The 60,948-nt window shown below is 30.9% G+C and overlaps 2 protein-coding genes across 2 annotated transcripts; one reads left to right on the top strand and one right to left on the bottom strand.

Annotated features, from left to right (window-relative positions):
- Positions 1-1,575: 1,575 nt before the first annotated feature.
- LOC143239814 (uncharacterized) lies at positions 1,576-4,411 on the top strand. Its single transcript, XM_076481354.1, has 2 exons — positions 1,576-1,683; positions 3,781-4,411. The coding sequence occupies exons 1-2, from the start codon at positions 1,666-1,668 to the stop codon at positions 4,117-4,119; spliced, it is 357 nt and encodes a 118-aa protein (XP_076337469.1). The 5' UTR covers positions 1,576-1,665; the 3' UTR covers positions 4,120-4,411.
- Positions 4,412-20,684: 16,273 nt separating this feature from the next.
- Positions 20,685-59,530, bottom strand: eIF2gamma (eukaryotic translation initiation factor 2 subunit gamma). The gene is made up of 13 exons (XM_076482306.1): positions 59,383-59,530; positions 54,966-55,029; positions 54,296-54,357; positions 46,475-46,540; positions 45,517-45,638; positions 39,482-39,576; positions 39,050-39,208; positions 38,520-38,654; positions 36,814-36,908; positions 30,519-30,663; positions 25,518-25,687; positions 21,901-22,072; positions 20,685-20,829 (listed from the first exon to the last, which is right to left on the bottom strand). The coding sequence occupies exons 1-12, from the start codon at positions 59,449-59,451 to the stop codon at positions 21,902-21,904; spliced, it is 1,353 nt and encodes a 450-aa protein (XP_076338421.1). The 5' UTR covers positions 59,452-59,530; the 3' UTR covers positions 20,685-20,829; position 21,901.
- Positions 59,531-60,948: the final 1,418 nt, after the last annotated feature.

Raw genomic sequence — 60,948 nt, 5'->3', positions numbered from 1 at the left:
TAAGTTCTAAATGCAAAATTAACTGTATAGAACAAGCCAACATTTTACTAATATGTTTTCAATACGTTTTTATTGTGCTTTTGCATAAAAATAACAATATTTCTAGTTTCAAAACTATTTTTTGCGTTTCTTGACTGAGCTTGTCTTCTGGAACGTTGAAGTCTTGAAAAAGCCAAACTTAGTACTAAGAATAATCCTAAACGCTGCCATATGCTATTTACAGTTTAGCATATTTGCTTTCCATTAACAAAAATGCATCACGGAACTCATTTACCAATAATGACGCCCTCAGTTCTTTTTCAGACACTGCTCTATTTTCTTGTTTTGCGCAAATATTATATAAACGTTTCCTTATCACACGTCTTGCAGTAGGTCTACTACAACTTTATAAAAGTCTGATTTCTCAAAATTTTTTCAGATATCATTTTAACGGTAAAGAACCGTTAAAGTTTCTTCGGATCGCCGACGTCTCCAGTTCTGTTACGGGTCTTAAGTTCTTTATAAATAGCCCTCATTTCACATTAGTCCACTCCATAGATTAGTACTGATATACGTAGAAGCTGATACAACAAAATGAAACCACTAACTGTCGTAAGTCTTGACTTCTATTTCGTTAAGCCTAAAGAATTTGTATGTCTTGTAAACCAACACATAACCCTTTGGTGGTTAAGCGTTAAGATTGATGGCTTATAATGTTGGAAATCAGATTTTTATACCAACGGTTGTGTAGGTTTGAGTTTAACCACAAAGATAAAGCAACTACAATGTACAATAAGCTGAACTTTTTCTACTGGCTTTATAAATATTTATGAAATTTTACAGATATGACCAACTATAGTTAAAGACACGTAAATAATAATTTAACACATATTTGACATTAAAATAATACTTGAAAACGTAATATTCCTCATGAGCACCAAGGATAAGGTGAAACGTGAATGAAGAAACAGTGTTAAAGTGTATAGAACTTGATAGTTCATATACTGCCAGCTCAGGTTCTAGAAAATATGGACATCTGTATTTAATTAGGAAGAATTTCAACATTGATGTTACATGAGATTTGAAGAGTTAGTATTGAATTCTGTTGTTCCTTTTAATGCTTTCGTTTAGTGTTTTAGACACAGCCAGACAAGTCTAATTGTATTTATAACAATGTTTACTTAAGTTACTTGTAGAAGATAATTACGAACAAGAAAACAACAACTATTTTTTCTCTGACAAGATTTCCTTTCCATTCTATGGTCTAAATCGTTCTATATATTTTTATTTTCTTTTTGTAAGATAGTTCTATGTCGAAAATAGATTTTATGGCAAATGTGATCCTCGTACTATCAGTATACAATTATCACGTTCTATTTAACTGCAGCCTTAGAATTCAATGTGTCAAATATAAAATAATATAACCAGTCCCATCTTAAAGTGAGTATTATGTCATCCAAGACAGCGTGCGACAGACCGTTCTAAGTTTTTATAAGAATAGTAAAACTCCTTGACGAGTAACGACGTTACCGAAATGGATGAACGCACTGTCGGCCTAGTTTCTTCGGATCGCCGACGTCTCCAGTTCTGTTACGGGTCTTAATAAGTTCTTTATAAATAGCCCTCATTTCACATTAGTCCACTCCATAGATTAGTATTGATATACGTAGAAGCTGATACAACAAAATGAAACCACTAACTGTCGTAAGTCTTGACTTCTATTTCGTTAAGCCTAAAGAATTTGTATGTCTTGTAAACCAACACAAAATATTTATACACTTCTACGAATATGATTGGTATGATAAACTTGGATATTGTTCTTTATAATATATAATTAAAAAATAAGATTTTAAATGGAAAACAAGTTTAGAATTTGTTTGTGTTATTCTCTTATATTTAGTTTATACATTGTTAATTTCTGAGTGAAATAACCTTTTTTTGTTCAAAATCCTGTTGAATTTTCTTCATGTTAAATAAAGCAGAAATGAATATTATACCATAAAATTATTTAAACCACCAAGTATTATACGTATATGAACCATGACGTTAAGGGAAATAATAAAACGAGCCTCATAATATCCTTAGTAGTTCTTGGACATTCGGTATCTTTAAATAAGATAATGTATACTGGAAAATACATTAGAGAAGTTCTCAAGAAGTAGAAATAATACGACTTAATTCCAGAGAAACATATCTTTACATGTATTTTATATTTATTGAAAAAGATTTGTGGGTAAGAAATCAGATATTAAAATATACAAAAATGTATTTCGTGAAGTTAATTCATATAGTGTATTTTGATACTGCTGTATTAAGCTGTTGATAATGGTATCCCCAGAGCATGTAGTAATACTCGTACGAAATTTTGTAAACGCATATATATGTGCGTGTAAACTCTGACCAGTGCCACTCTATGCTTTGTGAATATCAGTAGTTAAAACACGGTTTTAACATGGTACTCAGCATTGAGGAAAAAATTATTGTTCTGACAGTTGTAATAAAAATATTCTATCAGATATGTTAAAGATTACTACAAATGTATACTACATTTCTTTTCTATTTTTTTTTAAACTGGATGAAGTTTATTTCTAAAGCTTTGTAAGATTGTTGCGGAGAGCCTAGCGCGTAAGGCGTGCGACTCGTAATCCGAGGGTCGCGGGTTCGCGCCCGCGTCGCGCTAAACATGCTCACCCTCCCAGCCGTGGGGGTGTATAATGTGACGGTCAATCCCACTATTCGTTGGTAAAGAGTAGCCCAAGAGTTGGCGGTGGGTGGTGATGACTAGCTGCCTTCCCTCTAGTCTTACACTGCTAAATTAGGGACGGCTAGCACAGATAGCCCTCGAGTAGCTTTGTGCGAAATTTCCAAACAAACAAACAAAACAAAGTTGCGGAGAGATTGAAAACGACCAAAGTAAAATTAAATATATTATTACATTGATCTGGATGATTTCATAGCTTGGTTATATATAAATATATGTACTGGTCCTGTAATCTGTGTATCTCAGAATAATGTTATTTAAAAAAAAGACTTATCTAGTGTACTCGCATTAGGCAAATATTATCCTTCTTATTTGAAAACGGCAGTACATTAGTCAAAACATATAATTACTGTAAAAATGAGAGGGAGAAATAAATTATGAAGGCAGCACGTTTCCTCAGAAAATCAAATGAGGTTGAAAATTGCCACAGAGTAAGATTAGACGTTAACTGTAATAATGTTCTAACAAGGTCATTAGAAGAGGTAGGCCTGGTACCCTTATCACATTTTAGACCAGTGGTCATACGAAAAAAAAAAAGATTTACTGATTGTTATTAATACATTCTATGCAAATAAATAAAATTGCAGATAATCGCTGTATCTTATGTAATTTTTTTTTTCAATTGTAAACTCAAAGCGTATAAAAATCACAATTAAGCTGGACACTTGATGACCCTATCATTACCTGCAAATTGTAGGTTTCTCCGAGGCTGAATGAGTAAAAAATCACTCTGCTGTCCAACAATATTCATGCAGTTTGTTGGTTGTCATTATCGTCTAACATATACACACACACTTAGAACTCACTGTAGTTGTTTAAAGTAATATATATTTTGGCTTTGCGACTCGTCTAATAGATGAAGTTATTTCGCAGACAGAACATTTAAGAGCAACAAATGAAACAACAATAGTATAACTACTTGAAATGATCTTAACATGGTAAAGCAAATTATTATTATTAGCTTCTTAATCATTATTATCATTTTTACTGAGCGTATTTAAATGTAATAAAAACTGAACTTTTATATACTTTTTATCTAGATCTTCATCTTTGCCTTATCATTCATGATTAGTGCAGCTGTGGCGGCCCCTATCCATGATAACCAAGAAGAGTCACCCGTGGAGCAGGATGGAACATTTCTAATACCTTCCGAGTCCTTCGAAGAGCCTGAAGTATTGTTGGTAGCTGAGGACCATCACGAACCTGCTGTATATGTGCCAGCTGCTTCACACGAAGTAAAAGCTGACCTGAAACCGGCTGCTACCGGTTATGGTGGTGGTTACGATGTATCTGGCTATCTTGACAAAGGTGCCTATACTGGCGGCTATGGCGCCTTTGGATGGTACGCCCATTATCCTGTGGGAGGAAGACACCACTAATTATGAGAAAATGAAATTATTAGTACATGCGTTAGCTCAAATGTTAAAGTGAGCAAAAGAATTACTTCGAAATAAAAGGGCCTAGAAAAAGTTTGGAGGCATGGTAATCAGAATGTGAGAAAATAACAACACTATTTACCATGTAACCATTTTCCCACGCACCATTACTTCAACACTGCAATATTGATATCTTCTGTTTCATAGTGAACATATTTTAAAAGTTAATTGTTAATATCTTATTTTTTGTAATTTTCTGTAACTACAAATATAAATTTGTATCCAGGAGCTTTTATTTATAACAACTGGTGTTTTAGAAAAATGTTTGTTTGTTTGTTTATTTTCTATTAAGCACAAAGCTACACAATAAGTTATCTGTTTTGTGTGTACTGCGAGTATCGAAACCCAGTTTGAAGCGTAATAAGTTCCGGACTTACCATAAGACATAAGGGGAGACTTTAGAAAAAAATGACATCAATAAGCAGTTTTCACGTGTTGATTTATAACTATACCTTAATAACTAGGAGCTATTATGCTACACATGTTGAAAAGAAAAATAAACTCGTAAGAAAAGTATCTAAATTTACAAAATAACAAGTTTTGGATTGCTCTAATTCAGTGGTTCTTAACCTGGGTTCAATCGAACCCCAGGGGTTCGGCGGAGGTCAAGACACACACACCATGTGTATGTCCGTTCCGTTCACCCCACTCGTATGATTCGTGACGTCATACTCCACTTGGCCATCATTGGCTGCGGCTGATCACGTCACATCACTTGGTCTTAATATCTGTGCTGCAGGGAACATCGTGCGCTTAGCAGTCGACTTGCGACTGTAGTAATCGTGCGTCTTTTGCGATTTTTTCCAAATCTTTTAATCACTTCATACTAACCATGTCGAGCTAAAACAGAAAGTAGTCAGACGAATACGTACAATATGGATTCGCGTGTATAACGGAACATGATGGGAGTCACTACCTAAAGCTGCATGGAGATGGGAAATACAAGAACACAACGCTTGCTGAATTGAAGGTAAAGAGAGCCAAGCTCGATGAAAAGGCTACTTTGCCTGTTCGCCGCTTTGTACCCACCGACAAACCGATTCTCACAACATCGTACGAAGTTTCGTACCTGATCGCAAAGCGGGGTAAACCACACACCATTGGTGAAGCACTCGTAAAACCAGCTGCACTGGAGATGGCGAATATCATGCTGGGAAAAGCTGCTGAAAATAAGTTATTCCAAATTCCTCTTTCAAATGACACCATCAGCAGCAGAATAGATGACATAAGCGATGACATCTCGGTTAAAGTAGTTGTTGATCTGATTTCAAGCCCAGCAAAATTCAGCCTTCAACTCGACGAGACCACCGACGTTTCCAATCTAATCCAGCTAGTTGTATTCGTGCGTTGTGTGAAAAACGACGAGATAAAATATTTTTTATCTTGTAATCCTCTTACAACAACTAAGGCAGCCAGCGTGAAGAAACTTGTGGATGACTTCTTCAAAGACAACGATCTCTCGTGGGATATGGTTTCTGCAGTTTGTGCAGATGGAGCTCCAAGCATGCTGGGACAAAACTAGTTTTGGTGCGCTGGTGAAAGCCGATGCACCACACATCATTGTAACGCACTGTGTTCTGCACAGGCATGCGTTGACAACAAAAATCTTGCCTTCAAAACTGGCAGAAGTATTAAAAATTGTAGTGGAATGTGTGAACTTTGTCCGAAATAGTGCCCTGAAGCACCGCATCTTCAAAGAGCTGTGTAATGAAATGGGCTCTGAATTCGAGGTACTTCTGTACCATTCTAACGTTCGGTGGTTATTCCGAGGAAAGGTGCTGAACCGTGTTTTTGCCATGCATGTGGAATTAGCCCTATTTTTGCGAGAGCACGAACATTGTCATGCAGATTGCTTCAAAAAAATTGAGTTCATTCTCATTTTAGCGTACATGGCCGATATCTTTAATGTTCTCAATCAACAGATGCAGGGTAGTTGAGTCAACATCATGGAAGAGGAAGAAAACCTGAAGGCTTTTCAAAAAAAGCTACCGTTATGGAAACGACGAACAGAGAGTGATAACTTCGCAAACTTTCCCCTACTGGACGACTGTGTAAGTAAGATCGAAGATGTGTCTGAAATCGGAGACATTTCTGTATCCGGGGAACTGAAGCAAGCAATTGCCATGCACTTAGATAAGCTCACAAATTCTCTCGACGGATACTTCCCCACCAGAGAGTCATATCCAGCATGGGTGAGACAGCCGTTAACGTTTAGTATTGCGACAGCAGATGTCAATGATGAATACCTCGACGAAATCATTGAACTTCAGCAGATCCAGGTTTAACAGCTACTTTTCAGAACAACAACGCTCTCAACGTTTAGGTGTCACCAAATCGTAGCGTACCCTCTTATTGCTAAGAAAGCCCTTGAGATACTCATACCGTTTGTTACAAAGTATCTTTGTGAGCAATCCTTTTCGAGGATGGTAGACATAAAAACGAAGAAAAGGAACAAACTTTGTTGCGAAAATGACATGAGAGTGGCACTTGCCAAGGTGAAGCCGCTCATTTCTGAATTTGTCTCTGAAAGGTAACAGCAAAAGTCACATTGATTTGCAGTAAATATTCATTGAGTTATGTTTTTGTGAGAAATTCATGTTTTGTTGGCTTTGTTCTTTGAAATAATAAAATATATACTTATGTTTTGAATTTGAAAAAAATCATATTTTATTTTTTCCAATAACGAAGGGTTCAGTGAATGCAAGTACAAAACTTCCAGGGTTCAGTACCTCCAACAACGTTAAGAACCACTGCTCTCATTCATTCCAGAATAGTAACCGGCATGCTTGTTTGCCGCATTAAATATATAAAAAAGGAGAAATATAGAGGATTAGGCTTAGCGAATTTACTTTTTCTTTGGCCTGTCACGCTCACACATATTGGCAAAAAAAAAACAAATTTCACGTTTTAATTAAATTAGCAGCTGTTTATAACGCACTGGAGTTGTTTAATCGACTGGATCCAGGCCAATTCCAGCATAAGATTGTAGTTGTTTAACCGACTGGATCCCGGTGAATTTCAGCATAACATTGCTAAATACAGGCCAATTTCAGCATAACACTGTAGTTGTTTAACCGGCTAAATCCAGGTCACTTTCAACATAACATTATTCCAAAATTTCACCAGACTGTACCATTTTCCTTCATCGAAAATAAAAAAGGTTTACGAGAGAGTATGCCTCAAGAACTCACCTCAGACTTTTCTCTTTTTACGAGCTATTGTCATAAATAAATTATTGACAGTTTTTTTTAAATCTCTATTTGTCTAAGCTAAACTTAAGTTTGAAAACGTGGAAAGATAACCGTTATGAACTTAAATACAGAATGCCCTAACATTTAAATTATATTACATCCCGTGTTTTTACTGAATGGAAATGTCAAAGAATGAAGCATAGTAATAAAAAGTGTGTATATGTGTGTGTGGGTTCTGTCTGAAATCACCTACTGCTATAGTTTATAGGTAATTATTAAAGTTAGGATTTAACTTACCACAGTCAAAACGCGGAATTTTAGTTTTTGCATAATTTATTGAAGTGATGATAATTCAACAATGAAACGTGATGACTATATAGCTGAGAATGTATATTATAATTTAATAGGTGCATGACCTAAAAAAATCATTATATAATAATAAAATTAGTATTTTTAAAGTAGAAATTTAAAACTGGTTTCACACTTTTCTCTAAACTGGTTGAACCTATCGGTGTTTCCCTTTCTTTAATGACATATATATATGTTGTTAACTTAATGATTTGAAAAGAAAATGATTATACAATAAAGAAGTTTTTAATTACAACTGAATTTTATAGAACTGATTAAATATACAAGGTCTGTTCAAAAAATACGCGGACTGACGTCATAAAACAAAATGTACTTTATTTAGAAGTTACAGGTCTGGGACCCCTTCAAAGTACTCTCCTCCACAACGCACACACTTATCCCAACGGTGTTTCCTCTTGTTGAAACAGTCCTGGTACGCTTCTTTTGTAATTTCCTCCAGCACCTTCGTCGCATTTGCCTTAATCTCGGGAATCGTCTCAAATCGTCTTCCTTTCAAGGGTCTTTTGAGTTTGGGGAACAAGAAAAATCGCAAGGAGCAAGGTCAGGTGAGTCAGGGGGTGGGGAAGAACAGTGATCGAGTGTTTGACCAAAAACTCACGAGTTCTGAGGGCTGAATTTCGCAGCAACGCGGTGCATCTGCAATTTTTCGGTCAAAATCTCGTAACAAGACCCAACTGATATCCCACACTCTTCAGCAAGCTTCCTGACAGTCAGACGTCGAGTTGCCCGCACCAGGGTGTTGATTTTGTCGACGTGTGGGTCGTCAGTTGACGTGGAAGGACGTCCAGGACGCTCATCATCTTCAATGGACTGTCGACTATCCTTAAAACGTTCATGCCACTTGAAAGATGCCGTACGATTCATAGCAACATCATAGCAAAAGTTTCAGTCGCAGATTTTCCAAGTTTAACACAAAATTTCATAGCAAGTCGTTGCTCCTTCAGGTAATTCATTCTGAAATCCGCCAAACGAAAAAATCGCACTTCACTTAAAACCGCGTAGCTAATACACAAATGAAGATATCTGCAATCGGGAAATGGCGTCGTAATAGCATTAGTTCCATTTGTAGAACTCAATTGTTTTTCAACTAAATATTTTCTGAACAAGTGTTATATAGCTATACGAGGGCTGTTCAAAAATATTTAGTTGAAAAACAATTGAGTTCTACAAATGGAACTAATGCTATTGATACATTTGGTAGAAAACAAAGTTTTGTAATGAATAGTAAAGCAACGGCAACAATCGTAAATATCTTTAATGATCTTTTCGGAGTTACATATATTCCATCTTCAGCAAATCTGTGAATATGATAAAAATGATCAATCTTTAGGACAATTGCTAACATAAAACTACAATGAATGGTGTTAAAAAGAAAAAGGAGATAGAGGGGGCTATTTAAATAAAACAACTTGGACTAGTTCGAATATTTATAGAAGCCTGGGTGTTTGTTCATAAGACATAAGGCTTTCTTTATCTAAAGTTCGTGGTCATTACCTCCAGAAGTTAGGATTGAAAAATTTTCTATGGAACTTGGGCATAATGACGATTCCTTGTGAAGATGTATATAAAATTAGGTACAGTTTGAAGTTTATGTCCAGTGCTGTTAGAAAATTCAATGTGTTCCAAGGCGCACATTTGTTAATGGTAAGAAGCTTTTTCTAGGTCGGTAGCTTTACAGCATACGATCTTTGAATAGAAGAGTGAAAGTGAAATGCCTTTAGTTCTACAAAAGCAAGTTATAGGAAAGGACGATTCGAAGATATGATTGAGTGTAACCTGGGAGTTAAAAGACCTGAGCAGTTTCTCTTGATGACGAGAAACCCACTCGAAATAAAAATGTATCTCAGAACGGCTGGTATGGATATCAACACTCTCATTGGTAAGCATAGAACAACGTTTCGACCTTCCTCGGTCATCTTCATTGCGAGTTGATCATTTTCTAAAAGGGTGTGTGAAGCCTTATCTGATGCAAAATATCCATACACTCAGATTACAAAGATGTATTTAGATAATGGGTTTAGAATTTTTAAGATGAGATATCTCTTGTACTTAACGGTATCAGAAAACAAAGGAATATGTAGATATATTTTTATTTTAAGTGGGTTTCTCGTCATCAAGAAAGAAATATGTAATAAATTGGGGAACCAGGACCATTCACAACGAGATCTGCAACAAATTATTCCCCAGCCATGGTAACCTAGGTGCAGCATTTTGCAACAGATGATAATCTATAAACACAAATCCCTGAGGTACAATTTATCCACGTGCCCATGCAACATAGTTAAGAAGGATTTCTGTTTGAGAGAGTGACACATATCACGCGTTAAACAAGCTGTTTCTACAATAAATGCATTCATCTGTCGCATACCCGAAGCATCTGGAGGATAAAAGGGGTATTCATACTATTTCATAAAAATAAATATTGGTTAAGTCATTAGATGCAACAGCTATATGTTTTTGTGTGACTGGACTCTTGAAAAAGAGTGTTAGAAAATATTTCTTGTACACTAGATAGATTTGAACCACATAGTTGGACGAAATGCCTTAGACCTGACAACCTCATGCTTGATCCTCTTTCAATGTAGATTAAGGACTATTTTGACAATGCATCGTGGTCATCAGATAGAAAATGCCCGGGCATAATGATGTGGACTGTAAGGTTGTAATGAGTTTTCAAAATTATCATAATATAACGTACTCTGTCTATGTGTCAGTATCTTTATATTGCTGGCTTCCACTGTTGTTTTATGTTTAGCAAATTAGTAATTATAGCATGGTCAAACTTGCAATTACTCATAAAGGACAGTATTTGCCTGGTCAACAAACATAAAAAATTAGGTCATACTACCAGTATATCTTAGTTGATATAAAATGTATGAACATTTTAGAAGTTTGATCAGAATAATTCGCAAATAAGGCATATTTACATACTAGATATTAAGTACAATGAAAGATTCATCGACAAAATATGGTGTGTTTATAAGAAAGAAAATTTAATGAAAAGTGTATAAGAACAATCTTTTAACAAATATTTCGTAATTATACTTTTTCTGATTGCCAATCATAGAATATTGTCATAATTGCTCGAGGCAATTTTTCAGTCAAATTTTAGAATCAAACATTCGAAACAATTAAATTTCTTTTTCCTACTTAGCGCTGTAAGTCCAACACTTTAAGCAACAGCACAAAACCTAGAAGTAAACTGTTTTTTATTTGTATCGTTAATCACTTTCCATGAAATATTATCATCGATCCTTGAGAAAAAATCATAAACAGAAAACACGAAAAGCTTAAAACACATTATTTGTGAAATGTTAATCTAATTTACTTCAGAGAGTGTTTCTGTCAAATCTAATGTTTTTGAACTTATAATATTTTATTCAAAATTTACAAAAATGTGCGTAAGCTTGGTATTCTTTAGTCATCAAATCACCAACACTACAGTTGTATATACATACTTATAAATTTATTTCAGATCTTCCGGATTATGAAAGAAAATAACCACCCAGCGGGTGAGTTAACACTATGTTTTTCAAGTTGCGAATCAACAATACGTTCGCCGTATTACTTTTCTATTTACCAGGTCCTGGTGTTTTTATCACAAGTAGCTGATGGAACTTAACAAGGTAAAAAATACATTTTATGTCAAGCTGAAATTAGTACTTGTTATTGGTGATGCAAAGTAAGGCAGAACAACCTGTATTATGTAGTTATCAAAACAATCGAGGTACAAACTTTAAATGCAAATGAGGTTCAATTTTATGATAATTTAACTAGCTATCAACGTCAACTACTGTTAATTATCATGATACTATACGATTTATATACCACAGCTTTTGAAACGCACATCTTTGTCTATCAATTATTATTTTAAAATTCAGGTAACTTGTGATACGAACATAAACAGTTAAAACGTGGTATATGGAATTAACTCTACAAATAGCATATTTTTAGAAGTATTGTTTAAAGAGATTTGTTAATTTTCTGAATGGCAAGCTAAGAAACAACATTGATTTCTGTTTAAAATATTTTCGGTATATGTTAAATCAAGTTATAAGATGTGAGAAGTTATTTGAGAAATATAGAAAAGGTATATTCAGATGTATTATGAAGTGGAATTGACTTTTGAATATGGATAATTTTTAAAGTGAGTTTTTAGTTGAGTGAATTTTAAAATGAAAGAGTCCTAAATTCCAAAGAAATGTAATGATTTCTAAATTTATTGTAACTTCAAAGTGAGACGAGTTCTAATTCAAATGACTTGAAAATGAAAGTAGTTTTATATTCGGTTGAATTATAAAGAGAGAAAAGTTTTAAATTCAGGAGCGATCTTTAAACTTCATTGAGGTATAATTGCAATTCGTTTAGGACGTGAATAATATAAATTTTAAAGTGAAATTTTACTGTGTCGAGCTTTAAGTTAATATATATAATGCTTCGATTGCTTCTATTCCACGTATATTCTAAAAACTGTATTATTTTACAAACAAATTGAAAAAATAAAATTGCTCTACACGCGAATAAAAGTATTTTGTTCTAGCGCAAGATTTCACATCATCACATTCTTAACAAAGAAGTGAAGAATATATTTTGCCAGGTGTAAATATGTTGGTAGCAGCGTTTGCACTATTATTAGTCACTAAAAGTAACCTATACTAACAGTTATTCGATCAAGCTGTTCTTAAGCACAAAGCTACACAAAGGGTTATTTGTGTTGTGCCTACAACAGAGTATTGAAAACCAGATTTTAGCGTTGTAAGCCTTCAAGAGTAAATAATAGTAATACTTCTTTCTATATTAGACATACTGTTTAAAATATTATTTTTGTATTACCAAATTGTATGTTTGTGAGAAAAATAAATAAATTGCTGGTTATTCTCGAAGCTGCATAATTGACTTTCTAATGGTACGCCCGGTCTATTATTGTATTTGCCATGTCACTATGATCAAATTTGGGAAATTTCATCATATTAGTAACCTTGACAAAGATCAAACTACAAAAGCATATCAGTTAAATGTATTAATTCAACAGCACAATTTATATGATGAGAAAATTACAACGTTATTAATGAATTTTGTAATTACTAGGACAAACAACCGCTCGTAGGTCGGGTTTTCTGGAATAAAGGACATATACTGTTCTAGAAGGGATATGGTTATAGAAGGCATACCAACGCGCGCGCTAAACATGCTCGCCCTCCCAGCCGTGGGGGTGTATAATGTGACGGTCAATCCCACTTTTCGTTGGTAAAAGAGTAGCCCAAGAGTTGGCGGTGGGTGGTGATGACTAGCTGCCTTCCCTCTAGTCTTACACTGCAAAATTAGGGACGGCTAGCACAGATAGCCCTCGAGTAGCTTTGTGCGAAATTTCCAAACAAACAAACAAAGCATACCAACGATAAGAGAATATCACTAGAAAGATTTCCAAAAACTTGAGAATATATTAATGCCGTTATGTTTATTTGTTAATAGCACTCAGAAAAGATATCCCATTGTATTATATTAAATTATACTTCATTCATGATCGTGTTAAATATATAGTAATATATGATTGAAGTAAATCAATACGTTTTCGAATCCTTGTCGCCGAACATGTTCGTTCTTAGTGAATCAGGCTTGATAGAACTAACAGTGAGGGATTACGAACTGTAAAAACTCTCATGAATCTGAAAAGTAAGGATATCATCAATAGGACCATAAACACAATAAACCACAAACTACGTAATAAATCTGTACGATACATTGTAAGATCTGAAGTTGTACTTGTAATACTTTAGCATCAAAGAACATTGCGAAAAAAAACAACTTAGGACCTCTTCCCCCGGAACAGAAGTAAGTCCTCGGATTTTCAACACTAAAATCAAGGGTTTGATTCCCCTTGATAAACACAGCAGATAGCTCGATATGACTTTGCCATAAGAAAACACACACACTTAAGAAAAAAGTAAATTCTACACACAAAGAAACTTATCATCTCGCTTACAGGTGATGTATGATGATAGCAGTAAAAGTCTTACAATTGATGAATTCCTTAGAATAAACGAATTCTTTAAAAATATCAAGGTACCTTCTATAACGGACCTCCTGGTTTAGGTTGGACAAATAAAAAAATCATAAAAAATTGATAGTAGATGTTTCCAGAGAGTAAAAACGATGGCTCTTACAGAAATATAAGCCATGAAATAAAATAGAATAACAAAATTAAGGACTTGTCTATGGGCATCCCTATTTCACTTCTAAAGATGAGTAGAGCAACACGTTTTTGGGTGGAGTACCAGCAGATGAATAAAGTCTCAAGAAAGAATGAACGCCCGTTGCCAAGAGTTGACACTAATTTGGTTGCTTTATCAGATTAAAATAATTTTCAGTATTGGGTCTGTAGAGTGAAAACTAGCAAGTGATAATCTAAAAAAAATAGACTTTGGTGAAGAAAATATTTTGTTTTGTTTTGTGTGTGTAATAGGCTACGAAAAGTATTGGACAAAATGAGGAAAGAGTGCAACTAATCTAAATATTAGGTTGTCCAGAAATAAATGTCGGAATTCTCACGATGACATTTAGAAGCTGAATACTGAGTAATTTTGTGTTGGTTAGTTTAATACAACGTTTGTCGCTTACAAAATGTTTTAATTGGCTGATGTTTCAACTCTATTCACAATAAGTTTCACAGCCCCCAAGACAGCATGGAGAAGAAGGACTGATTTTCCTCTACGACTTCAAACTTGTACGAAAGGTTATCGAAACTACACGGAACATCAATCAGGCATTCGACCCTGGATCTGTTACTGAACGTACAGTTCAGCGTCAGTTCCAAAGGCTTCTACCTGGAGATGAAAGTCTTGATGACCACGAAGGTCCTGGAAGGAATTCATCCTTAGATGATAACACATTAAGGAAAGCAGTTGAGACAGACCCTCGCACAACAGTACGTGAGCTTGCAGAAAAGCTAGGCACATGCAAATCAAGCATTGCTAACCATCTGAGTATGATTGGAAAGACTAAAAAATTTTATAAATGGGTTCTACATGAGCTGACTGAAGATAAACAGAATCGGCGTTATGAGATTTTTGAAGGATGACGTTCTAAAAATTGAACGAATTGGGAATCGAGGTTCTGCCTCATCCACCTTATTCCCCAGATCTTTCCCCTACAGATTTTTATTTTTTAAAGCATTTTGACAACTTTTTGAAAATAAACGCTTTCAAAACCATGTAGCTACGGAAGAACCTTTTAGAGAGTTCGCTGACCGTAGAAACTCTAATTTCTACAGCAGGGTCATAAACGGCATCGTTAGACGTTGGCAAAAGTGTGTTGAAGCAAATGGTATTTACTCTGATTAAAGCATGATTTACAACACTAGTTTATACTTTTCCAAACTTTGCAGTTCAAAACCTGTATTTATATCTGGACAATCTAAAATCAAGAAATGAGATTTTTTCATCAATATAGTGGAGAAAGGGCATTAAAACCCAAAACAAGGTTGGATATGATTTGAAATAGCCAGCACTTCAAAACGTGTGTGAGATAAGAGTATTTTTTGGATTATTCTCCCAATGTTGTAAGTTAATAAAATCTTTCTCTGGTATAGCTTGCTCTCTATACAGTCTACTAGAAAAACAAATCACTTTTGCTAGACTGCTGATTGTAAACAAAGCCATTAAGCAAACTGAAGAAAAACTCCTTTTATTAGCATGCCAGAAATTTGAAAACCTAGTTTTAATGAATACATACACAAGAAATATTGTGGTAGGAGCAGTGTTATCATAACTACAGTAAAGAAAATTTAACTGCTTATTATAGCAAAGCAACGAATTATGCTAAAAATATACTGGATAACTCAAAATTGTTAGAGCTCCTACTTATTGCAGTTACTACCTTCCCAGACAGCTTGAAGTAGCTGATATATTTCTACAATCCAGGAAAGATATCATGGTGGTTTCAAAAACTTCTAGGGAAGAACTGAAGTTTCATACGTTGCTCTATATAGATCAATGGCATGATGATTCATTATAATGAGGATTTGTATTGTTAAATATTGTAAACGCTGTGAAATGAGAAAAGCGCAAGATTATAAATACAACAAATCTAGAGTGAAGCACAGCAAAATTTATCCAAAATAAAGTTTCTATCAGCAAGAAACCAATTAATACTGACAACCATTAGCTAAAATACACCCAGATAAAATATGTATTAAGTCAATTATTCGACAGATCAGAAACAGAACATAATAACTCTCATGACAGGCAACGATTCAGTTTGTCACCAAGACAAAAAGATACACAGGGTAAAGTGGGATTTATGTCAAAACAGGAAGATTCAAGCTAATAGAAGTTAAAATTCAATTGATGCTTAAACAATCATTACAATCAAAATACATTATCACTTTCACAACCTTTCAAAAGATGAGCATGTAAGTATTAAGAAAATAATAAAAGTTTCTACTAGGCTGAATGTCAGAAATCGTTTGAAGATTGTTTAGATTGTGTGAAGTGAAAAGATGTATAAAGGAAAGAAGATGGACAACTATATCAGTACGGTGTTAGAGCACCATATGTGAGAATTGAATCTTCTTGGTCCTCTACCACAGATAAACACAGAGACTACACATATCTTGATGGTGATGAATTGTCTCACCAAATCATCAGAAATATATATTGTTCCTAATTTTAGATAACGAGAAATCTATTTGAATTAAAAATGTATCTGAGAACCGCTGGTTTGGGTATTAACACTTTCACTGATAAGGAGAGAACAACGCTTCGGCTTACGAAGGTCGAAACGTTGTTCTATTCTTATCAGTAAAAATGTTAATACCCATACCAGCCGTTCTCAGATATATATATTGTTTCTACTATGAAAGCAAAAATTTTAACATAGAAACCTAATAAAGAACTTGTTTCAAAAATTGAGATATCTATGGAACCTCACTTAGATCAGTAACAAAACTTTGATTCTGTCTTGTTGCAGAGGTAAGTGAAACTCTTGGAACATAAAACACCAGAACATCATCTTTCACCCCTCTTCCGATGCAGTGATGGAGAATTACAACCATATACTCTTAAATCAATTGCTTATTTATGTGAATGAATATCAGGAAACATGAGATAAAAATCTTTTACTTTTACCTACTCGTGAGTGATACATGAAGTTACAAGCAACACAAAAGCATTACTGGTGTTTGGAAAAGAACTGGAAGTGACGTATTATATATTCTGTACTCTCACTTTGATTACCATCACTCAGCAGTCTGACATTGAATATGCAGTGAGGCCATATATGCCTCTACCTAACAAAGAATTAAGTCAGTTAATTATAAGGTGTAAAATCATTGTGATGTAAATTATTGTAAAAATTGATTATATTTTGGTGATATGCTATGGAACTTACTCCATACTTTAAGGGTTAAAAAGATTATGAGAATTATGGCTTATAGAATCCAGAAAAGACAGGTCATTTTAGCCAAAGGTTATTCACTATGATCATTGATAATCTTTGGAAGTACACGCAATTGGTTAATTAGAAACGAGACTATATAAAAAGTAAATGAACATATTGACGTTCCTAAGGTTTCTGTCAAGACCAATTCCCGAATATCTACATGTATGGAGCCACTCGCAGGTTTCCTCAAAGCTTCTTTAATTACTTCTTAAAAAACGATATTTTTTCAATAAACGATAGCACTTTCAGTACTTAAAAACATTACAGTCCTTGTCAATAAAATGTATGAACAATCTGAGCTCTGTACATTGAAACATTTTGACGCAATAAGTTGCGTATAACTAAAGAGCACAATCTGAACATTTTTTCCGTGCAATACTTCCCAGAAAAAATATTTTTTTCTTAGAGAATATTAAGTTTTTGACAATCTAATATGAATACTACGATTAGAAATTACTAGCAGAAACAGCCGCTACAAAAACTGTAGCGAGAGGATGAGGTTTCTGCTAGTCAGGAAGGTAGAGAAAAAGAAGCGAGGACAAGACCAATGTCGACAACGATCCAAAATGACACTGGATACAATATAACGATCTAGTGGCTTACATGTAGTGATTGTATTAGGTTTAGTACATTTATTTTAGTTAGATTTGTTCAAAAATTCAAAAAGGTGCAATATAAAGAGATCAGCCATAAAAAACGTGTTGCATGCTTCTCACTAACTAAGTTACGAATATTAAAATGGGTTTTCTCGACATCACTGAAGCTTCATGTTCTTTGTGTGGTCAATAACTGCATCTGGTTTCATTACGGGTTTTTTGGTTTTATAGTTCACTTTGCCATTCTACTGCGTATCATCTCTGTGAACGATACTAATCACTGCCACATCATCACTTGATTTTCTTCGCTCACAGTGACCATGCTACATTCGTGCAATAAACTTTGTCACGTATTTCCAGTTTTTTTCTCACAGTTCTACATTCCATTTGTTTTTGTGCGTCCATGAAATTACTCAAATATGGCGATAAATGTCGATGACAATTCCAGTTTCACAACAACATAAAACAAGTTCTATTCCTAATCCCTGACATTTCATTGGCATATACTGCTTGTAAACTAACCTGTCGTTGCATCAAACTTGAGATTCATCGATTACTAGCATATAGAATGAGTAAAATAATTTGCTGAATTTTAAAGTTATCATCGTAAACACTTCTCTAAGTTCCATTATTTAATTACTTTTAGATGGATGGGTTATTGTCAGTGAAGTGTAGAGACCTTAGGAGAAAAAAACCCAGCCATGTATTTACCAATAATCCTGTAGCGTATGTTTCTTTACAAGGGGCATCAATAAAAACAGGCCAAAAAAATACATAAAATAAATGCAAACGTACCTACTCATTTATGAATTCGGGAGATATGAGAGAATATAAAGTTATCCATTATGTACCTGTAGCATTTTTGGTTTGACAATAAATGACAAATTCCTGGTCAAAAGAGGTCTCAAAATATTGACTATCTTACTGAAAATTGTAACCATCGGTTCACACAAGGGGAATCTCATGTTGAAGAAGAGGAGGCAAGACTCTCTTTTCCATCTTCCTTCCCTGATGACTTGTCACCACCTTTTTTATTTTAAGGAATTGTAAGTTGTGATGGTGGGTGCTTGGTGTCATGACAATGTGGAGCCACTGGCTCATCTATATATTGCTCACAAGTGCTTATAAACTGTTTTCTCTATTTCTCTTCATAGGCTATCTTTTCTTTGCAAGATTTCTCTTCCTTGCACAACCAGTACCACAAGAAGTTGATGGTATAAATTCACTATCAGAGGAAGAGACAAATGCACACATTATAATGTACTAGATGTAACTGATTGCTGGGTAGAGCAAAGATAAACAGGAGGAAGCACGATGTGACATATGGGACTCTATATAACTGAAAAATTTCACACATTTGAATTATAGGCCATAGAATTATTAACCTCATGTAGGGTTCATTGCACTAAGAACCTCAAATGAGGACCATAGCACTTTATGGGTTAAATTTAGGAAACTGAACACAGAGAGACGGCCTATTTTTATAATGTTTTTCTTTAAACTTCTAAGTCTCCAGTCTGAAAACATCTCTACTTCTTAATATGAATATTTTATGTCAGAAAAGATTATTGTAAATACAATAGCATTACATTACCTAAGAAACATAAAAAAAAGTTCAAATGGATGTCTTTCCACTGCAGTGAGACACAACATTTTTTGCCATGCTCTTTTGCAATTTGTGAACATTTCATGATTTTTCAGGTAATTGTATTTCAGAACACAATCATTAGCAGCTGTGGAAGCTTTCTTCCTATACCTTCCCTCACACCATTTCATACAATCAGAATCTCTTTGTGCACCCAGCAGCTCACAGTAGACTGGTTACATTTTTTTTTCCAGCAGCCTATCTTGTCAAAAGTCTCTGCTCAAAGAAACAATAACTACTTTTTTTTACCATGGTGTTACTTTGGTGAAATCATACATATGTTGCAACAGGTAAGCTTTTAAACTGACTCTCAGTATGAACTTCCATTTACAGCCAAAAATTAGCTGATGCAATACCCAGTCTATAAAGCTGTTAATGTAATAATTGGATCATCTACAAAACAAATGTGCACTTATATGGGTTAGGATTTCAAATTAGATGATTTAGAAGAAAATTGTAATAAAATTGGGCAATAAAATAAATTTTTACCTAATGCACATTTAAACTGTGGTCAATGATCACATAATGCTTTTGGAATTAGTTTTAATTTCAATTACATGTTTATTTGGTTAAAGAAAAACTACAATATAAATTACTTCAAAAAGTAAGAAAGAAGATATGTCATACATCAAACAATTATATACTTGTTAAATAGCAAATCTTAACAGAGAATAACTTTCATAATTTTCTTGAGTGTCTACTGTTGTTATTTGAATTTTTTTCTTTCTTCTTGAAGCAATAAACAGTCAAATATTGTAATAAAGTTATTTACACTTATGGTTACATTGCATTTTTGTTATAGGTTTAATAAGCTAAGGAATGTTTAGATCATGGAACATTTGGAAAAGAAACTGTGGTACAGAACAAGCTGAAGAATGAGGTAATTCCACTGCAGTGCAGGAAACATGGGGAAGGGGAGGCTTTCATGTTAGCTTAAGAATAATGTTTCCTTCTTGCTATCACAACAGAGTATGTTGCATATCACTGTATAAGAGAGAAAATTGTACACAAAATATATTACAAAATGCATTAGTTGATTTAACATCATAGTTACTTAATAGCATATCTTTCCTTCTCCATGATACTTATGCTAACTTCTGAAATGTTTTCACCTAAAGAATGAAGAATTTACAGTAAAGGAAATGAACAACATTAACATTATTATCAACTTCATGTGCAAGTGTGTATGTGTATATTTGTATAGACTTTCAAAAAGCACTACTAATAGTATTAGTAATGATTCTCTTATCAGAATCAAGCATACAGATATTTGATGCTTTGTTCTTTTATTTTGCATGAAATCTGGTTTTACATCTTCAGAGAATAAACATTTCAACTATAACAAAGTTCTGGAGATCAGCTGGACACAGGTTTGATGGTAACACCTCTTCTAATCTGTCCCCACCCAATCAACCTAAGAAAACAAAAATTTATAACTTTAAAAGTAGAAGTGAAAGCACAAGGTGTTTGAACTTTATTTTAACTTCTAAGTACTTTGAGTTTAAACCACAAATATCCAGTTTTGAGTTTCCTCAATCTTGTAACTTCTACATAATTATATACCAGCAAGTCCAAGTTAAGAATAACCACTAAAATTTACTGATATGGAGAGAAACAATTTGTGCGTTGAAGGTTTATAAATTTAACATTGTTATTGTTGACACTAATAATAAGATACAAAAAGAAAAGAAAAAGAGAAGAAAACATCTTTTAACCTTCACACAATAAACCAGAGAAAGTTCAAACAATGATTTTTAATTTCTATAATACTTAACAAAACAAAATTATAAGTAGAGTGAAAATACAAGAAACACCTTCACAAATACTCTGAAAGACTAAGCAGTGGATACTTTATTTTCAAGTTATCTCGTACTCACATTATTGAAACTTACATTTATATAGGATACGAAGAACAGGTAGCATTGTGTTTAGATAATAAATTTAACTATGCAGCTCAACTCATTTCACCACTTTTCACCAAATTATTAATTATGTCCCTTATCAATAACCACGAACAAAAGGAGAATGAAAAACAAACAAAACTGGGCTTCTTGTAGTGTTTAAATGTATATAGGCATGATATTTCTAGTTGATTATAATCACCACTTAAAGAAACTTAGTGATGAAGGAAAGAATTTCCAAAACAAACAAACCAAGGTAACTCAGTGATAACTGGTCTTTAAATTTAAGTTTAGTAATTAAAATTGATAGTTTTACTTTTATGAGTTTAGCTTTCACAAAATACTTTTCAAATGATACACAAGTATAAAAATATCCCCAAGCCATTTTACCCACATCTGATATGAAGTAGATTAGCAATAACTAATGAAAAGTTTTTTAAAACCATTTTATAACAAAGCATACATATGACAATAAATAAAACTGAAGAAACAATTAACATAGATTCCACAAGAAACTAGTGTTAACGTGTATTTTTTAAATTCTTTATAAGAAGTATTACATCTGAACATTCTTCATTACAAACCTCAATGTTTGTCTACTCTTCTACTGAGGGCAATCTTTTCTCCAATTTCTGTACAAACAGGATTTGTAAGACTTATCTTGGCTAAATCTGCTTTTACAGCAAGAACACGTCCTCCAGTGGATAATGACCCAATGTTTACCATTAGAACTTCATTCCTTGAAAGTTTTTGAACCTACATATATACATATATTTAAACATTCAATTTTCACAACCATAAATCAGCGAAGTAGCTCTGGGATTTAGAATACTTTTCCAAACCAACCATTTTAGATCACAACCAGCGTCATTATCATTATAACAATAACTAATGATTCTTACTTTACCTACACCTGAAATACATCTGTATATTCTAATAAACCCAAGTTGTTTAGAAAATAGACAAAACCAAAGCAAAACAAACAAAAAAAAACAGTTTTTAAGAAGGATAAGCCCAAAAATAAAATAAACTTAGAACTTCATCTGTCATGAAAATAAAAATATACCAATTCCCTATTTCAAAATATGTTTGTAGCATGCTATCATTTCAAATGTTTTTATTTTTATGTGATTATCCAATTTCATAAGCTGAATTTTAACAGAAAAATTATAATTCAAGAAAAGCGACAAATTATTTTCCTTTACAATAAATTTATTTATGGCTCAGCATTTTATTACACAGTGTTTATTTATACATAGTTGCCACAGATCACTTTTAACTATAAAATAGAGATAAAGTGTATGCACGAGTCCTAAAGCTTGTATATCAACTGGAAATTTAATAGTTAGATATTACAAGCACACCCATGGCAAAACTCATGCATAATGTGGTACAGGACTGTATCATGCAATGACAACCTCCTTGCTTGATATTGTTGGAATGTATTCATTAACTGGGTGTTTTATTTATATATAAATATTTAAAATTATGTTAAATGTAAATATAAACATGTAGACTAGATATTGTTAGAAGGAACAACAAACCTCAAGTGAGTATGATCAAAGGTATAAGAAAAAGTGAAAGTAGGGAATATTTTGGATTTGTAAAATTAGAATCCTACAAGTTTCATTCTACATTTTGCTTTACTTGCAAGGCCTCTAACAGAACCAATGTACTTCTGGTTATGCAATAGGATCAATCCTATCTCAAATAAAAATACAAAAGTAAATCCTGCATCATATAAGAATGAATATTTTAGAAAAACATAAATGAATTACTCAACACTGAGTAACAATGTTTAGCAGTAGTGCATGGTATTAAAACTTTCTTTTATCTGTATGATAAAATATTTACCATCATTACAGGTCGTGTACCCCTATGGTGGCTAATGACACTAAAATACTATGAAGTACTATACAGATCCTGTAGAAAACTACTGTGGGTACATTAAGAGTGATTAGATTAATAGACTCAATAGATAATTTGAAACAAGTAATAAAAAGAATTAAGAAAACAAAGAAAATGAATATGAATATGAAGTGGTTTGAGATCTAGATCATGTTATAAGAATGATGCAACAGTAAATTAATGAAGTAGTTCAAGAAGAAACTGAGTGTATATTTGATTCAAATGAGCTATGCAAAGAAAGAGAAAGTAGAGCAAAGACAGAGCTTGCCACAGTGTACAGTATTATGGAACCTGAGAAACAGAGTTATAAATACTCACCATAACACATCATTCTCTGCACACTGAGCATTTACAAAAAACATATAATACAATAAATATTCTCATATTTTGCAAAAAAATCCCTGAATAAAGAGATTTGTTTGGCAAAATATGAGAAGGAATGTTGCCAACTTTCATGAGCCATGTATCAAATGTCAGAAATACAAGATATTTACAGAATTCCTGTTTAGAGAGAATGCAAAGTTTAACCAAAGAATTTCAAATGATGGTTATAATATTTTAGGATCCCCTATCTATATAGGCCACTTCCAATTATTTAACTAGATTTCTTGAGGTAATATGTTTACCAGGTCAGAAAGCAGAAACTATTGCAAATGAATTTGTATACAAAACTGCAAGCTTAACATGGAAGTCCATTGTATTCACTAAATTATAGAAGCACAAATTTCATTTTAAAATTAAAGAAAGAAATGTGCAAATCAGTAAGTGTAAAGAAACCAGAAACAAATGAATACCATCAAGCGAGTAATGGATTAGTAGAAAAAAATCAACAGAATCTCGTGACAATATTGAGGATCAGATAAAAAAAAAGAAAAAAGTGAGAAGCAGGTTCCATTATTATTGTTAGTTTACAGAAGTGCCATAAATAAATTCATACTAGAAAGCCCTTTTTTCTTACTGCTCATTATAAATGTAATGTTGTGTTCTGAAGAGAAGTTTCACTCAGAGTACAAGCAACGTTCCAGTGAGAAACTTAATGATTAGTTTGGATGAATTTTTAATAACTCTTGTCACAAAGATACAAGCCAGAAATATTGTCTGTTTTTGCATGTTTTAGTCTATGTTCTTTGAATCATTATTTAATTAAATAAATATTTAGTGTATTACTAGCACTAGTATAAAAAAGTAGGCTTAAATGTCCTCAACAATTTACAATATGAAAGAAGACTGGGTAAGTACTGTATTTATTTATTATTATAAAAGTAAAAATAGGTATCTATTTAAGTTAGTTAAGAGTAGATTAGGTAAAATAAATAATATCAAAATGTTTCACAAAGCACGCTCGCCATCAGCACATACCCCAACTAATTTACAACTTGTAATATGGATTGTAGTTTAATGCAGTTCAAAGAGTAACAAAATTTAATTATAAATAGATGTATATTGTTACAAGCTTAAAGCTATCTAGGATAAATGAATTAGATTCATGTCATTATTCAAAGTTAATTTAGATTTATTATTATTACTTTTTTGTGGTTATGAAATTGGTCAAATTTGACTGATCCTTTTTGAGTTAGGGTAGAGAAATTAACAGATGAAATAAAAAGTTTTACTTGAAAACACGTTTAAAATTTATTTAAATGATTTTAGAGATTATGCAAAGGAAACTTGGGATTTTAAGAAATGAAGACAGGTATTTGTAACCTTAACATGAAAATTACTTTTCACATAGATTATTCAAAACAAATAATAAATTGATGGACAAATCTTTATTTTAGTTTATTAAAACTATTTCATTAAAAAATTTTTTTGAGGTGAAAGACAATGTTACCTGAAAGACTTGAAGATACATACACTATACTGAAAGTATTAAATCTACAGAGGTCACATGGTTGGTCAAATTGACTGAGTCCATGTTTAGAGAGTTAGTAGAAATATGTATGTTAAAGCCATTTGTGGATTAAGCATTCAACCATTTCAACATATCAAGTTTAATATATCAAATTTATCTAATGAAACTAACTCTTCTGATAAGGGTGTTTGTGTGATATTTTGAGCTTCATCTATGTCACACTGTAAAAAATCTGTAAACATCATAATTTCATCACTTTCAGAAATAGTTTCATGTGGCAGAAAAAAAGGATAATGATGATCAGTTATGAAATTAACATGCTGTACACAGCTGTGATATTTCAAGTGTACAATTTTTTTGATACACTGTTTATATGTTACGAGATAAAAACAAACAAACAACATACAAAAAGAATCACAAAGGTTATGAAGAGAAAGTTACCTTGGCTGCTTTCTTATCACCTTCTGTTCTCACACCCAGAAGTCGACGCAATAAGAAGTAGGAGATTTCAAGTTCAGTGAAAATATCTGGTAGAGCACCAACAGCGCCAAGCACTTGTCCCACCATGCGGTCAGCTCTGGATAATGTGGGGTCAATCTTGGTTCCTACACCTGTGGATGAAACAGTTTTTTACCTGTAACTAATTGTCAAATATATCAACTTTCAAGGTTTGAGAGATAAATCAAAAGAAAAGTGTTAAAAGTATTTTTTCAGTATATAATGTAACAAGAGGGAAAAGTTCAATGAATTCTAATTCATGTTACGATCTCTTGATTAAATTTAATTACCAAAAATGTTATAATTATATTACAATCTTTCTTACATTAACTATTACAAATTTATACTGAAACCTAAAAGCAGCAATTAAAATGATAGCTTTTAAACTGAGCATCAGTCACACTGTAACTTGCACAAATAAAATTAGGCAAAAATCATTGAAAGATAATTTATCACTATTGGTAACAGAAGGGTAATCTAACCTGAAGTTAATGACAGTAGAATTGTTTAACCTAAAACCTACTGATAATAAAGTATTTCCTAACTCTTATAACTGATAGTAGTACTGAATACAAAATCTCACAGTTACAGAGAACAAAGCTTAATCTAACATTATGAACTGACAGCTGAGTGTTTGTTTTGGCACTACTGACTTTGGATTTAGAAGCTAACCTTACAATTACACACAGATGAATTTATCTAATCTTATAATAACTAATAACAGTATATAACACTAAAGCTAATGGCAGTAAACGTTATCTAATCATGTATCAAGTTTCAGATGATCTCATAATGCAATGTTACTGAAATAAAATTTTCAGGTATAAATACAAGATAAACTACTTTATATTACACACAGAAGAATTATGAGCTTTTTTTCAAGTTAAGTATTTCACAATATTTCAAAAAGTTTACTGTATACTTCACTTTATTTTTTTATATTAATCAGCAGTGAAAAAACACCTACAGGAAAAGTAAAACTGCCTTTATCAAATGCATTATATTTATACTTAATCCATTTCAAATTCATTATTACTTTTCACCCTAGTCATTTGTTTGGTTAGCATTTACAGGCACAAATCAACTAGGCTATCTGCACCAAACAGCTGGTAAAGAACGTAAAAGTAAAATTATTATAAAATGTAAAAATATGTCAAGTTAAAACAAAACAATTTCCAAGATAAGGGTGTTTGTGTGATATTTTGAGCTTCATCTATGTCACACTGTAAAAAATCTGTAAACATCATAATTTCATCACTTTCAGAAATGTTTCTTGTAAGGAAACACACAGGATGATAGGAATCAATCAAGGGTTAAATGTAATCCACATTAGAATGGAAACCTTGACAGTTCCACTGTATCAAAGTGGCCATTTTTACTTAGATTTACAACAGTGCCTTTTTTTTTTTAAATTAAAAGGAGGTCTGCCAACCTCCATGGATCCCGTCAAGTGAGCAAGACTATCAGTTGATAGTGTGAATGAATAATTAATCATTCTACACCTTGCTGCTGAAGAAGGGCTCAAGAAGATGCCAGAATATGGAACTGAAAGAAGTGGAACCAGGTAATCATGGGAAGGAATGGTGAGGACAGAGACAGGACTAGACATTTATTTGTCAACTTGCATATTGATAGAGGGCAAATGACTCTTCGCATGGTTGGAGAATTATTCTACTGAAGACACGAAAAGATATGTCTGCACTCACACTGCAGCAGTAGAATGTTGTACAACAGCATATGTTTGACATGGAGTAGGAAACAACATATTTCAAGCCTCTTAATAAGAAATAATATTAATGATTTTTAAATGCTGTATCTCTTTCTCCTTCTATCTACCTAGGGCAAGAACAACAGTAAGAAGAGTGGTAACCACTACAGTTAATGCAGTGAGGTTTCAATTCGCATTTGTAGGCAATGTGGTCTTTGACACCACAACAAGCATATGTCTTTGAATTACCAAACCATTGGCCTTGGATACATTTGAGAAGGGTGGAATATATAGCTATACCTCACAGTTCAATAACCTGCCTTGACAGTGGCAGGTGGACATGGTGATGTGAACCTCAAAATAAGAATGTTGGTAGGCAACACAATTTCTTCTTTTATCGGAGAAACCAGCAAGGATCTACAACTTGGGGATGTTCTTCAAATTCCTCTCAACAATAACTCTTTGTGAGAACTTCAAATTACCATGGGGAGTAATCTTAATGGGTCTATCCCATATTGTATTATACATTATGTATTACAATTCCAAATAACCAGAAATTTTAATTTAGAAGTTAATTAAATATCGATATGTATTAAGTTTATATTTGCCAACAAGATTGACACAAAGAATTTTCTTTCTTAACACAAATATATTTAAATACATACACACACACAAAAACAAAAAACAATTGTAATATCATTTATTACATGTTTGATAAAATTATTTATATGCAAAACTTTACAAACTCACAAAAAATATTCAGTCTTCTATCTGGTATGGAACTGAATATTTTATCAAAGTTTCAGTTTGATGAAGTGCAAGTTACTTTTACGTTGGTATACAAATATACCTCACTTGACAGGAATGATAGCTAGCTCTGTTCTTCACATGGAAGTTTTTCATCAACGACAATATCTAATGTCCTTGTAGGAAGACTAATGTCTGAAGTTGAATGGTTTGTAATCTATAAATGTTCTTGGTCAAATATATTTAGTTTTCTGATTAATAAGGGTTAACCATAATTATAGATTTCAAGGTTTATAGTGTACTGACTGTAGTGACCAAAAATATTTTATTACTGTCTCTAGGCACATCGATTTATAAGCTCTAAAGCAACATTCTTGAAAGTTCAATAATATTTGAATATATGCTACTATTTTAACAAAACATATACTGTTGATTCTTACTCTTGAGAATCTTCTACAAATTTAGAGAACAGTGGGACTTGTGCAATACATATTTAACAATATATGCTACATGCATTAAACTGAAACAAATGCAGATAGTAAATGTGTTGTGGGGTAAATGTTTCCACCAAGATGTCCCCAGAATGTAAGTTTTTGACTGACTTGGGAGAGCCAGCAAACCTCTCTAATCCATTTTGAATAAAAGGAGACAGACACCCAAAGGATTTATAAGATAAAGAATGACGGATTAAAAAACAAGGAACAGGATCTGACTGTGGTAGTAACCATGTAATAGTCGTCTATGTATACGTTGTTTCTTTATTATTTTATTTTGATGTGGATTTGGGAAATCTATACTAGACAGAGAAAGATTCAGTCCCCTTGCCCCCATTTACCATGGAGTCCTGCAAGGAGACACACTGCGACACCAAACAAGAACACTGCAGCAACTCCAGAGGTTTTGTGAGCACTATACTCAAACATGAGCATCAGCCACAATGTCTACAACACTCTTTGAGAATGTCCAATACAACTAGCCAACCCAAAGCCACCCATCTATAGGAACTGAAGAAGTTTGTTGGAGTTGTACCTCTCAACCATTAGGATTCTATATATACTTACACACTTACTTCAAAATACAATATGCAAATAACCAATCAAGAGCTTACAATGACCGTTAGTGATTTTAATAGCCATTTTAATCTATTAAAAGGTTCACAGATTTATGCAAACCAAGATTTCAAGAAGGTGGGTTGTGTCTTTAGTCTGTTAAAGGTTTCTTTTTTTTTTTCAAATGATCTAAATACAACTTACTAAGTTTGATAAATTATAGTGGAATTCTATGCTATCAATATAGTAACTTATGATTTTTTTGTTATTCAAATATATACATAAAATGTCAAAAATGCATTTTGTTTCATATTCTCCACACATGAAATTTTGAAAGATTTATCACTTTAGGTCCAGCAATAACCGAGTTCAAAGGTCATAGCTAGAAGAGATAATCACTTTACTTCTTTATTGTTTTTAATTTTGACAAAAAATAAATTGAATAATCTATTTGTAAATAGTAATAATCTATATACATATATAACGTATAATAATTGGAATGTGACTACATATTACAAATATTACAAAATGCTAATAAACTAAAACAAAGACTAAAGATCAATTTTATATTATTGGATACAGTAATGTGTGCATGTGCACAGTATCAATGCAAGTTATGTAACATATGATATAAGGTCAATATAATGAAAAAATAATGTTATGAGACTTTTGTTCAAGTTACTTTGAACACACATTTGTATTTTCGTGTTATAATCTGTAGTCATTCTAACACAGAAAAAGAATAATCTACATTTATCTCCTTATTTTTCTATGACAGTTACATGATCAGTCAAATTGACACACTCCACATATTTAAGGTAGAGAAAATAACAAACAAAATATAAAATCTTAATTAAAAACAAAAATTGGAAGTTTTACAAATTAAACAAATAACATTTGAGATTTTTGGGACAACGAAGTTTTTCTTCAATCATAACATGCACGAGCAATGAAACAAATTTGATATTTTCAAAAACAAATCTTTAGTAAAAATACTTAATTAAAAATTCCGATTTTTTTGCATTCAAAAGACTTGTAATGTTTACCAAGAATTATACTACATTTAGCATCAAAAGTTATAGTATAAATATTTAACATGTGCAAATGTGTATACGAATTCAGGTATATCATACCAGCCCCACTGTGAAAGGGTTAAAACTAGTCATACATAATATTTACCATATTAGGTTACATACCTAAGAAAGAAAATTTTCATTTTAGTTCTTGTAGCAAAAACTTTAATATATATACATTAAATAACACAAACTTAATTTAAAAGTTTTGGTGGAGTATCTGTGCAGCACCCATTATTATTATTGGGACATAATATTTAGCATTATAAACCTTCAGACTTTTTGCTGAGTCACCACAAGTTGAGGATACAGTGGAGAAATTACCTACTATTACAGTTCTGGACAGTAGTAATAATCTAATCTTTACCGATTAGTCCTCCTGGAACTGCATATAGAAGGTCGTTATGTTCTGCAAACAGGGATACAATCCTAGAATAGATAGGTTTGCACATCAGTTTTCCATCCTGGTCCTTGGAGACAATACCTGGACGAACTTCAATTTCTTGACCAACCTAGAGCACCACACAGAGTAATATTTTAACAAACTAAAGGAATGTGGAAGAAATAAACTAACAGTTAGTATAAATTGTTTGGATAATTTCAGGTTATCTTTGATGTTGTTTCAGTAAATAAAAATATATAAGAATTTATGTGTAATATTGCCAGTGTGCAGTGAAATGTATACAAACACATAATTAAGGCCATGTTAAATACCATCAGATCTAGCAAAAAAGTAACCATTGAACACGGCATGGTTAGATTTTTTCAAAAATGTTTTAAATTGATTAGTATGGGTTTCAAAGAAGAATAATTTTTTTCACCAAATTCACCACTATATTAAGTATAACTTAAAAGGTCTTGTGTGTTTACATTTATACACTAGTACAACCAATACTGGTTATTACAGCCCACATGGTTTAACCCTCTTTTACTTCACATCACAAGGTGTTTGGCAAGTTACATTTAAAATTTATTTAAACTATATTTTGTTCATGTTATACTAATTAATACAGCATAAAACTGTAGCTAATAATCCATGCTTTAGTAGTATAATATAAGTTCTTAATTTTACAAGACAATAAAAAAAATTATGAATTTTCCCTTGTGCAAAAATATTCAAGATTTTTTCTTTAGACATTCCCTCTTCTATATTTTATTTACCATCTCTACAAAAAGTACAAATTTATTCTTTTTGCAATGGGATCAATATGATATACCCAAGTTCATATACACATTTGTACATGTTAAGTATTTATAACTTTTGAAGCAGTAAGTGTATGTACCTTCACAAAATTTGACTGACCATGTAACCCTCATAAAATTTAGGAATAATAAATGATGTTTTTTTCATGCTAACATGACCATAAATTAAAACATATGAACATACAAATGATTAGTCCAAGTAGCATAAATCTCATTACATTATATATTTATTTTTTTTTTATTATATTGATCTTCTAAAGTCATGCCTAGGTAATATTATATAACTTACTTGCATTGATCCAGTGCATGTGCACTTAATGTTATCCTATCCAGTAACATAAAACTGACCTTTACAAAGTGACCTGTCTTGGTTGTCTTTTAGCAGACCAGTATTTTGTAATATTTAGTTACATTCAATTATTATACATTATATATACACATAAATTATTACTATTTAGAAATACATTATTAAACCTAGTTTTCTTAAAATATCAAACAGTAAATAAAGAAGTAAAGCAAACAATTCTTTCTTCCATGACCTTCAAACGTGGTTGCTGCTGAACATAGATTCTAAACCTTTTAAAATTTCATACATGGAGGATATAAAATAATCTTTTTTTTAAGGTTATTGCACACACACAGTTGAATAACAAAAAATCAAATTACTATATTGATACCAGAGAATTCCATTATAACTTATTAGTTTAGTAACTAGGCTGTATTTAAGTCTAAAAAACATGAAACTTCAAGCAGACTAAAGATACAGCCTACCTTTGTGAGATACTGATTTGAAAGAATGTGGTAATGCTTTAACAAACTAAAATAGCTATGAAAACTACAAGAGATGCATTCCAAGGTAATGACGGCTATTCACGTCATATTTTTAAGTAAATGTATACAAGTGATTGTTTACAAAAATGGAAAGAGGTGAATGGGGCCACTGTGTTTGATTCACTATGTAAGTCATATCTCAGTAAAATAAAAAGAGGTTTTTTTTTATATTCTTGTTCATCACTATTGGTAGTTTAAGTTCCTGATTCATATAAAACTAGACTTATTTTGAATCAAAAACATTTAATTTTAACCAGTACTGCATTCAACATACAATGAGTATCAAAAATGGATATATTTGTGTTCTATTAATATTTACTTTTGAAGTAGAAATTAACTCATATATAATACTAATGTTTGAATTATACTCTATGATTTGACTTACTGAAATAGATTCATAAAATAGTAGTTCAATAAATTTTTGAATACATGATGGCTGACATGATCTTTGACCTGTGACCTGTCACAAAAGAGTTAAATTAATCATTATAATGTTGTCATTCCTCAGGAAAAACATACTTTTCACAGACTTCAATATCTGGTTACAAAGCCATTGAATAGAGAATCAGACCCCTTTTGCCACATACTCTCTTTCAGGATTTGCCTGTAGTTCTGTTGTATTTAAACAGTAAATTATTCATAACCAGTAGGAAGCTTCAGTTTTCATCAACTAAATGTTATATTACACTGTTTTCCATACAGAGAACAATATTTTGCTGCATGTTTAACCTTCAACTCCACATGAAACCCATCAGCTAGCTAGGATGAATTTGCAATGGCACTTGTTGCATAGTTAGAAAATCAGAAAAACTGTGAGTTATGCAAGAGTCAGCATTTTGCATGTTATTATTCTATGTTCTTAGGTGCATTATGTAAACAAAAATTATATAGTGCATTACTACCATCTGTATAAAAGAGCAGAATTAGCTCTTATTGACATCGACAACTAAAAAAAGCCCAGGTAAGTATTTTTTTTATTTTTGATGTGTATTCTTTATTTATTAATATAACAGCAACTAAAATGTAAAAATAAGAAATGTTTTAGGTTTGTTAATGCTATATTATGTAAGATAAATAATTATAAAATATTTTCATAAGGTATGAATGCAAGCAGTTTGAGTAGCTCGTGGGTAATGAATTTTAATAGTTTTATGTGACCTGCATATTCTCCAAGTCATTTACAATCTATAACGGTGCAAAGAGTAGTCAGACATGGTTCAAAAACAAATGATGAAAGTTGAATATAAAGAGATGTATACTATTGTAAATTTAAAACTAATTGTGATAAACAAATGTAGTTTCATGTTAAAATATGAAGTCATTCTGAAAAGAAAAAAGCTAATTAGATTCTTTTAGTGGTTTTTTGACCTTTAGTCAGCACAAATGACCAACTTTGTACAGAGTTAGGGTAGAAAACAATAACACAAAGTTACTGAAGGAAATGATTAAAACATATCTAGAAGACTTGAGAGGTTATGCAGATGAAATTTGATTTTTTAAAATAAAAAAATTTTAATCTTAATATGAAAATCACTTTACAATCAGCTTAGCAAAAGAAAAATTTGATATATCCATAGACAAATTTTTAATTGAAATATTAGTAAAATCTTGTATTGAAAAAGAAATTGAAGGCAATATTAACCTTTTCCAATTTGTCCCTGAAGAATGAAGGTTCACCTTTTGAAAGCTCTCGGGTTATAGGGTTTTTATTCATTTTTAATGAAGACTTCTTGAACCTACATGTTTTTACAGCATCATGAATTAACTCTTTTCATGCAGGTAGGAATCAGAGAATGTCATCTTGTTTCAGACTTACAAAGCTTTATTAAACTACTATTTAAAAAATGTGTGAAACTAAGTTTTAAACCAAACTGTATTTTATAATTGTAATTTTTGTATTACACATTTAATTTCTTACTTAAAAAAAACAAACAAACTAAATATTGATTTTTGTGTGTCACATTGTATATCACGTTTTACCTTTGTTCATGATTATATTGTGGGCATCATAAAATGTACTCTTGTATTATATTTAGAACATCCATCACAGTGACTCTGCCCACCTCTTCCTCTTGAAACACTACTGGTTTACTTCTCTTTACGTATGTTTATAGCCAATCAAAGTGCTCTTTTTGAGCTACATAATCCTCTCAGTCTTTTTAAAGCATTTAATCAGGTAAAGCTGTTATAACTCTTGGAGAATTTGAAGAGTGGCAAAAAGGCAAAATTGTGATCAGAAGAGAGAATTTTTTTATATCCAAATACAGCTTCAATAGGAAGCCTGTTAATTGTAATGAATTTTTGTGGTACTGGTATAGCAACTTAGAATTTTTTGTTACTTCAAAGTACATAAAGAAACCTATAAAAGTTATTACACTTTTTACACACTCCACATGCAAAATTTGAGAAGGCTGAGCAAGTATGATGTATGAGTAAAAAATTTTGTAGCATCGTGAGTAGTACAGATCATTGTTTTCTACATTTTTTCTTGAGAAGCACATTCTATATGATATACAACTTTTGTGGCAGGATTATTAGTTTATACATGACTCAAAAGTCAATAAAACACAAAAAAAAATATAAATAGGTGTATACTGTATTGAGATTAAAGCTATTTATAATAAACAACTGCAGTTTCTGTTACAAATTGCATTCAATCTAGACAGTAAAAAAGGGTAATTTATTCATTTCATAATTTTCTATGGTTGTTAGGAGGTCAGTCAAATCAATTGACCCTGTACAGAGTTGAAATCAAGAAAATAATAGCTTTCCTTCAAAAAACAAAACCACAAAAAATGTGATATTTAAGAAATTATAGAGGTTATGCAAGTGACACCATGCAAATATACAATGCAAAAACTATAGCCATTTGAACTACAGCAGATTGCAGTATAAGAGATTCTAATTACATCTACTATAGTTAGTGAGAGAAATCACACCATTGTTTTAGTTCACAGAATCCTTATGAAACTGTACCAAATCATTAACCCTATTGCAACAGGTCATAGGTCAAAAGCCATGTCATTGTGTTGGTTAACTTGCAGATAAGATTGTGTAGACTATAATTGAAATTTTCATTTCATATATTATTCAATTTCTTAATTAAAAATTAAATTATAAAGAAACAGTTAAAACAGCAATTTCTGTGTGTGATATGACATATTGAATGCAGCACTGGTTCAATTTACATGTTTGTGATGTCAAAATATAAAGTCTATAGTATTGTGTGAATTAGGAACTCAAATTAATGACATTAACAACAAAAAATATAAAATTAGAAACTCCAATCTTTTCTATATAATGAGATATCATTCTTTTATTGAATCAAATAGTGACTCTGCTTACCTCTTTCCATTTTTTGGGACCAGTCCCTCATGTACACATACATGTGTATGTGGCATATGAATAACCAACTTAAAGCTCATAATGTCCTCCTAGTGGCTTTTTCAGTCATTTTCAAGTGTTAGGACACCACTTTGTTCTTTCAAAACAAGATTTGAAGGAGGTGGGTTGTGTCTTTAGTCTGCTCAAAATTTTATTTTTAGACCTAACTACAGCTAAGTTACTTTACTTGATAAATCATTGTGATATTGATGTAATTTATATTTTTTGTTATATAAAAATTCATGTAAGTATAAAACTTTTTTTTTACATCCTCCATGTGTGAAATTCCTTAAGGCTTAGCTAGCTATAAGAAACAGCAACCAAGTCTAAAGATCACAACAAGAAGAGATAATTGTTTGCTTTATTTCTTCATTTACTATTCTGTTTCAAGAAAAATAAGTTTAAGAACTTCATTTAAATAGTAATAATTTATATACAATATAATAATGAAGCATAGTTGAAATGTGACTGCATCTTACAAAATACTACTCCACTAAAACACAGCCAATACAGGTCACTTTGTAAAGACTTAAAGGTCAGTTTTATATTATTGGATATGGTAACATGAGTGCAAGTGCCTTGTCATTGTTAACTTCTGTGTTGTTAGCCAGGCATGACTGGAAAACCAGTGTAATATTACATATATATATATATATAAATGTATAATGTTATGGGACTTAAGCTATTTATATTAAACATTTATGTTTTTGTGTAATAATATATAGTCTTTATAAAAAAAAAGCATAATTTATACTTAATTTTTTATGATGGTTTCAAGGTCAGTCGAATTGACAGACTCCTTAAAAGTTAGGGTAGAGAAAATAATAGACAAAATATTACATTTTACTCAAAACAAATGTCTGGAATCTATTCAGGAAGTTTCAGATAGTACACAAATAAAACTTGAAATTTTGGGGATAAAGAGTAGATTTTTAACTGCTACACAAAAATCACTTTGAACTTGGACTATCAAAATGGACTCAATATTTTCATAAATAAATCTGATTTTTTGTGTACCAAAATACTTGGAATCACTACTAAAAGTTACTCAAATTTTGTGAAGATACACATACAATATTAAATAGTATAAATACATAAAGTGTGCAAATGTGTATATGAATTCTGGTACTTTACAACAAGCCTGTTACTAAAGGATTAAGAGAACATGTTTATTCCTGTAAAGGATTTCTATTTCTATAAAAGACAGTGTTAATTAAGATAAACTGTTTTAAATCATTGTTTACCTTCAATACTCCTCTAAGGATACTTCCTCCAGCAACACCGCCTTTTAAATCTTCAACTTCACAGCCTGGTTTGTTCACATCAAATGATCTGATAACTTAGGTAGAAAACAGAAAAAAATAACATTAAAAATAATTTGAAAAATGCCAACTTGTGAAACCGCTTATTCATTGTGCACGACACATTTATTAGCATCAATAATTAATATAAATGGATCAGAGGAGTGTCATCAATATCCCCAGCTTTTCTCCTCTGACAGTAAAAAATTCTATTTTTAGTTTTAAACATTTCACTGCATACTATGTTGATGATAATGCTCAAAATATTCAGATTCTGAGAGAATATAATTACAATACAAAAGTATTAAATGTTCAATTCAATTAATCACATTCATATATGTCTAATCTTTAACAAAATCTTACCAATTGTAGTGAGATATATTAAGAAAGTTCAGAGTTATTGTAAGTATTGTTAAACTGTGTATCATTCTTAAATATGACAAATGATTCAAACTGTAACCATAGAATTAATGTTCATCCCTCATTGGCTTGTAATTCCTGTTTCACCCTGTACTTAAGCTCTTGAAAGGAACACCTATTTCTGTAAAAAAGACTAATCTTAAAGACTAATGATAACATCACTTCCACTAGAATTAATGTTTTTAAAATTAATACCAGTTATTAAAACTATGTGATGACATCATACATTGCCCAAAAACACAGAGCTGATTCAGATTTAAACTGATGTCAGTGACAAAGCAGCTATACAGTTATCTTAACTAAAGCAAGAAAAGAAAGATGAACAATTTGGGATATTGGTCACTTTCCAATTTGGTATCAGTGATAGTGTTTTGCCTTATTGGGTAAAGAAACAACTGTGATTTTTAAGTGTGCATACTTGTATCATGACTATCAAGTACCTTGACCATCTTTATATAAAGAATCAATTATTTCTTTTGATAGTCATCTTTTGTGCCATAAATTTCAAAAACACAGAAAATAACAAAGTCATCTGATCTTTGAAAATTGTGTCAGAAATCAGCACAAAAACATTTTAGGAATGAAAAGAATAATTATAAAAACCATAATATGTTTTGTTTCTAAGTCTTCTAAAAATTTCTATTAAATTCTTTTAATCACCCCCATTGCTCTGGCTGGTCACTTTTACAACAAACAAAAAAAGACAAATTACTGCTCAAACAGTTTTTCTATACTTTATATTGACATAAATGGTTTATAATATGCTCTGCCTAACCATATTTAAATGCTGGATATAAAAATTTTCAAAGTTGTGCTTCACCAGTAATTGTTCAGACAATGTTCTGTGACATTGTGAAAAGATGGCAATAAAGATATATAATAATAAAACCAAACAGAAAATGAAAATTATAAGAGAAAAAATAATGGATAATTTCTTAAGAGATAAGTGTATTAGAAATATAATTCTGTAGTTTGTGATGAGCAAACACATTCTAAAACAATACTGAGAAGTGCATTTTTTTACAGCCAAGACTCCATGAAAATGTAGTGAAATGAAATAACTTTTGTTTTATTTTTCATAGTGTGATGATAAGAAGCTAGAAATGACAATGTGGAAGAGGGGTTTTGAAGTTAAACAGAGGTGAAGAGATTAACCCTAATTCTATTTTTAAATGTCTATGTGAAGTAATTTCACTGTTAACGTATGTTACATGTTATTAAGTGATCACCTATGAGTCGAGGTTCTGATGTAAAATTTCTTATTGGAACTGGAATCTTCTTAACAATATATTCACATATAACTTCAATGTTGTATTTCAACTGGGCAGAGATAGGAATCACAGGAGCACCATCTGCTACAGTGCCTGAAAATAAACATAAAAGAAAGACTTAAAAGAATATCTAGAACATCCGAGTTCAGTCTGTTTATGAAAAGAAACCAAAATGAGCAATACAGGAATTTCTTACATCATTTTGAATACAAAAAATCAAACCTTACTATCACTCTTGTGGACACCTTTGTCAATTTAAGTCTTTTAAACATACTCTTGAAATAACTCAATAAAACTAAAAAACACAGAGATATTACCATTATAACCATGCTTCTCTCTCTACAGACACACATGCATACTATTTCAGATATCTGGTAAAAGTTTTACTCCAGTGTTAATAAAAGTATTCAACTATATTTACATTCTATACTATTATCTGTATCAAAAATATTTGCTGATGTTGAAAAAACTTAATGGAATGGTCTTACCTTGAATAAACTTGAGTATCTGTTGGTATTGCTCCTTTGCCTGGGATTCTTTTACCAAGTCAATCTTATTTTGCAATATTAATATGTGCTTGAGTTTCATAATTTCAATAGCAGCCAAGTGTTCTGAAGTTTGAGGCTGTGGACATGATTCATTACCAGCTAAAAACAAGATCACTGCCATAAGAACAAAATACCAGAACAGATATGAATTTAACAGAGGGAAGTCAGTTACAAATGGGCCGCTTCATAACAACATAAATTACCTAAATTAATTAAATAATACCATTTACAAATCATTTTCAATTTTCAAATAATATTTCTCTATTACCCGAGATAAAATTGTTGAGAAATATTGTTAATAAATACAAACAGCAGTAATTATGTAATTAAAGTTAGGTAACAGTGTTACAAAACTACCAAACCACAACTTACCAATCAAAAGCAATGCAGCATCCATGACTGCTGCACCATTTAACATTGTGGCCATAAGGATATCATGTCCAGGACAGTCTACAAAAGACACATGCCTGGAAAAAAAAATCACAGATACTAAAAAAAGATCTGCAGTAAATGTTAAGTATCTTGTATAATTAAGTTTTTGTTTACCTCACACTAAAAGTTTTGACAATTCAAGTGTTAAGCTATGCTAAATATCACAAACAGAAATTAACCACTTTGAAAGAACTCACACTCATGTTTGTCCAAGTTTGAAAATATGAATAATTGCAGTTTTATGTTTTTCCAACCAAAAATAAGGATATAGTATGCTTCCTAAGGTGTGTATCAACTTGCAAACTGAAATACATAGCAGTTAAGATTGCTTATACAAGCACGCACACACAAAAGGTTTTGGTTAACATTCTTTTTTGTCTACACAAGCAGGTAGTTTAATAAAAAATGTATAACAGGCCATACACATTTAGACAAAACACAGCTGAATTTGCACCTGGATGGATCAGGTATCCAAGATGTGGCACTTATGAAATGAAAGCTTTTTTTTTTTTTCATTCACGCTGTTGCTGAAAAGTCCTATAAACATTCAGCTGAGCAGATTTTCAAGCAGCCAAAGGTAGATCACTTACATGAGTACATACTTCTATCAGTTTCTGAGGTGTTTCAGCCAGCAACAGAACATATGCTAAACTGTGATCAGTAATACAGCAACAAACTCGTAGGTTTGTATTAATAGCACCATACTGCCAAATGAAGCTTGTACTAGTAATAACACTTCAGTTCTGGCTAGGAGTATCCTATACAATATGCTCTATACATCATTTGAAAGTGCTGGTTCCCTTATTTTTAAATAAGACCAAAACTACATAGTTGACTCATACACTACCCGAGTTATAAGCTCATAAAGTTTGGCCCAATGGTGAGCCAAAATGAATGGGCTAAGTGTAAATGGAAACATGCCATCTATTTTTTCATACCTTGGTGAACCATCATCTCAGTAATTATGGTATAAAAACATTTTGACTGAAAATGCCTATGGACTTGTCCAAAAATAAATCAGAAGTTTGAAATGAATGATTAAATCTCTCACTACAGGCTTATTCAATTTGACCTATATCTTCACCTCAAATTGATCTGTAGTTTCTAGAGTATGATTTTTAATGTGTTTTGTGTATCTTCAGTAAATTTTGAAAGCTTTCAGTAAACATTACAAGTCTTTTGCAGACAAAAATCAGAATTTGCGAGGAAGTATTTCTACTAAACATTTCTCAGTGAATACATGGAGTCAAAGCATTGTATGCTCTAAGTGCAGTGATTTTCATATTAAGATTACAAATACTTTCCTCCATCTGAAAATTGTGATATTCCATTTATATAATGGAAAACCTCCAAAAATACATGTTAAACATTTTTTCCCCATAAAACTTTATATTTCATCTGTTGTTTTCTTTACCAAAACTCTATAGGAAGTCAGTCATAATCACTGTAAAAAATGTATGAAATAAATAAAAATTCACCTTTTTTTTTTCCAAGAATGATTTCAATTTGTAACATGAAACACTGTTTATCCCAAATAGCTTGAAGCTTGTAACAGTATATATCACCTATTTAAATTTTATTGTTTTTGAACAATGTATTACTAATAATCCCATCACACTTTGTAAACCACTCAATAAAAAGTAGTTCATGTTACCTTATTGAATCATGTAATGCATTGGCTACTCGTAAGCATATCCCATGGACTTTTTTTTTATTTTACTTAATATGAACTAAAAAGTTTGTACTTTACATATTTGTTAGTTTATAATAATAAAAAATACACATGAAAAATAGGAAATATGGATGTTACCCGTTTTAAATACTTCCTTTAAAACAAACACCCACCTTCTCTACTTTGATTTGAGATTTATAATATAGATGTAGTTAGTTGACATAAGTATATAAAGTTATCAAAGAGCTCAGTTTATTACACTGTATTGCACCAACAGTTAATTTGAAATGGACACGGAGATTTTCTCACAATGTACACATAACTGCTGTTAGTATTGTTGTCTGCTTCACTGACTACAGCACTTATGGTGGTGTTTTTTTTTTACCTATATATGTTGTAGTTAAAGCTAGTTATTAATTTTTTTTATTTCATACATATTATGTAATATGTATGTTTCAATAATCATATTTAAATGGGTTAATAATTTTTGTAGGTTTAACTTGTGACCTGGATTGTGAATAACATTTTGCTAAGAACTTGTCACTCCTTGAGTATATCACCCATTCTTGATTTTCAAGCATTTTCTAACAGTTTTCACATTTTATTTGCATAAATTGGCTAAGTGGCTACTTCACTATTTGTAATTGTAGCTGTAGCACATTTTCATTATTTACTTATTGATTTATATATAATCTGTGTGGGTTTAGTACATAATTATAAAATAGGAAGTAGTGATCACGTAATGGTATTTAATCAGCTATCAGTTCATCCACGAAAAAGAGATGTCCATAAAACCTGAGAAATAATTGTTTTTGACAAAAGATATGCAACTGACAAGTTAACCTTTACATATAGTCTATCATACAAAATCAAGGGTAGTGTAGAAATTAATTTAAAAAAATGTAAAAGAAAATAGGAAAATTAATACTATGTTAAAATATACTAGTTGTTTAAAAAATTAAATGGTAACCATTTTTGTTTGTTTGTATGGTTGTAAGGGGTATGGTGTACTACCTAATTAATCAAATGTATTTGATTAACGAGTCTTTCGAATAATCAATTAGTAAATATCACTAACTGCCCAACTCTAGTCATAGATATCACATTTACAAAAGTGGCACAATTAATATCTTGGCAGAAGTCTCATGTTCTGGAAGTCAGTATTCCTATAATGGTTCAGATATTTTCTTACAGTAATATTCATACCTTATACTGACATTATGTCACAGACTTTAAACAGTGCAATAAATTAATATTCCAAACTTGGCCAAAACATGTTAAAAAATTTTGTTTGTCACAAATACACTATTAAAAATGGTATTTTTTTACATGTAATGTGATAAACAATTATTATTATTATAAATGTGCACTGGCAACAACTGATTATTTTCTTGGCACTTTTTATGACAATAATCAATAAGCTTATTGGATGCCATATTTTTCAATTAATATTTTGGTAAATAAAAAAAAATTTCTTACTTTCTGTAATATCAGTCTAATCATAACTGGTCAATTTTTAATTTTAAAATATTGCTTACTTAAAATATAAATATTTAACTTTTTTAAAGCCTTCAAATGACACAGGTCTGCTAGGGTTTATTTTTTTGAAATTTATAAATGTTTTACAGTAATTCCTGTACAGTGAATTGCAAGATGATATCCACTTTTTTCTATTACATAGAGACTTTTCATAAAATTTCATATGTACTTTTAGGTAAGTGAATAATTTTCATTGAAATCAGGAGACATTTCATTTTGCTAAGTTTTAAAAATCTCTGCAGATGAATCATAAAGTGAGTCTTATCAACCATTCTAGTATCCAAACATAAGAAATATAATACTAAAAATTGTTCATTGTTCAAGAAATAATAATTGATCTCTAAGCAAGAGCTTTTATTTTCTTTTGCAAATCTCTGAAAAAATCCTTAGTGATAGCAAAAAATAAATATTCTCAAAATCTGTGTAACTGAATTATGGGAAATCTGTTATTAAAATTAAAACAATTTTTATGAAGTTTAAATTCATGGGCCTGTATATTTGATAGACCTTACTTCTAATAATAAAACCTTGAAAATTAATCATAGTTTGGTCAAATTATTAAAAATAAAATCCTTGTGAAAAACCCAAACTGAAAGAGTAGTACCTTTCAAATGACTTGAATTAATGTTTCTTTAGAAACGAAAATTCACAAACAAAACAGTTATATCAGAAGATATATTTAATTTCTAACTTTACATAAAAACAGTACCTTCAACTGTTTCTATGAACAATGCTTAATGAGGTTAAGATAACTACACTTTTTTCCTAGAGGTAGGGGAGGTAAAAAGGAAGTTTTGAAAATCATATGTTTAGAATCTTTTGTATTTCCCAGTGAACTTAATCATTGTTTTCAACTTTTTACAAAACAATTATTCTAATTCTTTCAGGTTTATTCCCATTGTAGACAATTTTCCCCAAGTTTTAGAATCAACATGACATGAACTCAGTTCATGTGGCAAATGGAGCTATTTAAACTGTTTTAATTGTTACAAACAAACCTTCATTCACTGTTTAAGAATGACTTAAAAATTAGCTATGAGATTTACACATACACAGACATTTAACCATAGATAAAGCTGTATCGGATTTTAAAAAACCCAGAAAAAACCACGATAACCCCATGTGCATGTCACACTTTTATGCAGTTAAATTCACAACTAAACTACTTTATTGTCAATGTATATCAATAAGGTTGGCATCAAAATGTACACAAGTCAAATTTTTATACTAGTCAAGTTTTTATGTTTATTTTTTAAAGGAAATATTTAAATGAATTCTTGTTTGTCATTCTGTGTCACACAATGCCTTCTCTGCTCTTAATACTTATTTTATTTTCTTCCTTCCTTTATAAGGGTTTCAGAATGTCCACTAATTAGATACAACAAATACAGATATTGACAAACCAGAGTTTGATATTAGTACTTCCTACCTTCTTTATTTACTGAGATATCAATACATTTGTTACAACCACTACAGAAGCTCCTCATTCCTTTCAAATCACTTATTTACTCAAACCTACTTGTTACTTGTACATGTTTATAATCATCAGAAATGGCTATTTTGTGAACTACTTGATTATGATGACTGTATCTTAGTAAAAGCCATGATTTCAAAAGCAATTTTATTGTTCTCTGATAAGTAATGACATTTTTTTAACCTATTTACAGGTTCATTAGAAAGCTAGATACGTTATAGTAATTTTGAGGCATTATATTTTACTATCTGAATTATTGTTTGTATTTTGAAATGCATATCTGACACCTACATAAATTATTTTTTGGACAACCATCATAGTTAAAAAAAATATGGTTTTCCAAAAATTGAGAATAAGAGTACATACAGCTTAGAGCTAAAAAAAGTTCTAAATTTCTAGTTTAACTAGATTTTATTATCAATTAGCAAAAGTGATTAAACTGTAAAAATTAAAAACTTTTAAGGTTTGAAAAGATGACTTGAGTAAAAACTTTTATCATCACTTAAGAGATTACACATGCATAATGTAACCTGATCTGACTGTTTACTCAGCAATACCACCTGGAGATTTATTGTTTGTCACGTCAGCTAAGCATGGTTTAAAGAGAATTAAAATAAAATTAAAGCAGTTCTGAAAAGTTATGAGGCTGAAAGTTCTTACAATAGATAAGTATAATTGTCTGTTATAATCTGCAGTCATTCCAGTAATAATAATAATAATAATAATAATAAAAGTATTTCTGATTTTATTTCAGCTTTTACTACAGATGATTTTGGTACATTAGTGTTGGGTACAGCAAATAAGATATAAAGATACCCATCTGAGGTTACAAAAGTTATACAAATGAAATATGGAAGATGAAAAAGTATTTTTATTCTTAACATGAAAAATTACCTTACCAGCAGACAAATAAGTCTTCAGTAAATATACTTTATTAAAAATTATGATTTTTTAGGAAAAACATACTTGTAATATTTACTAAATTTTGTAAATGTGGAATTAAGTGAACACTTTTGTATAACTTCACCCAAATGGGGTTGGTGAAAACACAGGGTTAAAATAAAGAACATAACATAAAAACAGGCACTTGTCAAAACTAATGATAACCTTAAATTTAGTTTTGTTTAAACTAAACACTCATACATAAAATACCATTATATCAAGCTAACCAAGATATTGAACATAGATGTATATAAATTTTTCTTAATATCGTCACAAGTTTTAATTTGTAAACATTAGAATTAAAATAAGTTGAATTTCAATATTACTTCGAGAATACTTCTTACGTACCTAAGCAACCTAAACCTTCCACTGCAGTTAGGCCGATCACAAGGAAAATCATCTTCTTTGCTACTTCTTGCTGAACGATAACAATCAGGCCGAGGACAGGACTCATTATCACATTTGTAAATCTAAAGAGAATTTTTAACTGTCTGTGAGTCATTTACAAACAAAATAATTCTACATGCTATATCAAAATAATATTAATAATATTCAAAGATTAAAAGTTTCAATCATATGAATGAAAGTTAGTGTGCATTTATATATCTGCAAATATGATGCATATAAATCATATATTATTCAAATGACAACACAGAATTTATTTGAAATGATTAAAAATTGCTACTATGCAATTTATAGATATTTTCATATTTACTTTAAAATTATTTTCCTGGTGCATTAGTTTCTCTAAATTTCAAATACAAGTTAATTATCCACGGGCAACTTTTATGATTTCCCACTATATTTTCTGACTGAATGTATTTGTTTGTTACAGTTAAGCACAAAGCTACACAATGGGCTATCTGTGCTCTGTTCACCATGGGTATCGAAACTTGGTTTCTAGCAGTGTAAGTCTGCAGATATATTGCTGTGCCACTGGGGGATGATTGGACATATACTTTATTAAAAATAAAAGTGAAGTTGTAAACAATAAGAATTTGTATACATTTCTCGAGTTTCTAAAATGTTTCGACATCCATTTTTAAATTCAAATTTTCTTTGACTTATGGAAAACTCAAAGAAATATGTAACAATATGATAAAAAGAAAGCACCTTACAAAGACTTCCAGTCCTTTTTTACCTATGAAAGACACAAATTCATGACATTTGCATAACTTCATGATATCACAAATTCTAACATTCACATAGTCATTACTAGAAGCTTTGACAAAATCTACATGCAAAAAACAGCAGGAATGCTAAGTGTCATTACGTATACTGTAATTAAACAAAAATATGAATTTACCTTTGCATTAGCATATCCTAGTTTGATAGTGATGTTTCTTTCCAACTCGTTTTTGAATCTAACAGTCTGAAAATGCAATTGCATGTTAAGTTTCTAATAAATCATGCTAAATTAAATCCTTACATTTATATTAGTTGAAACTTTCAAAAGTAAGAGTGGCTAAATACAAAGTTTCTGTTTTTATTTATATTTTGTCATAATTTCACAAAATGTTAATTCTGACACTTTCAAACTTTTTAGCAACTGTTCAAGTCAACTTTACAATGTTGAAGAAATTCAAAACATAATATTTCTTACCATTTTTAAACAGCTTGCAGCATTTATTTAGTGTTATTCATAGAGAACATAATGTTAAAATTTAGATTTCTGTATAACTTTAAGAAAATCTTTCTGTTTATCTCATAGAAACCTTCATGTTTGCCAAGAACCCATCACCCATTAAAACTATATTATCCAGATCCTCATTTTCAAACGTATAACTTGTCTTTTTCTAAGTTTTTATAGATGCCTTTGTTGCTACCCTTCTATAATGGCATATGATACAATTTGATCATTTAATAAAAGTTTGAAAAACAACTATAAAGATGATTTACATATTATATACTTTTTTATTTTAGTAGAATAAATACAGCAATTTGAACCATAATTTATTTCTTGGGAAAGTTGTTGGTCAATGCTCCTGTAGTAATGACCAACAGTTACAATAACAGTAGTAAGAAGAGCGAAACTTCATCTTGTAACAGAGTAAATTAAATTATATATCTTTAGGGTATCACAAAGAGCAACAATAACAGTTTAGACACTTTTTGTATTGTAGCAGGGTAAATACAGTAGTGTGAACAACAGTTTAAGATTTCTTGAGAAAGTTGCTTTGTTCCTGTAAGTAGTGACCAATAGTATTCAATTAGGATCAAACCAGAAAGCTGAAGAGTTTCTGTAGTTTCTTTAGACAAAAACATTATTTTTGTTTGTGAAAATATTTCCAAGTTTAAATTATATGTGTCAGAAATCTACAGACATATTCACTGATAGGAAGACATTATATAATTAGGCTTAGTGATTATGGTAGGCAATGGCAAATTATTCTGAAAACTGAAATGTTTATTTAGTATCACTTTCATGTTCAGCACATTCAACAATGTACATAAATAGCTTGATAAGCTACTTAATTATTTTAAATTCTAATTATGGCATTTTACATGAAAACATAACAACCATTATCAGTGATAAAAAACGTTTTCATTATTTGATTAATAATTTATTTCATGTACAAGCAACCAACTGGGAACTACTGCACAACTTGAAAACAAACAAAATGAAACTCGTGTAGTAATCTGTACATTAGCAACTCTCCAATAATAAAACGTTTTGTCTAAAATTTTAACCAAAATATATTTTCCTCATAGTATATATATTTTAGTAAAATTAAATCATTTATATCTAAATGAAGTTAAATGAATAAACAAAATGAGGAAGGATTGCATTAGAAACAGCAAATCCAACCTCTGATTAAATATATCATAACCATAATATATATATGTAAACAAAAATAAATAAAAAAATAATAAGCAAAAAATGCTGAACTAATTAAATAGATCTCAGGATACAAGCTATAATGTGGGGTATAAAATAAACCCTAGGTTTTGGAGGTGATTGAAGAAGTAGGACCCACATGGGTCATTCCATGTTAAATCATCCAGATTTCAGAAAATTTTCCAGGTGACCCCCTCAGAATGCCTTGAAAAAATTCACGTGCTCATCTACCCATATAATGAACAATTGCCAAATATTAGATCCATATCTCTAATAGTTTCTGATTTACAGCCCTGTAAAATTTAATTAATTTTTGTTTATTTTTGGTGAATTCATTTTCAGGCAACTTTGGCTGCTTAAAGCTGGAAGAATAATGGTGGTAGAAGGCTGAAATTTGCTACACTGACTGAATTAAACTTACAGAATTCAAAAATGGTCACAAACCAAGTTTATCTCTCTTAGGATTTTCATAGTGAGGCTGTAAAATCACCTGAAAATCCAAAATTGTAATAAAAATAGGTTTATTTAATGAGCCATAGCTCTAAGATGTAAAATAATACAAAGCTGAATTTTGTTTTCACATTTCCTATAACATATCAGTTGATAAATCAGCAATTGTTGAAATTAAAAGTCTATTAGATCTCCTGTAAAAAAATGTAGTTCCATGCAACTTTTTATGATTTAGCTAAAAATAGCCCTACTTCAGGCCACAGTTTGACCATGTCACCAGTTATTCAGTCTTTTCAGATTTTTACCATATATTCTTACATCTCTGGATATGATCTACAAAAAAATTCAGGATGGTGTTCAACCTACTTTTTGAGTTATAATGTTTTAAAGTATCCTCTGACCATACGTTGTTTACTTGAAACAAAAACTTCAATTCAGGTGTGTTACTGTGTGCAAATATATCCATACAATTTGGAAATAATTTATGAATCCCATTGAAATACTCTAATCAGCCTTTACTATATATTCTTACATCTCTGAACACGATCTTCAAACAAATCAAGGTTGTGAAAAATAATAAATTATAAAATTTTAAGTGTCTCTGATATGTACCATTGGGCAAAGGACCACATTCAGGGCATTCAGTTCTTTCTTGTCAATCAGGAATCAGTCCTGAAGAATTGTGTAATGTTTGATCTACTTGAGTGCCATGAAAAATGCAAAACTGTGGCAGGTATTAGGTCACATCATAGCTTTATTCCCCACTCTACCAACAAATTGTATATGAGAAGGCTATCAGATGATGATGTGTACACAGTTGTAACTGTTGGTAGTAGCAGTGAAAGTGATGCTGCAGCAGCTCAAATAGGGTCTAATGATAGCAATGACAATTATCAGCCAGGGAAATATGTGGCATGGATATACGATCATGAATGGTATGTGGGAAACGTAAAAGATAGATCAAATGAACATTCCGATGTATTGGTGTCATTGATGAAGAAATCAAGAAACAAACTGTTTTCATGGCCTGCAAGGTCACGTTAAGATGAAAGCTGGATTCCTTTTCAACGTATTCTTTGTCTGATAAGTGCACCTACCATGCAAGGCAGTAGTGCTCGCTACTATGTTCTAAGTCAAAGTGATCTCAATATAATCAAACTCGAATTTCAGAAATTTATTCAAGCTGTCTGAACAAAGCAATGTTTATTTGATGTTGTTAAGGCTAATATATCGCCAAAGCAGTTTTTGAAACATTTCATTGTAACGATTATTGCAGTTTGGTGTGACTATAATCTTTCTCAGTTAACCCCTGTTGTAGCACTGTGCATTTTGTGTCTGATTTACCTTTATAATTATTATATTAAGAATCTTAAACTCAGCCATATCTGCATTACTGTAATGCAAACACAATATATTTGCATTGCCATGTGATCTTACTAGTTATGCCAATAAACTTGTTCAGAAATGAATTAATTTTTTCTTGTTTCTTACAACTTCATTATTTAACATTGTGAAAGGCTGGTTAGAATATTTCAGTGGGATTCATAAACTTCTGACAGGTATTTTTCAAAATTGTATGGATATATTTGCATACAGTAACACACCTGAACTGAATGTTTTTTAAAATAAAAAAACGTATGGCCAGAGGATACTTTAAAAAATTATAACTCAAAAAGTAGGTTGAACACCATCCTGATTTTTTTGTAGATCATATTCAGAGATGTAAGAATATATGGTGAAAATCTGAAAAGGCTGAATAACTGGTGACATGGTCAAACTGTGGCCTGAAGTAGGGCTATTTTTAGCTAAATGATAAAAAGTTGCATGCAGCTATATTTTTTACAGGAGATCTAACAAACTTTTAATTACAACAATTGCTGATTTATCAACTGATATGTTATAGGAAGTTAGAAAAAAACTCAGCTTTGTATTATATTAAGTCTTAGAGCAATGGCTTATTACATAAACCAATGTTTTTTACGATTTTGGGTTTTCAGGTGATTTTACTGCCTCACTATGCAAATCCTGAGAGATAAATGTGGTTTGAGACCATTTTTGAATTCTGTGAGATTAATTCAGCCAGTGTAGCAAATTTCAGCCTTCTACCACCATTACTCTTGCAGCTTTAAGCAGCCAAAGTTGTTCGAAAATGAATTTGCCAAAAATAAAAACAAAGTAACTAAATTTTACAGGGCTGTAAATCAGAAACTATTAGAGATATGGATCTAATATTTGGCAATTGTTCATTATATAGGTAGATGAGCACATGTGAATGTTTTCAAGGTATTCTGTGGGGGTAACCTGCAGTCCATGGATGATTTGACATGGAATGACCCACATTACAGTGGGGATACACTATTTATCAATCTTAACTTCCATTTGCCAGTCTCATAAAGAAATAAAGCAGTAGCAACAGACATAGAAACAGAAATTAGGAGAGTGAGATGTGGGTGCTCAAGTCCACAATGTCCCACATTTATATCGCCCTTCACTGCCTGTAGGCAGTTGTGGGAAGGTGACTGATCTCCAAAGTGAAGAAAAAAAAATTTTGGAAAATAAAAATAAGAAAAATTAGGTGCTACCATTTAAAAAAAAATACCTCTTGAAGTCAACATTCCAGCCCCCATTATGGTAGAAAGGCACTAATTGGTAGCCCAGTAAATGAATTATACTTGTAGAGTCCTATCCAGTTATGTAAATAAAATACTATAGCACTCAACCATCACCCATTTAAGTCTTGTGTGACTATCTTGCTCTAAACAAGCTTTTATATGTGGTAAGGTGTACATCTGTATAAAGTACAGCCAAGTTGTTAAATAACCTTATTCATAACTAAAAATAGTTGTAAGAAATTTTAAATAAAATTTCTCTAATTTTATTTCATTATATTTATTTGATATACTTATATTTGTTACAGAATAGTTTAATAATTTCATTTAAAGTTTCTTTATTAAATCTATTAACTATTAATTTTTGTACCAGTATTACAAGGGTATTGTAATTTATTAAAAATTTTACAATATCTGAATAATTGCAAAGTTATAATGCTTATAACAGAAGGGTATGGTACATTACTATTAAAAGAGGGTAAACCATAAACTGGAAAGGCAAAATATGTTCTTTTATCAAAAATATTTACATTGATATCCTTATAAATTATTTTAATTTCTAAATTTGAATAATTTGCTTCTGTATAAGATATTGAAGTATTTTCAATTTCTAATTCTGCTGGATAAATAGTGTTGATAATATTATTTATTTCAGAATTATTTATACTAATTAACTCATTTATATATCTAAGTTAAGGTAAAAATATCTGAATTTGTGCAGTTTTCAATAAATATATTTTCATCATAGTAAAAATATAAATTTGCTGTACAACTAGTTAGCTCCCATTGGAACTCCTATTGTTTAAAAATCTGGTAATTGAAAATTTTATAATTATTGTAAATATAGAAACTTAATACATCTCATGTTTTTGGAGCTAAATTTTCTTTCTTCCAGTTTTATAAGAATTCTATTAATGAATTTAAAACAAACATTAAATCTTTTAATGGAATTGTAGTGAAATTAAATGTTTGAATATCACTTATTTGTTCACAACTTTTAGATATTTTAAAATAGCTTGATTATTTTTATTACCCCAAAAGTATGTTTGTATTATTAACACTTACATTTTTAATATTATCAAGCAAAATATTAAGTAATGTATTTAATAATATAGCTAGTTGTTTAATAATTGTTCTTCCTGAATTAGAAATAAATCTAAATTTATTGGAGATTTATGGAGTTTGGGATTAGCATAAAGAAAAGGTAAATCTACATAAGGATTTTGTTTAGAATAGATTTTACTATAAGCTGTAATGAAATTATTAATTACTGTATCTTTGAATTGGTTAAGTTTAAATATTTGTGTACTATTGATTTCTTTTATCAAAATTAACGTATAAAACTTTTTACAAATACCAATATTACGATTAGCCTTATCAATGGGAACTATAACATTTTTATTGCAATTCTTGAATCTCATTTTTAACTGATGAAATGATAAATCTGTATGATGTTTCTTTAATTTTATACATGATGATTTAATTTTTATTTTTTTAAATGCATGCAACTTCTATTCCAGAAACTTTCCAGGTGGATAAGATGTAATACAGTTTAGTTTTAAAATATATTCATCAATATTGTTTTAGAAATTTTAGAATATTATTCTTATTACATTTTGTGGCTATTCTGTATTTAGAACCTTTCTTGTGTATTTCACGTAATATTTAATCTTTTATAAACTTCAAATTACAAGTAATAATATATTCAGGAAAAATATCAATAAATAAACTATTTTCACACTCACAAGGTAAGTTATTAATTTCATCTACATTTAGATTAGTTAAAAATCTTTTATAATTATACAGTAATGGATCAATTGGAACTTTGTATTTAAAATTTACAGCTGGTTTTAAATTTTCACAAGGAAAAATATTTTTTTATAGATTGATGAGTAACTTTAGAAATCTGCAAATCATTGAACATTTTATGTCTAAAATTAATTACCATACATGAAGGTTTGATTTGCAGTTTCTCTTTTCCAAAACTTGATAAATCATTGACTTTTAATCAATTTTTATAATATCCACAAGCAAGTGTTTTGCATGATAGTTTCTAAAATCAAAAAATTTTTATTACATTAATTAATGCTCTTATTTTGGAAGGATTAAAGTGATAAAATTTTTTAAAGTATAATTTACATAAACCAATACTAGAATAAAAAATATTATCCAAATTACTACAAAATCCTCCAAAATCAACCCATTTTTAATTATTTCCTTTACCTTTGTTTTCCTATTTTTATGAAAAAGTTATCTATAAAGAAAAATTAGCAATACAGTACTCATTACTCAAATTCAGAGCAGCAGAATTATTAAAAGCTTGGTTTAATCCATCAAGATATAATGTTCCAGTTTCAAAATGTAGAGGTTTTCTCACTGAAGTCTATTGGTATCTTCATTAACAATTTTGAACATAGTTATCTTAACAGAGGTAAAAGGATGAATCCTGAAACATTTTAATTCTAGAGAGTTCGTTAAATTGTTTGTAACTTGAAATATACGTAAATTTATATGTTTATGAAATGGGTTTGTAGTTTGACCCACATATTACATTTAGTACATGTTAACAGATAAATTACATTTTTTTATTTTACAAAATGAATTTGTGTAAGTAATAGAGTGAAAAGTATTTAGAACAGGACATGTGAGACATCTTTTGCTATTACATTTTATAATATTTGCAGCAATATAATTAATATAATCAGCTTGATAGACTAAATTAGTTTCAAAATGTCATTAATTAAGGCTGACACTTAACTTCATAAAGATTGAACAAGATTGTATAGATATTTGTAGAATATTGAAAGAGCAAATACCTCAAGATAAATTTTTAATATTGAAAACAAGGAACTATTTAACAATAAATTTAGACATAACACTGAATTCTCAAAATTTTAAACTTCATATAACAAAGATTTCTCCAGTCACTTCCAAAGATGATTTAAAAAGCTATTTGACTGTAAATGTATTGGTAAATACATTATGTAACCAACTGAATAAACATATTTATATAGACACACACAGATCAACAGCATACATATTTGACAGATGAAAATATTTAATAAGTAACATCAAAGCTAAAGCTTATGTTACTTTGAAATCACCGTAAACATTGATGCCTATATTAGGAGCTGAGTTAATGAAGTGAAGAGGATATGCTGCTCGCAATGAACACAATTAGTGAAAAAAGAGAGAGAGAGAGAAAGAAAACGCATATTTGTAAACTTGCCTGGACACCAGAGATAGCTTTTACAACAGTTGACTTTCCATGAGCCACATGTCCAATAGTACCTAAAAGACAGTGTTTTAAAAACATTCAAAGAACTAGAAAAAAACCCTCAAATTTAGGAATGTACATGATTTATGTTTAAAATACTTAAACTGACAATTTATTGTGACCATATTTTATACAAAATGTTTTAAATCTATAAAACCATCTACACTGTTTTACCAGTGAACTTTTTTAGCCTAATGAATGAGTTCAAGTGCTCATTTTTCTAGAAAAGATCTTAAAAAAAAGGAATCCCAAGTACTTACATATATCTTTTATATATTTTCATGAAAACTAATCTGCTTCTACTTAAAAAGACAAAGATTCAATTGATTTGTTTGTTTTGAATTTCATGCAAAGCTACAAAACAACAATCTAAGAAATTAGTTGATGTACAAGAGTAGAATTCTAAAATGATTAAAAAAGGATAGGAAAAAAAGGATGAATGTTAGATATCTGAAAATATTTAAATGGTTTTTTTATTAAAGCATTGCATGCATAGTAAATAAAATTACAGCACTCAAAATTCCAAAACATTATGTTCAAAAACATAAGAGAATGCAAATAATTGCAGGGAACTTTCAACTTTCAAATCTTATTCTCATAACAATCAAAAAGGATTTCTTACCAATATTTATTGTAGCTTGACGACTAATAACATCTGCTGTCAAGGGTGTAAGTTCATTAACATTCTGTTGTGAATAAAAATAATTAGTTATATGACAGGCTAACATATATGAGCTATTGAACTATAATAATGCATCATCAAATCTTTCAATTATTAATTTCTTATGCAGACTGAAAACTAACAAGGAGACTTGGTTCTCCACACTAAGCATGTTTCATATAATAATAAAATAATCTTTCATCATAATTTTCCAAATACACATTTTCTTCTCAGGTTTATCTACTTGCTACAAATGTGTTTTGATTGAATGCCTAATTCTCTGTTTCTAAGGTATAACTAAGAATTGTCTACCATTTTCATTCATATTCTCTTTCTTTAAACATTATTTTTGAAATAAAATGATCAAGAAGCTTAGTCTTGTAATATTTAAGATTTACTTATATGCCTATTTAAAAATGTTTGGAAATACATAACTTGTCAATATTCAAAACTACACATTTCCATGAAACCTATAAATTCTGAGTACAACTCACTGTCCTCAAATAGTTGTTGAAACTTCTCTTACTGTTACCTTAAATGACATCAGTGTCATACATTCAGGGACAAAATTATGGTTAAAAGACTTAATTTAATACTTCTGGCTTTTCTGTTTTTAAAAGGCTTGTAATGTTTACCCAAAGCTTGAAAATTTTCTAAAAAATCATAAAACACATCAAAAGTTATAGCATAGAAACTGATTCAATATGGGGCTACACAATTGGTCAAATCAACAAAGTCCATAGTGTTAATTAAAGGATTTCTGTCATGAGTTATGGGTATTTTTAAACCAACCTTATGAAACTAAAACAGTCTGGTCCTCTTCAAGCACTGAACTGTCAGTATTGGATGGTAAACAGTTAATGCAGCTTTGGCATGTTAGGTTTTGATATCATGACATATTTTTAAATCATTCTATAAAATCAAAACCAGTATCTTTATGTGCAGGCAGGGAGGACATTTTTCTGAACTACATGTGTCCCATTGTATGAAATCTGTTGCAGAAGGCCATAACTGATAAACTTTAAATATTAATAGAATTTTAAGAACATTTACTTACAAACTGAGCAAGCCCTAAGATGAATTTGTTTTTAATAATTCTAATGGATACTCTTTGGACAATGTTCATTAGTCAGCTGTGATTGCAAAGGCAGCAAACACTACAGCAAATGCACAATTATAAATTATGTGACACTTCCATTCTTGTGAACAAATGGTTTCTTTTTAGTGTTGCAAAAGTCTATGTGCAAATTATTTACGGTGATGAGGTTATCTTGACTATTTGTTCATGACTATTTAACACTTCCAGAAAACATGAAAAGATACAATATTATTGGAAACATTAATTTTTCACCTCCATAAAAATCTTCAGAGTAAGGACAAATTATATGTTACAGATGGCTTCCACATGAAAAGGTTAAATAGAATGTTTATAAAAGCTTTTAGTATGTTCAATAACTATCACTTGCATAATGATGACAGATCTTGGAAAGTCCAGAAAAAACAAATTAATACGATAGCTAGGTTAGTGACGGTTTGGACAAAGGATATTCAGAGAATAACAAGAATATTAAAAGTTTTAAAGATAAGTGTCAGATTTAAAAGCAGACACAATGTGATTAAGAATTAGTTGAGTTATTACTAATCTAGCATTAGGAGTATCAAGCACAAAGCAGATGAATTCAGAGTTCCAGATGAACTAGGAAACAGTGATATAAAGAGAATTACCCTTAATTTAAGGTTACAAGTTAACTTTCACTATGGAACTGACCTTGTACAAGTTTGTACTTGTCACAGTTTTGAGACTTAAATTTTAGTGGCTGAAAGAGAAGGATCATCATAAATTTGTCAAAATAATATAGTAAATTGTCCAGTTCATTTCAAGCTCACTTTATTTTTCTTATTTCAGAAACTAAATTATATTTATATTGATTTTTGTCATCATGAATAAAATTTATGTGTACTTTTCTTGTATAAGTTCAAGCTTAGTCACAATGCAGCAGTGGCAGCTTGTAATATCAATCATGCATTTGGTGATGACATAGCTACTGAATGCACATCACAGTGTTGGTTTAGATTTTACTCTTAGTGATAAAAGCAAGTTTTTTTATACCATGCAAAATGGACTTATTATCAAATGAAAACCTGAATACTTGTCACAATGGAATGGCTGATATTACTTCTCCACAAAGAAATGGGTAGAAAAAGACCAGTAATAACCTTATCCCAGTGTTCTTTGATTAAAATCAATTTCTGAAATGCTTGACAATATGACATACTCTTATCATGGAAAGGCTACCTACAGGAACAGTTGTTCTTGTTGAACACATGGTTTATCTTGCTGTGAGGTCTGAGGATGGAAACTCAACAGCAAATGTGCCAATCTCTAGATCATCCAGAGCAATAGTGGTGATAACAACAATGATGATCAGTGACTTTGTGTATATTAAAAGAACAGAGTGAATAAAAACATGATGAATATCAAACATCAAATTTTAACAGTGTTCCACATGTTTAAAGGCATATTCATTTTCTTTGTAAGAAATTATTACTTCTTTTTGGAAACTGTTTTATTGAGCCCATTACAATATAATCAATGTCTATAAATAATTTTCACTTCAACATCTGTTGTTGCTTTGATTCATATAACACATTCGTCCTTCCCTGGTATTGCCATGTGTTGATTACCAGGGACTCCTCAACAATTTTGGTTATAATCAGTGATGTCGAGAAACCCACTTGTTGAGAAATTTATATGCAAGAACATGACGATGACCGAAGAAGGTCGAAACGTTGTTCTTTCTTCTATGTAAAATATTTTCTCAACCCAAACGAGTTGTTTTTGCATATAAATTTTCATTTTAAATCCAAATTTGATCTATCCATTCAAATATTTACATGATGTCAATAAGATAGAACTATAAGGTATATTTTTGGTATTCAGGTACTTCACTAAAGCCATGAACAAAATCCACAGTCTCCAACCCCATACATTTTGTATATATATTTATACTGATGTTTCATATAATTTTCTTCGAGTGTTCCCTTACACTGAACAGCATAACACTGCAAATAAAGCATTTTACAGAGCTCCAGGCTACATTTATGCTATCAGGAAACATGCTAATATACTTCTCATAGAAGTTTATACAGCATATTTGTAAATATTCTAAAAAAATTTGGTTTTCAAACTAAAAGAACAGTTGGAAATAGTTGAGTTTCAATGAAAAGCAATATAACTAATACAATAAATTCTTCAATTCAATAATTTTTACACTTAATGGAAAATTTTTAAATATATTACTGATGACTCATTAGACAATAATGTATGATAACCCCTATTTATGAGAAACAAAAAATTGCAAATTTAGGGTATGAATAACTAATCTTGATCTCAAAACTTACACAACACAACAGCAGGGCTAGTACTGTTAGATATACATCATGCCACCTAAAAGAATACAAACAATTTTTTTGTACTAGGGGTGCATTAAACTCAAAACTTAAACCCCTTTCTGAAAAACTGCCATTTGCCTACCAATTCTAATACATGTAATTATTAGGCAGAGCTTGGCAGTTAGTGGTGTTTATCAGTTAACTGATCAACAGCCGAATCAGTTGATTATATTTAATTAGTACGGTATTCCTCAAACCCTACTATTTAAAGGAGGAAGAAAAATGTCAAGTGTGCATTGCTAGACAATTACCTGTCCATTAGCCAGCAATTAGTGGATAGCAGTACCAGACAGTTGCTTTCCTTTTAGTCAGCTATCCAAGAGAAAGAAAAAATAAATGAAAGCTGGGAGTAATTACTGCCAGACAGTTGCTTTACCTCTTGACGGAAGTCAAAAATAAATGTAAAAAGTTGCTTATGTGTGCTGCCAGCCAGTTGCCTTTCACCTGGTTAGAAATTCACAATTAGTGACAATATTTGCCTTTTGAGAGTAGTTTAAGATGCGAATCGACGACTGTCTGAAATATAGAGCGTCGATGTGCAAGTCATTCTTGGTTAAATGGTTTTTTGGATGTTGTCTCAACATAATTGTTTTCAAATATATTATTACTTAATATTCATTTCTTGAAACTGTCGACAGTCGAAAATATTTTAGAAATGAAAAACTACTACATATCTTTATATTCCGTTTCATAACACATGATATAATGACAGTTATAAATTTAAAGGCCTCCAACTCATAACTCAGAATCAAGCGTATCAGTTTTTGTAAATAGTTTATTCACCAACTTAATTCTTAAGCCTAACATAGCGACACTTGATTGTAATCGATTAGAAATGTCATCCTCTTAGTCTTAATAATTTACTAGCAAAAACAATTCTAGTAAATACTATAGAGCATATAAAAGTAATGAAATATATACTAACCAATTTACTAAGATCTTGTTTTTTCAACTGTGGTTGGCCCTGGATGAATGTTTCATCACCCTTAACCATTTTGATAACGTGTAATACGAAAAAGTTTTTGGAGAGGTCGTTTCTTACGAACCCATGAAATATAAGTTACTTCACATATAATATTATATATATTTTAAATACATTCAAATATTAATTATTGAGATTTTTATACGTTTTTAACAAGCAACGTATTTGTAACTGGTTTATTAATTAATTTCTGTTTTTAAATATATAATTTCTCATTGTATAAAGTAATCAAACAAAAAAGAACCCAATGATTTATGAATTTTTTTTTATTGGGCTCAAGCTCAATAACTGATATATGATATGCAAAATGACAAAACAAAAACAAACTTGTCTTCCTTAAGGATAGTTAATTACAAGGCTCTTGATGATAGTTGCAACAAAGGATTTCAAATTTCAGACCATCTTGTCTATTTTGAGGTCCTAACCATGAGGTCCTAGTCATTTATAGATTATAGATTGTCCTTCGTGGTTGGATATCGGAGGACTATTACCTGGTTTTTAAGTCTATGTTCCTATCGAACGTGAGCATAAATCAAATTTAAAGGTTTCCTTTTTTTATTAACCAGCCGAAGGACATGCAGTATGAATTCTGAACTTCTCTTTCATTTGCATCTTTATATTTTCAGTATTAAGGATGTGTACCAGTTGGGTTCATTTTAATGGTGGAGGAAGAAGTTTCCATTTTAGCAAAGAAAAAACAAAACAAAATACAATTTCGAATGGTCCAGAAAAGTCAAAAGTTGAACTTTTGCTTCTCTCTTTTAACATCTTACGCCCTTTATCTTTCGAAAATAAAATAAATTAGAAACCTAGAAATGGGATGGATTGGCCCATATTCATTGTCGTAGAAGCTGAAGGTAACACTGACATTAATGAACTTAACACTTTATCTTGTTTCAACTGAGTCCTCTAGTTTCATGTTTGAGTTTATACTGAGATCTAAGATATCCACAACATTAACTTTTAAACTTTAACTTTCCCTAAAACACAATTTGAAGAATGAATAACAAGTAATAAATCTAACTATTAACTGGAATCATATTAATCGACCCAAAAGGAAATAATTACTGGTCAATCTATCCTGTAAGAAATCTCGAATTTAGATTTTTGCAAATACATTTTCTGCTGCAGTAGCTAAATTAAAACTGACCTCTTTAGTAATCTAAAACCTATATTCTTGAAAATCAGATATTTAGTAACGTGTAATGGCTGAATGCTTTTTTTCTTACAAGTTAAGTGTAAAGTCATCAGGAACTATGATAACACTGTTTTACATGACACTTTAAGTTTCACAAGTGATTTTAAGATAATATAAATCGTAAGCTGTTATGAAGATTTTATTTTATTAAACTGGTTCAACAAAGAAATTCAAAAATGACTGTGCATCTGAATTGTTAGCGAATCCAATTTCGTGATACCTACAGAAATAACAGTTACACAAAACTATAAATTCGTTAATTACTTATGTACCTGTACATGTTCAAAAAGAAGGGAAAGACAAAACGTTAA

This window comes from Tachypleus tridentatus, chromosome 13, assembly GCF_004210375.1.
Source record: "Tachypleus tridentatus isolate NWPU-2018 chromosome 13, ASM421037v1, whole genome shotgun sequence".
Classification (NCBI taxonomy): Eukaryota; Metazoa; Arthropoda; class Merostomata; order Xiphosura; family Limulidae; genus Tachypleus; species Tachypleus tridentatus.
The sequence above is the reverse complement of the archived record's forward strand: the minus strand, read 5'-3'. Positions and strand labels throughout refer to the sequence as shown.

Excerpts from the sequence above, each read along its gene's own strand:
- eIF2gamma (XM_076482306.1), bottom strand. The coding sequence starts at position 59,451 with ATGGTTAAGGGTGATGAAACATTCATCCAGGGCCAACCACAGTTGAAA. Across the intron at positions 55,030-59,382 it reads AACAAGATCTTAGTAAATTG|AATGTTAATGAACTTACACC; the intron begins GTTAGTATATAT and ends TATTCACAACAG. Across the intron at positions 39,209-39,481 it reads TGCTGCATTGCTTTTGATTG|CTGGTAATGAATCATGTCCA; the intron begins GTAAGTTGTGGT and ends TCTTGTTTTTAG.